The sequence below is a fragment of the Hevea brasiliensis genome, chromosome 12 (genome assembly GCF_030052815.1).
Source record: "Hevea brasiliensis isolate MT/VB/25A 57/8 chromosome 12, ASM3005281v1, whole genome shotgun sequence".
NCBI classification, from domain to species: Eukaryota; Viridiplantae; Streptophyta; class Magnoliopsida; order Malpighiales; family Euphorbiaceae; genus Hevea; species Hevea brasiliensis.
The window spans coordinates 72,713,091-72,785,179 of NC_079504.1; the positions used below are offsets into that span (position 1 = coordinate 72,713,091).

General features: G+C 35.7%; 1 non-coding gene across 1 annotated transcript; it reads left to right on the plus strand.

Moving 5' to 3' along the window:
* Window positions 1–39,537: 39,537 nt before the first annotated feature.
* On the plus strand, window positions 39,538–39,644 carry LOC131171505 (small nucleolar RNA R71). Its single transcript, XR_009142165.1, has one exon. It is a non-coding gene; the product is annotated as a small nucleolar RNA R71 (small nucleolar RNA).
* The last annotated feature ends 32,445 nt before the right edge of the window (window positions 39,645–72,089 follow it).

The window sequence follows — 72,089 nt, forward strand, 5'->3', positions numbered from 1 at the left end:
CGATGGCTCTTCTTGTCGAGGGGGGGAAGGAGCTACCTCTACTTTCGGGATCGGTTGTCCCGAAGGTCAGGACGAGTCTCCCGGCACTTCTCCTGAATCTCGCTTCGGCGTCTGTGATGCCGCTGCAATCTTCATTTCCCACACCTTTCTGGGGATCTCCCTCTTCTGCTTACGGCTCTCTTTAGAAGCCTCGCCGCCTGCCATACCTGCACAAAGAAAAGTCACTGTGTAACATCCTCCCGGTAGCAACTCCGTACATTCTACTGTTCCGGTGACCGGTGTCGGTCCGGACAGCTAGAACGTCCGGAAAAATTTTTAAACTAAAGTGAGGAACCATAATTAACTCAAATATTAATGAGAAAAATTTAGTAAAAATTTTAGAAATAAAATACAGTTAAGTCAAATGAGCCGATGCCCAAGCGATGGGTAACCCAGAGGGAAGTTGCGGTTCTCGCAATGAGGAGCCCTAGACCCAGAAAAAAATTCATAAAATAATTTTTGGGACTCCAGAGAAGGGTCATTGAGGTTCCTATGGCATTAGAATGCCAAGAAAATATTTAGAAAAATTTTTCAATCGGTACAGACAATTTTGACTCGTTAAGCCAAACAGAGGGCATTTCGGTCATTTCGCCTTCAGAGGTGATTTTTGGTCGACTTGTCCAGTTAAGTAAATAATTATTATGACTCAAAATATGAATAAATATTGCTAAAAATTAAATTGAAATGTGGTAGAAAAGAAAAGAAAAGAAAAATAAAAAATTAAGCAAATTATGACATATTATGATGTCACTCACTTACTTCCAACCAATCACAATTAAACAACCTATTAATTAATAAATAAAAAGAGATAAATATGGCCAAAAACAAAAGAAATCAGCAGCCCTTCTTCTCCTTAGAAAAACGTTTTACACCCCCTCCCCTCTTCCTCCATTGAATCTCAACCAAAGCTCCATTTTCATCCTTATTTCATCACAAACTCTCCTAAGTCCTTTCACTAAAAACTTGTCTATGCCTCTTGGGAAGTGTTTGGCAGCCAAGAAGAAGAAAGAAAGTGAAGATTGGGACTTGGAAAAATCTGCCTACAAGAGGTTAAAGTGAGGTTAGTGCACATATGTATTTAAAACTCCTTAATTCCATGTTAGAGATGTATAATAGGTAAGAAATTGTGAAATAAATGAACTAAACTCATGTGTATGAAGCCCATGAATTTTGGCTGCCCCTAAGGAAGGAACAAGATTGAGTGTTTGGATGGAGTTGGAGTGCACTAGAGATTATGTTTAAAGTGTATGAACATAAGGATAATGAAGTAGTTGGTTAATTAAGGTAAATTGTGTAAATTTTGAATTTAAGCTAGGGTTTTGGGAGTGAAAATTTGATTTGGCTTATGGAATGATTAGTGGACATTCTAATGGTCAATTAGTGACCATTTAAGGCAAGTAAATCATAATTTGAAGTGAGCTAATGCATGGTAAACTGAAATGGGGAGGCTGCCAAGAGACAGCAGAAATGAGGCTGTGAGTCCAGCATGTTTGGACTTCCATATCCTTGGATGTGTAGGTCCAATTTGTGTTTGGCCAATTGGACATGAAACTAGGCTTATAATGGCACATTTTTACTGAAGAAACCATGCCCAAAAGACCAAAGCAAGAGGACCAAAACTTGGCCCCAATCCGGATACCCTGCAAACAGCCCCTGCAGAAATGACCAAATGAACAGTAACTGTTCATTTGGCCATAACTCACTGTAGATATGGTCAATTGACCTGAAATTTTTACAGCAATAAGATAAGATATAGACAAACAACTTTCATGAAGGAAACCAATCTAAATTATGCCATTAACCTAATCAAATCATTGAGCAAAGTGAAGTTTACTGTACTGAGATTTCCAGAATTTTCATTTGAGCAGTAATGTTTGGATGGCTATAACCCTCTCTAGAAAACTCGGATTTAGGCGATTCTTGAACCGATGAAAACCTAAGGCATAGTATAACATTTAATATGAAGAAAGTTAGGCCAAATTATGAACTTAACTTGATCAAATTACTGACCAAAGTTGGACCAAAATCTGCCAAAACCCAAAAGTGCAGCATGAACAGTGCACGTGAACAGTAAACTTATTTTGGCCATTACTTGAGTTACAAAACTCCAAATGGAGTGATTCAAAAAAGGAAATTCAACTAGACAAAATAAGGAACAACTTTCATGTTTACCATTTCCTCAAATTCCCACAGTAAAAATAACAAATGTAACAGTAAAGATGAAGCACCAAATCTGAAAATTTTGTTCAATTAGCATTAAGCTTAGAAATGGTATTGGCAACCAATACCAACAAGTTTTAAATACAAAATGTGGTATGTTTGGGGTGTTAAAACCAATACACCTATTTTCTATCCAAAAGTCAACATTTTTGTTGACCAATGAGGTGAATAGTGACACCAAAACCAAAAATTAGCAATTTTGCCAAAATGACCTAAACTTTGAGAAAGTGACCAAAACCAACAAGTTTTGAATACAAAATGTGGTATGTTGGGAGTACTAAAACCAATGTACCTATTGTTTATGCAAAAGTCAACATTTTAGTTGACTAATGAAATGAATAGTGACATGAAAACTTGAAATTCAAAAATTGTGAAACTTAAAAGTGCAAAATGCCCTAGTAGGCCTAATGTGATTGGTTTGGATAGGTTGGCATGCCAATAGGGTATTGTTTTAGCAGTACTGCGAAAAGGCTTTATGCCTGCATTTATGGCTTTATGCCCGTATTCATGGCTTTTATGCCCGTATTCATGGCTTTTATGCCCGATTATGTGATATCATGGCTTTTTAGCCATCTTGTATCACGTGGTAGGCGTTACTGCGTCCCATGGTATGACGGCGAGGCACGCGGTGTCGGTGCCAACGACCCGTTATCCAGTCCAGTCGTCCAGTATAGGTTACTTGGGCATGGAAAAGTATAACTGTGATTGAACTGATTATTAAAGAAAATACGAAAATTAAGTATCAGGAATGATTACAAAAATACAAAGAAACTCAATATCATGAAGAAAATAATTAACGAAATGCATGAAGAAGTTAATATCATGAAACATGATTAGCCTCGACTACACAATAAGTTAGTAATTATTCATTTCTTATGAACACAATAGCAAGGAAATTATTATTTTTATTTGCATATTGTATTTTCTTGTATTATTGGCACCACTAAGCTTTATGCTTAGCGCGTCGCTTTTGCAATGCGTAGGTACTGAAGATTTGGACAGAGGGCCCAGTAGACCACAGATTGGGTAAGGCCGTTCACAGTTCTGCATAGTGTCCGTGTCACCTCAACTTCTGCAGTGCATTGGTAGGACACTAGGTGTCATTTTGGCATTCTGTAATAAATTTTGATTTTCTCATATGTAATGAAACTTAGGTAATGTATTTTGATTTTCATGTAAATAATGCAAATTTGTGTTTGTAAATGGAAAAGTGAATACTGATCTGTGATTGTTACATGACTATCAAATGAGATGAATGATTGAAAATTGAAATTGAGAAATGAATGGTTGACAAATGTTGAGATGATGATTATTGGAGTTTGAGAGTAATTGAATACGAATATATGAATATTGGAAGTGTTTTTCACAGGTTCCGAATAACTGTTTTCTCCATTTTTAGTCGGTACTCCGCCGGATTTTCTTTAAAATTTTCAGAACCTTAAATAAATTATAATTTTGATAAATGGCTTAAATAAATTATATTTCACAAGTTATATTCAAAAGGAAGAATAAAAATGAATTAAGATAAAATAGAGTGCTCGGCACACTGAGTGGCATAACTTGCTCGGCTACACTGTAGTCGGGTAAGGGGTGTCACATTTAGTGGTATCAGAGCACGGTTTAGGCGTTTCTGGGCCTAGATTGAGTCCATACCATGCATTGCATTTGTAAGAGTCGAGGTGACACTAATGCAGATCTATTTATCTTTCTTATTTTGAATAGGATATGGACCCTTCATCACAGAGAGCAGTCGAGGAGGAAGTGGAGAGTCATGCTCCACCTCTGGCGGTGAGGCTGGGGCATGAGAGAATCTCCGCCCGACTCAGCGAGCACCTTTCGGCCTCCACAGGCCATGTTCCAGCAAATGGCCGATTTCTTTAGACAAATGGCCGGAGTAATGCCACCGCCACCACCACCAGCTCCACAGCAGAAATCACACCTGGAAAGATTAAGAAAGTTTGGAGCAGTGGACTTCTATGGCAAGAGAGAAGATGATTCTGTTGCAGCCGAGAATCGGTTGAATAGAACAGGCAGAGTTCTAAAACAACTCCACTGCACCCCAGAACAAAACCTGGAAGCTGCCATATCTTTGTTGCAAGATGATGCATACGAGTGGTGGGACACGGTGTCCAGTGAACTACAGCAGGAAATAGTAACTTGGGATTTCTTCCTCTCCGAATTCAAGAAGAAATATGTAGGTAGTGTATATCAGGAAGAGAGAAGAAGAGAGTTCATTAACCTGAGGCAGAGACAGCTGTCAGTGGCCGAATATGAGAAGGAATTCGTAAGATTGAGCCGCTATGGAAGGGAGATAGTCCCTAATGAGGCCGAGAGGTGTAAGAGATTTGAAGAGGGATTGAACGACAATATAAAGCTCATGATCACTGCCTTGGGAATCACTGATTTCACCAAGTTAGTGGAAGCTGCATTAAAAGTGGAGAAAGTGAGAATAAATGAACAAAATAGGAAAGATAGGCAGCGTAAGAGGGAATTTGGATCAGGACAGTCAAGTATTCCAACTGATAGTAAGAAGTTTAAGGGTTCTAGTTTACAAGATCAGACACAGGGCCACAGAGGCCAGATTGGAATCTCTATAGCTAGTTCCCCGGGCACAATAACAAGGGGATTAACCCCAGTGCCTGAATGTATGCATTGTGGTAGAAGACACAGAGGGGATTGTCGACTGTTAACTGGAGAGTGTTTCAAGTGTGGGGCTATGGATCATTTTATAAGAGATTGCCCTCAGAGGAGTGGTTCAATAGCCCCGGTACAAGTTGATAGACCTTCCCCTATAGTTCAAAGGGGTAAAAAGATCGGGTAGAGCAGAAACGGCTGACATTTCACAGAAGATTATTTCTGAGACAGTTGAAAAGCCTAAAGTCATGGTGGCACCACAAGTATATGCTATGGAAGCTCAGGAAGAGCCAAACCCAGACACTGATGAGGCGATACAAGGAAGTGAAGAAACAAGGAGGTAGCAACTCCCCGATTACTTAAGTCAGGTAAATTTCGAGGACGAAATTTAAATTAGAGGGGAAGAGTTGTAACATCCTCCCGGTAGCAACTCCGTACATTCTACTGTTCCGGTGACCGGTGTCGGTCCGGACAGCTAGAACGTCCGGAAAAATATTTAAACTAAAGTGAGGAACCATAATTAACTCAAATATTAATGAGAAAAATTTAGTAAAATTTTAGAAATAAAATACAGTTAAGTCAAATGAGCCGGTGCCCAAGCGATGGGTAACCTAGAGGGAAGTTGCGGTTCTCGCAACGAGGAGCCCTAGACCCGGAAAAAAATTCATAAAATAATTTTTGGGACTCCAGAGAAGGGTCATTGAGGTTCCTATGGCATTAGAATGCCAAGAAAATATTTAGAAAAATTTTTCAATCGGTACAGACAATTTTGACCCGTTAAGCCAAACGGAGGGCATTTCGGTCATTTCGCCTTCAGAGGTGATTTTTGGTCGACTTGTCCAGTTAAGTAAATAATTATTATGACTCAAAATATGAATAAATATTGCTAAAAATTAAATTAAAATGTGGTAGAAAAGAAAAGAAAAGAAAAATAAAAAATTAAGCAAATTATGACATATTATGATGTCACTCACTTACTTCCAACCAATCACAATTAAACAACCTATTAATTAATAAATAAAAAGAGATAAATATGGCCAAAAACAAAAGAAATCAGCAGCCCTTCTTCTCCTTAGAAAAACGTTTTACTCCCCCTCCCCTCTTCCTCCATTGAATCTCAACCAAAGCTCCATTTTCATCCTTATTTCATCACAAACTCTCCTAAGTCCTTTCACTAAAAACTTGTCTATACCTCTTGGGAAGTGTTTGGCAGCCAAGAAGAAGAAAGAAAGTGAAGATTGGGACTTGGAAAAATCTGCCTACAAGAGGTTAAAGTGAGGTTAGTGCACATATGTATTTAAAACTCCTTAATTCCATGTTAGAGATGTGTAATAGGTAAGAAATTGTGAAATAAATGAACTAAAGTCATGTGTATGAAGCCCATGGATTTTGGCTGCCCCTAAGGAAGGAACAAGATTGAGTGTTTGGATGGACTTGGAGTGCACTAGAGATTATGTTTAAAGTGTATGAACATAAGGATAATGAAGTAGTTGGTTAATTAAGGTAAATTGTGTAAATTTTGAATTTAAGCTAGGGTTTTGGGAGTGAAAATTTGATTTGGCTTATGGAATGATTAGTGGACATTCTAATGGTCAATTAGTGACCATTTAAGGCAAGTAAATCCTAATTTGAAGTGAGCTAATGCATGGTAAACTGAAATGGGGAGGCTGCCAAGAGACAGCAGAAATGAGGCTGTGAGTCCAGCATGTTTGGACTGCCATATCCTTGGCTGTGTAGGTCCAATTGGTGTTTGGCCAATCGGACATGAAACTAGGCTTATAATGGCACATTTTTTCTGAAGAAACCATGCCCAAAAGACCAAAGCAAGAAGACCAAAACTTGGCCCCAATCCGGATACCCTGCAAACAGCCCCTGCAGAAATGACCAAATGAACAGTAACTGTTCATTTGGCCATAACTCACTGTAGATATGGTCAATTGACCTGAAATTTTTACAGCAACAAGATAAGATATAGACAAACAACTTTCATGAGGACACCAATCTAAATTATGCCATTAACCTAATCAAATCATTGAGCAAAGTGAAGTTTACTGTACTGAGATTTCCAGAATTTTCATTTGAGCAGTAATGTTTGGATGGCTATAACCCTCTCTAGAAAACTCGGATTTAGGCGATTCTTGAACCGATGAAAACCTAAGGCATAGTATAACATTTAATATGAAGAAAGTTAGGCCAAATTATGAACTTAACTTGATCAAATTACTGACCAAAGTTGGACCAAAATCTGCCAAAACCCAAAAGTGCAGCATGAGCGATTGCGTGAGCATAAACTTATTTTGGCCATTACTTGAGTTACAAAACTCCAAATGGAGTGATTCAAAAAAGGAAATTCAACTAGACAAAATAAGGAACAACTTTCATGTTTACCATTTCCTCAAATTCCCACAGTAAAAATAACAAATGTAACAGTAAAGATGAAGCACCAAATCTGAAAATTTTGTTCAATTAGCATTAAGCTTAGAAATGGTATTGGCAACCAATACCAACAAGTTTTAAATACAAAATGTGGTATGTTTGAGGTGTTAAAACCAATACACCTATTTTCTATCCAAAAGTCAACATTTTTGTTGACCAATGAGGTGAATAGTGACACCAAAACCAAAAATTAGCAATTTTGCCAAAATGACCTAAACTTTGAGAAAGTAACCAAAACCAACAAGTTTTGAATACAAAATGTGGTATGTTGGGAGTACTAAAACCAATGTACCTATTGTTTATGTAAAAGTCAACATTTTAGTTGACTAATGAAATGAATAGTGACATGAAAACTTATAATTCAAAAATTGTGAAACTTAAAAGTGCAAAATGCCCTAGTAGGCCTAATGTGATTGGTTTGGATAGGTTGGCATGCCAATAGGGTATTGTTTTAGCAGTACTGTGAAAGGCTTTATGCCTGTATTCATGGCTTTATGCCCGTATTCGTGGCTTTTATGCCCGTATTCATGGCTTTTATGCCCGATTATGTGATATCATGGCTTTTAGCCATCGATCGCATACGTGGTAGACGTTCTGCGTCCCATGGTATGACGGCCTGAGGCACCGCGGTGTCCAGTGCCAACGACCCGTTATCCAGTCCAGTCATCCAGTATAGGTTACTTGGGCATGGAAAAGTATAACTGTGATTGAACTGATTATTAAAGAAAATATGAAAATTAAGTATCAGGAATGATTACAAAAATACAAAGAAACTCAATATCATGAAGAAAATAATTAACGAAATGCATGAAGAAGTTAATATCATGAAACATGATTAGCATCGACTACACAATAAGTTAGTAATTATTCATTTCTTATGAACACAATAGCAAGGAAATTATTATTTTTATTTGCATATTGTATTTTCTTGTATTATTGGCACCACTAAGCTTTATGCTTAGCGCGTCGCTTTTGCAATGCGTAGGTACTAAAGATTTGGACAGAGGGCCCAGTAGACCACAGATTGGGTAAGGCCGTTCACAGTTCTGCATAGTGTCCGTGTCACCTCAACTTCTGCAGTGCATTGGTAGGACACTAGGTGTCATTTTGGCATTCTGTAACAAATTTTGATTTTCTCATATGTAATGAAACTTAGGTAATGTATTTTGATTTTCATGTAAATAATGCAAATTTGTGTTTGTAAATGGAAAAGTGAATATTGATCTATGATTGTTACATGACTCTCAAATGAGATGAATGATTGAAAATTGAAATTGAGAAATGAATGGTTGACAAATGTTGAGATGATGATTATTGGAGTTTGAGAGTAATTGAATACGAATATATGAATATTGGAAGTATTTTTCACAGGTTCCGAAGAACTGTTTTCTCCATTTTTAGCTGGTACTCCGCCGGATTTTCTTTAAAATTTTCGGAACCTTAAATAAATTATAATTTCGATAAATAGCTTAAATAAATTATATTTCACAAGTTATATTCAAAAGGAAGAATAAAAATGAATTAAGATAAAATAGAGTGGTCGGCACACTGAGTGGCATAACTTGCTCGGCTACTCTGTAGTCGGGTAAGGGGTGTCACACACTGAGTTCGCTAAGGTTTAGAGATCAGAGATAGGGAAGGTACTAGGGCCGAGGTCAGAGAGCTGAAGCTTGTATTCTTCGTTGGTGATGAGCCGCATTATCCAATATTTCAGTTCAGCCATCACCACGTCTAAGCATGAGAACTTCTAGGTGGCCGCCTGATCCTTTAGTTCCATTACCATGGCATCCTCATCCCTACTCAGGGTGACCTTCTTCGGAATCGACGGGACCAGATATTGCCAGCTACGGGGGAAACCCTCGAAATCATTTGGAATCTTGCTCCTCAACATGAGAAAGTGATTTTTCCAATTCTTCAGTGAAGAGGGGAGATCGGTAAAAAGCCCACAGTGCGGTTTTGCTTAGAATAACCAGTACTCATCGTCCTTTCGACGAGTAAGCCTATGCAGCTCGGCAAAAACCTTCGCTGTGGGATTGAGTTTCTTAGCCCGGCATAAGCCTCTGAAAGCCACCAGGATTCGCCATGAGTTCGGATGCACTTGGGCTACATATACCTGGTGAAATTTTAGAACGTCCTTGAAGAAGTCATCAAGGGAAAACAGAAGCCCGGCTTTTAATTGCTCTTCATACATCATGATTGCATCATTTTCGTCAAAGAAGTGATCGGCTCGGAGATCGCCATGGCATCTGATAAGTTCGAAGGAGTCGGTTCGAAGGTTGTATTTTTGACTAATGGATTGCATATCAGTTTCCTAAAGGACTGACGGCAACTCGTCCATGGGAAGATTTTCTCTACCAGAGGAAGAAGTCTGTCTTGATTGGGCTGCTTGACCGTGAACTGAAGCAGAAGTCATAGGAGGCTCGAGTCGCCCACTTGGCCCGACCACCTCAACATCATCCGACGTCCACGAGATATGGACGAAAGGGGGGCTAACCGCTCTCTAACCCTCGGCACCGCTCATTTTCAAAGAAATAAAGGAAGTTTAAGTAAGAGAAGGATTAAAGTCCTTACCGGAGTGTGATCGGTGCCGGAAAAACGTGAAGAAATGAGAGAAAGTTAAAGTTGCAAGCAGAGTGCTGAAAATGACATAGGGGAGCAGCTGATGGACCCTCCCCCTATTTATACACGTTCGAGCATTCAATACTCACAGAGCCCCAAGCAATGCATAGGTTAGCGGAATCCGTTCGCTTTGCTGACATGTAGCGGGAAGGTTCCAGAAACTCCATAAATAAAATAAAATGAGATCAGTTAGCTAAGGTCATCGAATTAGGGCAAATGTTCAGAGTCACAGGTCGGCTAAGGGCAATCTAGTTAAGAACCAGATCGGGTTGGCACATCAGATATCGAAAATTTCACCAATGCAATAATTAAATAATGACCTTCAAATAAAATTTCATTTCATTTCCGCAAGGTTAGATTTCACCATTTGGGCGATCCCAAGAGATCAGATTACATCATTGAGAGAACCTTTAAAGATCAAACTTCATCATTTGGGCGATCTCAAATCGGGAAGTGATGAGGGACCTGATGTGAGAGAGATCAAAAAAGAGTCATAACTGAGAGATCAGAAGGAATAGAGATCGAAAAAGAGGACAAAAGACTTCCAATAACTTTCTTCATAATCAAAGCCGAGGTAGTTAAAGCGTTGTAGGCAAGATCAAATCTTTGCCGCACGCCTCATTTGCAAATTCGACCACATTGCTGACAGACGCCAGGACAGTTATGACAGTCCTGTGCTTCTCAATCTCCACCGTTGATCTTACTCGTAAGGACAAACCCGGAGCCCTTGTATCAAAAAGTAGACGACAGGACCGGCGCCTTTTATTCCTGGCCTACGGATTCGTCTTGACAGGAAGATCCTGAGCCGTTGGATTGAAAAAGAGAAAGGATAGATATTCTGAGTAGGATCTCAGCCATCCATCTTGATTCTCTTCAATTCTCAGGTATCAGATCACGTCCTTTTAAAACCTTTCATCTCCCCAGAAGAGATCCTGACCCTTCATTAGGAGCACCCGTTCCCTATAAATACCTGCATGCAATATCGTTGAGGGAGGACAAAAAAGGTGGTGGTGATTATAGTGGAAAGACTCTGAAATTTAATTCAGTCTTGCTACTTTGAGCTTACATAAAATAAAGGAACTTCAGAAACTAGTTTTCTTGAGTATCTCCATTGATAGAGTTTTCGAACCCTAAAATTCTTCATTTTCAGTTTGTTCATCACTCTGCTATTACCATTTCCATTCAATCTCGTCTGCATCACCCTAATATTAACACATTATCCTTTCCACCTGATCTTGCTCTGACCCGGTTTTGTCGCTTTGGCTCTACTGCATCTCAACCTGACTCTCGCAACCTCAAAGCAAGCATTGGTCCCTATACTTCCAGCCTTCAATGCAATAATATTCATAATCTCCAGGGTCAGTTTGATAGCCTCGACCTCACACAGGTAAGTGTCCAGACTATCACCTTGCCGAACGCTCACGTTTTACTCTCTCTGCTTTTATTTTTGTAATTTTCATTAAGTTCAGTTATGCTAATGATCCCCATGTAGATCTTTCAGACCGATAGTTATTCTCTTGAGTTTACTTTCTTTTCTATTCATCAGTTCACGTTATTTATTTGTTCTTAGCTTTTATTTCCTTCGAATATAGGTGTTCCGGTTGTGGGTAACTTGTAGGTAGTTTAATAAAATGTTGATAGCAGTATCTTAACACGAGAGTTTCTTTGAATAAATGAAAATAATCAAAATGTAAATAGGAAATCCAAGGAAAAGTTATCAGGTCGGGTGTCTAAGCAGTGTCTAGGAAATAGCATAATAGAGCAGGAACCGAGATAAGATTGGACCCCAGATTAGCAAGGTAGTCATACGCGAGATCGGTGAAAAGCTCAGTCTTAAGCCGAACATTCAAATAAAAACATGGCAATTGGAGGAGAGTTCTTATCCGAGATCCTTCGTTAAAATTTCAAACCGAACACCTTAAGAGGTCAAGGGAGAGTTCTTACCTGATCGTCATCCAATAAAACACGAAGATCGAAGAAGAGTTCTTATCCAAGATGCCCCATTTAAAATTTCAAACCGAACATTTAAAAGGTCGGGGGAGAATTCTTACCTGATCCTCATCCAATTAAAAACTCAGAGATCGGAGGAGAGTTCTTATCGGAGATCCTCCACTTAAAATCTTGAACCTAACACTTTAAGAGGTCGGGGGAGAGTTCTTACCTGATCCTCATCCAAATAAAAACTCGGAGATCAGAGGAGAGTTCTTATCCGAGATCCTCCACTTAAAATCTTGAACCTAACACCTTAAGAGATCAGGGGAGAGTTCTTACCTGATCCTCATCCAAATAAAACTCGGAGATTGGAGGAGAGTTCTTATCCGAGATCCTCCATTTAAAATCTTAAAACAAACACTTTAAGAGATCGGGGGAGAGTTCTTACCTGATTCTCATTTAAATCAAACATGAGGAGATCGAAGGAGAGTTCTTATCCGAAATCTCCCGCTTGAAACTTTAAATAAAACATATCTAGAGATTGGGATAAGCTCCATCCTGAGCTCTCTTAATGAAATTCAAATTAAACAAAATACACAAGATAACTCTATCCGAACACCTATTCACTAGAGGGCCATCTCATGAACTCATGTTCTTGGGCAACCCAAAAATAAGTGAAATATCAAGCACTCCTTTATTTTTGCACAAAGGATTAACATTGTCACCATCCCAACCCCCTAATTACCCTTTTAATTTATGGAAGAGCATAACATTAAATCTGTTTACCTTCATTGAGGGACAAGGTGGGGAGCCTAACACCTTCCCCGCCTGTATAAGGACCCCAAACCTAGAATCTTTATTTTCAAAGTGTAACACCCTCCCTGTAGCAACTCCGTACATTCTACTGTTCCGGTGACTAGTGTCGGTCCGGACAGCTAGAACGTCCGGAAAAATATTTAAACTAAAGTGAGGAACCATAATTAACTCAAATATTGATAAGAAAAATTTAGAAAAAATTTTAGAAATAAAATACAACCAAGTTAAATGAGCCGGTGCCCAAGTGATCGGTAACCTAGTGAGAAGTTGCGGTTCTCGCAACTAGGAGCCCTAGACCCAAGAGAAAAATTATAAAATAATTTTTGGGACTCCAGAGAAGGGTCATTGAGGTTCCTATGGCATTAGAATGCCAAGAAAATATTTAGAAAAAATTTTCAATCGGTATAGACAATTTTGACCCATTAAGCCAAACGTAGGGCATTTTGGTCATTTCGCCTTCAGAGGTGATTTTTGGCCAACTTGTCCAGTTGAGTAAATAATTATTATGACATAAAATGTGAATTAATATTGATGAAAAATTTATAAAAAAAATGAGAAATGAAAATAAGAAAACAAAAGTAAAAAGAAATGTAAGTTAATGAGAATTTTGACATCATAATGATGTCATTTAAAATTGTCCACCAATAACCATACAACAAATACATATAAAACAAATAAAAGAGGCTGAAAATAAAAGAAAAAAAAATCATCTTCCTCCTTAGAACCAAACCAGCCGAAACCCTCCTCCCCTCTCCCTCCATTGATTTTCAACCAAAGCTTCATTTCTATCCTCATTTCACCATAAACCCTCCTACTTCTTTCACTAAAACTCATCCTTGCACCTTGCATAACCCTTAGGCAACAAAAAGAAAGAGAAAAGGTGAAGAATTAAAGCTCTTGAAAAGCTCTTAAGTGAGGTTAGTGCTATATTTTCCCTCTCACTCTTTTTAATTTTGTTAGAACATCAATTTAAGTTAAGAAATTATAAAAATTTGAAGTAAATTATGCATGTTAGAGTATCTTCAATTTTCAGCAGCCATGAACTTTCTTGAGGTTGATGGCTTGAATGGAATTAAAATCTATGGATGTTCCTTGATGTGTATAAGTGAATTAAAAACCTTAATGGCATGTATATTGTAAGATTTGAGAACTTAGGAATTAGGGTTTTGAGGGAAATTTGAGTTTCACTTATGTAATGGTGAATGAACATCTTAAGGGTCAATTAGTGACCATTTGAGGTAAGTTGACCATAATTTGGAGTGAAGTATAGTGTTACAAATTGATTTGGTAGGCTGCCTAGTGAGAGCAGCAGGTGAGGCTGTGAGTCCAGCCTGTTTGGACAGCCATAACTTTGGCTGTGTAGGTTCAATTGGTGTTTGGCCAATTGAACATGAAACTAGACACATAATTGCACAATTTTGGTGAAGAAACCATAGCCAAAAGACCAAAGCAAGTGGACCAAAAACTGGTCCCAATCCGGATGTCCTGCAACCAGATTCTGCAGAATGACCAAATGAACAGTAATTGTTCATTTAGCCATAACTCATTGTAGAATGGCCCATTTGACCTGAAATTTTTACAGCAACAAGTTAAGATATAGAAAAACAACTTTCATGAAGAAACCTACCCCAAATTATGACCAGAACCTATCCAACAAAGCAGTTGCAGTCACTATTCACTGCACTGTAGATATGGTCAATTCTTCAATTTTTCAATCCGGCCAGCTGTGGTTTTTGGACCATAACTAGAGCTACAAAACTCCAAATGGAGTGATTCAAAAAAATAAATTCAACTAGACAAAATAAGGAACAACTTTCATGTTTATCATTTTCTCAAATTCTCACTGCAACAGCAACTAATGGAACAGTAAAGTTTAGGTATGAAAACTGAAAAATTCTGCTCCCTTGGTTTAAGCTTAGAAATGGTATTGGTGATTAATGCCAACAAGTTTTGAATGAAAAATGTGGTATGTTGGGAGTGTCAAAACCAATGTACCTATTTTCTATGCAAAAGTCAATATTTTTGTTGACTAATGAAGTGAATAGTAACATCAAAACTTGAAATTCAAAAATTGAAGAATTCTAAAGTATCAAATGCCCTAGTATACCTAAAAAATTTTGGTTTGGATAGTTTGGCATGCCAATAGGGTTCAGTTAGCAGTACTGCACATGGCATTATGCCATTCTGTGATTTTATGGCTGTTAGCCATTTTGACATTGTGTTGAGACTTGGCCTCGTGCCTCATATTATTTACAGCTTGTTAGCTGTTACATTTACCTGCCGGAGATACATATGTGACCGATGGTGTGACGGCCCGAGGTACTTGATACCCAGTGTTAGTTTACCCGTTTATCCAGTCCAGTCATTCAGTATAGTTTACTTGGGCAACCAAAAGAATGAAAGTGGATAAAGTTAACGAAATAAATGATTATAACAAGTACAAAACAAATAAGACATCGATACATTCAATGCATATTTATTTCTGTTATTTCCTTCTATTTTATTATTTACACCACTAAGAATTATTGCTTAGCGCGTTGCTTTTGCCACGCGTAGGTTCTGGAGATACTGATCGAGAGCCCAGTAGACCGCAGACTGGGTGAGACCCTCCTGCAGCTCTGCATAGTGTCCGTGTCACCTCCCTATCCACAGTGCATTGGTAGGACACTAGGTTTCAATTTGGTATTTTATAACTAACTTTTATTTTCTCATATGTAATTGAACTTATGTAATGTATTTTGATGTTCATGTAAATAATGAGAATTGTGTTTGTGAATAGAAAAGTGAATATCTATCTGTGACTTGTACATGATTATCACATGAGATGAATGATTGATAAATGAAATTGAAAAATATTGAGATTTTGATATGGGAGTTTGAAATGATTGAATATGATTATAGGAAGTGTTTTTCACAGGTTCCGAAGAACTGTTTTCTCCATTTTTAGCTGGTATTCTGCCGGATTTTCTATAAAATTTTCGGAACCTCAAATAAATTAAAATTTCAACAAATGACTTAAATAGATTATATTTCACAAGTTATATTCAAAATTATGATGAAAATTAATTAAGATAAAATAGAGTGTTCCGGTACACCGTGTGACATAGCTTACTCGGATATACTGTAGACGGGTAAGGGGTGTCACATTTAGTGGTATCAGAGCACGGTTTCGGCGTTTCTGGGCCTAGATTGAGTCCATACCATGCATTGCATTTGTAAGAGTCGAGGTGACACTAATGCAGATCTGTTTGTCTTTCTTATTTTGAATAGGATTTGGACCCTACATCACAGAGAGCAGTTGAGGAGGAAGTGGAGAGTCATGCTCCACCTGCAGCAGCTGAGACTGGGGGTATGGGAGAGAACCTGCTCGCTGACTCAAGCGAGCACCTTTCGGCCTCCACAGGCCATGTTCCAGCAAATGGCCGAATTTTTCAAATAAATGGCTGGGGTAATGCCACCACCACCACCACCTCCACAACCAAAATCACACCTGGAAAAATTGAGAAAGTTTGGAGCAATGGACTTCTTTGGCAAGAGAGAAGATGATTACATTGCGTAGAAAATTGGTTGAACAGAACAGGCAGAGTTTTAAAACAACTCCACTGCACTCCAGAGCAAAACTTAGAAGCTGCCATATCTCTGTTACAAGATGATGCATATGAATGGTGGGATACTGTGTCCAGTGAAGTACAGCCAGAAATAGTAACTTGGGACTTCTTTCTCTCCAAATTTAAGAAGAAATATGTGGGTAGTGTATACCTGGAAGAGAGAAGAAGAGCGTTCATTAATCTAAGGCAGAGACAGCTATCAGTGGCCGAGTATGAGAAGGAATTCGTCAGATTGAGCCGTTATGGAAGGGAGATAGTCCCTAATGAGGCCGAAAGGTGTAAGAGATTTGAAGAAGGATTAAATGACAATATAAAGATCATGATCACTGCCTTGGGAATCACAGACTTCACCAAGTTAGTGGAAGCTGCAATAAAGGTTGAAAAGGTTAGAATAAGTGAGCAGACCAGAAGAGAGAGACAGCAGAAGAGGGGCCCAGGTCAGTCTAGTTCATCTCCTGCATTTGGGAAGAAGTTCAAGGGTCCACCGCACGAGTTCAGTCAACCACAAGGTCGTGGTCGGTCCTCGGGGCCCAGGCCACAGTTTACCCCTAGGAGAGGTCAGTCCACAACATCAGTGGGCAGCTCTCCAGGGATGGGGTTCAGGGGACCAGCCCCAGCATCTTCTGCATGTCCACATTGCCTGAAGTGGCACAAGGGGGAGTGTTGGAGAGTGACCGGTGCCTGCTTAAGGTGTGGATCAACAGAGCATCAATTGAAGAACTGTCCACGCAGAACCACTACAGCTGCTCCAACGTAAGCAGACAGACCTGCTCCTGCACCACAAAGGGGTAGGAAATTTGGCAAATCTGACGCAGTGGGACCATCACAGAGGCCTGCATCTGAGCCAGCAGAGAGGCTTGATAACAGACCACCTGCCAGAGCCTATGCCATTAGAGCTCAGGAGGAGCAAGATGCCTCGGACGTCATCAGGGGTACGTTCTCCCTCTACAATACATCTGTGCATGCATTGGTGGATCCAGGATCCACTCATTCATACATCTGCATCAACCTACCTGTAGAAAGGGGGATACTAGTAGGGGAGAGTGACCAAGATATTCTGGTCACTAATCCATTGGGCCACAGTATAGTGGTGAACAAAGTATACAAGGGTTGCCCGTTAAGGATTTAGGGGTATGAATTTTTGGCAAATCTAATTGAGTTGCCCTTCCATGAGTTTGACGTGATTTTGGGAATGGATTGGTTGTCACGTCATCAGGCAATAGTTGATTGTAAACTGAAGAGGATTTCTTTGAAAACTTCTGAGGGTAATGAGATCACAGTTGTGGGGGAAAGGACAGATTTCTTGTCCAATGTCATCTCAGTCACAGTTGCAAGAAGAATGATGAGAAAAGGCTGTGAAGCCTACCTAGCACATGTGGTGGATACTAAGCAGGCTAAGCAAAACTTGAGTGATATACCCACAGTAAGAGACTTCCCAGAGGTATTTCCTAAAGAGTTGCCTGGTTTGCCACCAGAAAGGGAAGTTGAATTTGCTATTGAGACACTGCCGGGTACAACACCCATTTCCATTGCTCCTTATAGGATGGCACCCGGGAGTTGAAAACTCAGTTGCAAGAGTTACTTGATAAGGGGTTTATACGCCCCAGTGTGTCACCATGGGGAGCTCCAGTGCTGTTTGTAAAAAAAAAAGGATGGGACTTTGAGGCTATGCATCGATTACCGGCAGTTGAATAAAGTGACTGTGAAGAACAAATATCCGTTGCCTAGAATTGATGATCTGTTTGATCAGTTGAAGGGAGCAGGAGTATTTTCTAAGATTGATCTCAGATCAGGGTATCATCAGTTAAGGGTGAAGGATGCAGATGTGCCAAAGACTGCATTCAGGACCCGATATGGGCATTATGAGTTTCTAGTGATGCCCTTTGGCCTAACAAATGCACCAGCGGCATTTATGGACCTTATGAACCGTATCTTCCATCCATACCTAGATCGGTTCGTAGTGGTCTTTATTGATGATATTTTGGTGTATTCCAAGACCAGGGAAGAACATGATGAGCATTTGAGGATTGTTCTGCAAACCCTGAGAGAAAAGAAGCTGTATGCTAAGTTGTCCAAGTGTGACTTCTGGTTGAATGAGATTGCATTCCTTGGACACATAGTGTCAGCTGATGGGATTAGGGTGGATCCCAAGAAAATAGAAGCAGTGATGGAATGGAAGCCTCCCAGAAATACAACTGAGGTCAGAAGCTTCTTGGGGCTAGCTGGGTATTACAGAAGATTTGTGAAAGGATTTTCCTTAATAGCTGCTCCAATGACCAAGTTGTTACACAAGAATGTCAGATTTGACTGGAATGACAAGTGTCAGACCAGTTTTGAGAAGTTGAAGGCTATGTTGATAGAGGCACCAGTGTTAACACAGCCAGTGTCAGGAAAGGACTTTGTGGTCTACAGTGATGCCTCTCATAATGGGTTAGGGTGTGTATTGATGCAAGAGGGGAAAGTGGTTGCTTATGCTTCTAGGAAGCTAAGGCCACATGAACAAAATTACCCTGCTCATGATCTAGAGCTTGCAGCAATTATCTTCGCACTGAAGATATGGAGGCATTACTTGTATGGTGAAAAGTGCTACATTTACACAGACCACAAGAGTCTAAAATATTTGCCAACTCAGAAGGAGCTCAACCTTAGACAGAGGCGATGGATTGAGTTCCTAAAGGACTATGATTGTGAAATTGACTACCATCCTGGGAAGGCAAATGTAGTTGCTGATGCTTTGAGCAGAAAATCCATGACAGCTTTGAGATCATTGAATGCCCGTCTATCTTTGGTTCGAGATGGAGCTATTTTGGCTGAGTTGCAAGTGAGGCCAAACCTGTTACAGCAGATTTTAGATGGGCAGAGGGTATATGAGAAGTTAATGGCTATTATGAGCAAAATCCCAGGGGGAAAAGCAACTGACTATGAGGTGAAAGCAGATGGGTGTCTCTACTACAAAGGAAGAGTATGTGTACCAGATAATGGGGAATTGAAAGCTAGTATTCTGAAAGAGGCACATACCAGTGTTTATGCTATGCACCCAGGAAGTACAAAGATGTATCAAGATCTGAAGCTTCAGTATTGGTAGCCTGGTATGAAGAAAGACATAGCTGACTATGTGACTAAATGTTTGACATGTCAGCAAGTCAAGGCAGAACATCAAGTTCCATCGGGTTTGCTACAGCCTATACGCATACCTGAATGGAAATGGGATCGGGTTACCATGGATTTTGCAAGTGGTCTACCTCTCACCCAGAAGAAACATGATGCAGTATGGGTGATAGTAGATAGATTGACTAAGTCAACACACTTTCTCGCGATTAGACCGACTACTCACTGGAGAAGTTAGCAGAATTGTATATCAGTGAGATAGTTAGACTGCATGGAATTCCACTTTCCATCATATCTGATCGAGACCCAAGGTTTACATCGAGATTTTGGAAGAAGTTGCATGAGTCCTTGGGTACACAACTCCACTTTAGCACAGCTTTCCATCCTCAGACGGATGGGCAATCAGAAAGAGTAATCCAGTTAAATAATTGAAACCAATTGAATTAATACAAATATTGAACTAAAATGATAATAATAATATGAAATATATGTCAGGTCCTTGAGGATATGCTGAGGAGTTGTGTCATTGAATTTGAGGGAAGTTGGGATAAATACCTCCCACTGGCAGAATTTGCATACAACAATAGCTACCAAGCTAGTATTCAAATAGCCCCATATGAAGCACTGTATGGGAGAAAATGTAGAACTCCAGTGTGTTGGACTGAATTGGGCAAAGACAAACTGGTAGGCCCAGACTTGGTGAAAAAGACTGAAGAGAAAGTGAAACTAATCAAAGCTAATCTGAAGGTTACCTCAGATAGACAGAAATCTTATGCTGACCTAAAGAGAAAAGAAATAGAATATGCGGTTGGCGACAAAGTGTTCCTCAAGGTGTCACCATGGAAAAAAGTACTGAGGTTTGGAAGAAAAGGTAAGTTAAGCCCTAGGTTCATTGGCCCATATGAAGTCATTGAACGTGTGGGTCCAGTGGCCTATAGGCTAGCTTTACCACCAGAGCTGGACAAGATCCACAATGTGTTCCACATGTCTATGCTAAGAAGATATCGCTCAGATCCTTCACATGTCATCTCCATGGAAGAAATTGAAGTACAACCGGATTTGACATATGAAGAAGAACCCATACGGATCCTGGCTCGGGAAGTGAAAGAGTTGAGGAATAAGCAGATTCCACTGGTGAAAGTGCTTTGGAGGCACCACAACATCGAAGAGGCAACTTGGGAAAGTGAAGAGACGATGAGGCAACAGTTCCCTCAACTGTTTGCATCAGGTAAATTTCGAGGACGAAATTTAAATTAGAGGGGAAGAGTTGTAACACCCTCCCTGTAGCAACTCCGTACATTCTACTGTTCCGGTGACCAGTGTCTGTCTAGACAGCTAGAACGTCCGGAAAAATATTTAAACTAAAGTGAGGAACTATAATTAACTCAAATATTAATAAGAAAAATTTAGAAAAAATTTTAGAAATAAAATACAACCAAGTTAAATGAGCCGGTGCCCAAGTGATGGGTAACCTAGTGAGAAGTTGCAGTTCTCGCAACTAGGAGCCCTAGACCTTAGAGAAAAAATATAAAATAATTTTTGGGACTCCAGAGAAGGGTCATTGAGGTTCCTATGGCATTAGAATGACAAGAAAATATTTAGAAAAAGTTTTCAATCGGTACAGACAATTTTGACCCGTTAAGCCAAACTGAGGGCATTTTGGTCATTTCGCCTTCAGAGGCGATTTTTGGCCGACTTGTCCAGTTGAGTAAATAATTATTATGACATAAAATGTGAATTAATATTGATGAAAAATTTATAAAAAAAATGAGAAATGAAAATAAGAAAACAAAAGTAAAAAGAAATGTAAGTTAATGAGAATTTTGACATCATAATGATGTCATTTAAAATTGTCCACCAATAACCATACAACAAATACATATAAAACAAATAAAAGAGGCTGAAAATAAAAGAAAAAAAATATCATCTTCCTCCTTAGAACCAAACCAGCCGAAACCCTCCTCCCTTCTCCCTCCATTGATTTTCAACCAAAGCTTCATTTCTATCCTCATTTCACCATAAACCCTCCTACTTCTTTCACTAAAACTCATCCTTGCACCTTGCATAACCCTTAGGCAACAAAAAGAAAGAGAAAAGGTGAAGAATTAAAGCTCTTGAAAAGCTCTTAAGTGAGGTTAGTGCTATATTTTTCCCTCTCACTCTTTTTAATTTTGTTAGAACATCAATTTAAGTTAAGAAATTATAAAAATTTGAAGTAAATTATGCATGTTAGAGTATCTTCAATTTTCAGCAGCCATGAACTTTCTTGAGGTTGATGGCTTGAATGGAATTAAAATCTATGGATGTTCCTTGATGTGTATAAGTGAATTAAAAACCTTAATGGCATGTATATTGTAAGATTTGAGAACTTAGGAAATAGGGTTTTGAGGGAAATTTGAGTTTCACTTATGTAATGGTGAATGAACATCTTAAGGGTCAATTAGTGACCATTTGAGGTAAGTTGACCATAATTTGGAGTGAAGTATAGTGTTACAAATTGATTTGGTAGGCTGCCTAGTGAGAGCAGCAGGTGAGGCTGTGAGTCCAGCCTGTTTGGACAGCCATAACTTTGACTGTGTAGGTTCAATTGGTGTTTGGCCAATTGGAACTGAAACTAGACACATAATGGCACAATTTTGGTGAAGAAACCATAGCCAAAAGACCAAAGCAAGTGGACCAAAAACTGGTCCCAATCCGGATGTCCTGCAACCAGATTCTGCAGAATGACCAAATGAACAGTAATTGTTCATTTGGCCATAACTCATTGTAGAATGGCCCATTTGACCTGAAATTTTTACAGCAACAAGTTAAGATATAGAAAAACAACTTTCATGAAGAAACTTACCCCAAATTATGACCAGAACCTATCCAACAAAGCAGTTGCAGTCACTGTTCACTGCACTGTAGATATGGTCAATTCTGCAATTTTTCAATCCGGCTAGCTGTGGTTTTTGGACCATAACTGGAGCTACAAAACTCCAAATGGAGTGATTCAAAAAAAGAAATTCAACCAGACAAAATAAGGAACAACTTTCATGTTTGTCATTTTCTCAAATTCTCAATGCAACAGCAACTAATGGAACAGTAAATTTTAGGTATGAAAACTGAAAAATTCTGCTCCCTTGGTTTAAGCTTAGAAATGGTATTGGTGATTAATGCCAACAAGTTTTGAATGCAAAATGTGGTATGTTGGGAGTGTCAAAACCAATGTACCTATTTTCTATGCAAAAGTCAACATTTTTGTTGACTAATGAAGTGAATAGTAACATCAAAACTTGAAATTCAAAAATTGAAGAATTCTAAAGTATCAAATGCCCTAGTATACCTAACAAGATTGGTTTGGATAGTTTGGCATGCCAATAGGGTTCAGTTAGCAGTACTGCACATGGCATTATGCCATTCTGTGATTTTATGGCTGTTAGCCATTTTGACATTGTGTTGAGACTTGGCCTCATGCCTCATATTATTTACAGCTTGTTAGCTGTTCTGTTGCACACCGGGAGATACATATGTGACCGATGGTGTGACGGCCCGAGGTACTTGATACCCAGTGCCAGTTTACCCGTTTATCCAGTCCAGTCGTTCAGTATAGGTTACTTGGGCAACCAAAAGAATGAAAGTGGATAAAGTTAACGAAATAAATGATTATAACAAGTACAAAACAAGTAAAACATCGATACATTCAATGCATATTTATTTCTGTTATTTCCTTCTATTTTATTATTTGCACCACTAAGCATTATTGCTTAGCGCGTTGCTTTTGCCACGCGTAGGTTCTGGAGATACTGATCGAGAGCCCAGTAGACCGCAGACTGGGTGAGACCCTCCTGCAGCTCTGCATAGTGTCCGTGTCACCTCCCCATCCACAGTGCATTGGTAGGACACTAGGTTTCAATTTGGTATTTTGTAACTAACTTTTATTTTCTCATATGTAATTGAACTTATGTAATGTATTTTGATGTTCATGTAAATAATGAGAATTGTGTTTGTGAATAGAAAAGTGACTATCTATCTGTGACTTATACATGATTATTACATGAGATGAATGATTGAGAAATGAAATTGAAAAATATTGAGATTTTGATATGAGAGTTTGAAATGATTGAATATGATTATAGGAATTGTTTTTCACAGGTTCCGAAGAACTGTTTGCTCCATTTTTAGCCGATACTCTGCCGGATTTTCTATAAAATTTTCGGAACCTCAAATAAATTAAAATTTCAACAAATGACTTAAATAGATTATATTTCACAAGTTATATTCAAAATTATGATGAAAATTAATTAAGATAAAATAGAGTGTTCCGGTACACCGTGTGACATAACTTACTCGGATATACTGTAGACGGGTAAGGGGTGTCACACAAAGTGGTTTCTTTCAAATTTATTTTCACAAATGGTTTTCTTTGATTTTTCTCAAAATTAAAGTGGCGACTCCTCACTTTTCCCACTTCCGTGAAGAGCTATCATCCAGGCAACCACAAAATACTTTGTGACAAAAATGTCATAAAAAAATTAAATTGTGGTACATAATGTAAATAGTGGAAGAATGGTGACAAAATTACAAAATTGGAAACTTTGGATTATTAAATCTTAAAACTAAGTTAGTGCTCCACTAAGGGGAATTAAGGGACATTAAAATACAATATTTTGGGATAGAAAATCTGTCATCTTCAACCTCACAAACAGACCAGCCGAATCCATCCTCCCAAAAGAAAATCCTCCATAGCCAAACCTCATTCTACCTCCATGCACTCCACATTTAGCCCTCTTTTACACTAAGTTTCTTCATTAAACCTTGCATACTCAGCTTGGGGAAGACATTGGCAGCAAAAAGAAGAAGTTTGGGTGAGGTTTTAGTGAGCTCCAATAAGAGGTAAGTGCTTATTTTCTTCCCTTCCTTAATTAAAACTTGTGTTGAGGTTATGGAAATTATTTTGGGCGAAGAAATTTGAAGAAATGGTTGAGTTATGGACTGTCCATTTTTGGCGGCCATGAAAGTGTAAGGTAAGTGGTTTGTTCTTATATGAATTTGATGGGTAGTGATGTTAAATCAAGTGCTTATATGTATTGAAGTTGAATTCCATGTGTAAAGTTTGATTTGTAAGATTGAAAAGTGAAAATGGAAGTTCATGGGTATGTGTAAACTTGTAGCAGCCTCATGAAGAAGATTGAAGTATTTAAGTTCATGAAATATTATTGAATTATGTTGCTTATGGTGGCAGCATGTGTATGTGAATAATTATTTGGATTTGGACATGTAAATGAGGTATGTTCATGTGGTTAAATTATTGTAATTGGACTTTGAAAATTATGAGTTATAATGTGCATGTTGAGAGTGGTTACAAGTTGCCCAAAATGACCAAATGTGATGTAAAGTGTGTTAATGTTATGGTACCAAATTAGAATTGGCATGAAAGGTAAACTTGGTAAGTATTGAATGTGTAATTGGTAAGTTTGAATAATGTGTAACAGGGCAGTGTACACTTTAGCTTAAAACCTTAAGTGTGTGACTCCAATTGGTATGAGACAAATTGGAGGTGAAACTAGGCACAAAATGTGTCAACTTTCATGAAGGAAGCTTACCTAAATTCTGACTAAAAGGTGACTTGAAAAATGACCAAACCCGGATTAGTGACTTGAAAGCCTGAAAATTGACCATTTGAGTAGCAATTAGTGTTTTGACCATAACTTACTCAAAACAGGTCCAAATGACTTGAAATTTTTAACATGAATAGTTTAGACATAGATCTACAATTCTTATGAGACACCAAAGCCCAAAAATGGCCAGAACCAAGCCAAATAGCTTGCACAAATTCGGGTACCAAAATTGGCCGAACCAAAAGTGACCTAAAAAAGACCTAAGCTTACCATTTTAGTGCATTCTGTCCAGCATTGGTAAATTGACCATATCTTGGTCTACACAAATCAGAATGACTTGAAATTTTGCCCCGCAGGCAATAAGACATAGACCTATAAGTTTGTAGTTAGGACCAAAACCCGAAAATAGAGGAAACTAGGTCATCCGGCTAGGTCAAAATAGTACACTGAAATTCGGTAAATTGCAATAAAATGCAGTACACTTGGAAATGAAATTGGTAATATATACCAACACTAAAGGGCTATAAAATGTGACATATTGGTAACATTAGAATTGACTCACTTAGAGTGCATTAAGGGTCAACATTATAAGTTGACTAATGAAATGAATTGAAGGGAATAGTATTAAAAAAATTTAGATACTGGATTTTATGGTTGGAAACAAATTCGTTGAATACTGAAACACTTTAAATTGTGTGTTTCAGTTGATAAAGATATTGAGAAGCATAAAGAACATTGAGTCAAGGCCTAGGAGCGACTTAAATCAGGTTTGTACACAACTAGTTTTTAACTGATTTTGTTTTGAATATTTCATATGATTAAATGACATATTTTTCTTATGTATTATGTTTAACAAGCATTGGATTTAATTCAATGATTATTGAAATAGTTACAGTATGTATGAATTTAGCTTTGTGAAATGGTATTTCCACAAGTATTAAGCATTGTTGTGAATTGAATAAATTATGTTTTGGAAAATTGTGATAGAACATGTTTTGAATTATGATGGGTAATTTGCATGGAAAAATGCAAATTTATGATTTGAATTGTGATGAGCATAAAAATTATTGGATATTGGAATTAACTTTGAATCAAATTGTATTTTGATTTATGCTCACTAAAAGGATTGTGATATTGTTTTATATCTCACTATAGTTGCTTGACTAGGTTATTACCCGTCTCTCTCATTTGTTGAGAAGACAATGGAGTTAGTTGTGTTTTGATTACCATGGTACGTGCACAGGCTTAGATTCTCCTCTTATTAGAGGTTAGATCTAAGTTTTTTTATGTTATGGCCCTTTCGAAAGGTTCATTATTGTGATGTGTATTGTGCACGATGATTCGACCTCCCCAACCATAGGGAGTTAGAATCACCCTGAAGATTGCCCTTTTCGGATTAGTCTTGCATAGTTAGTGAGATAAAGAATGGTTTTTGAGATAAAGAATGGCTTTTGAGATAAAGAATGGTTTTTGAGATAAAGAATGGTTTTCGAGATAAAGAATGGTTTTTGAATAGTAAAGAATTGTGATTTCAATTATGATTTATGTATAATTAATTTTGTTGGAATTACCTTAAATGGTTAGTTATGATTTGATAAATTGAATTTCGTGATCAAAGTCATTTTATACAAATGATTTATATTATTGGCAATGAATATTTTGAGTTTTGGAATTTGATAAGTATTCAGATTTCCAAATTATTTGCTGTAAATTTTGTCAATGTATATTGTACTATGTTTTAAATTATAGTTGTGCACCACTGAGTTCACCACTCAGTGATAGCTTTGTATGCTGTCGCAGGTGAAAAGAGTATGGAGCAATTGAGTAAGCTTCTTTGAAGAGACATTCAGATCAGCTCTAGGTATACCCATGTACACAGGTTTTGATGTATGCATGTAATAATATGTATGTAAATTATTTGAGCAGTTGTATAAAAACTCTTGTAAAATATTTTGGTATGTAATTAAATACAAATTATGGTAATGTAAATTTGAGATTTCATTTACCTGTATAGTTTTCTAACATTAATTTTTTGAGTCTTGTAATCAATGAAATGTTTCTTTTATGATGAGGTTAGTTTGAAAATGAATTGATTTGTTTATTGAGATTTGAATTGTGAGTTGAAATGAAGTTATTGGAGTTGTATTTGAGAAAACATATTGGGAGTATTTTCCTTTGCAGGATTGAAAAACTGTTTTCTCAAAATACAGCCGGCACTTTGCCGAAATTTTGAAAAATTTTTATAACACTATATTTTAAGTGATGATTTAAATTTCACAAAAATTGTTTCAAAATCCCTTGTAGTATATCTAATGTGTTATCGGTAGGCGAAGTACGGTAACTCATTAGGTGTACTGCGGGATCATGTTACATCTTACGGAGGAGTAGGGTGTGACAGTGTAATCAAAGCCACAGACCCATGTAACTTACTACCAGGAGAAAGACAAAGAGCTAAGGAATAATTAAAGTACACGGGCCGTGTAACATGCTCCGTGTAAAACATGAAGACCCGTGTAAGTCTCTGCCGGGCCAGGATTGAAGATTTACTCGAAGTACAACAGTACACGGGCCGTGTAATCTGGCCTGTGTAACTACCTGAGGTCCGTGTAAAGTCTTGTCTCAATACAAGATGCAACAATTCAAGCTCCAGTAAGTTATATGGCTTTGAGCCATGTAGTGACACACGAGCCGTGTATCACGCAATAGCCAGTTTCTTGATTTAGCTCCAGTTCCAGTTTTTGACAAAAAAAAAGAGACTTCTAATGCTGTTAGGACTCTAAAAACCTAACCCTAGACAATGTATATGAATAGAAGCAGTAGAAAGCAGAGAAGGGGGGGGGGGGGGCGGGGGAGAAGATTGCCTTCACTATTTTCACTCAGCCATTTAAAAGAATAATGCATCGGCATCAAGGAGGAACCCTCAACTGAAGTTCCACAAGATCAAAGTTGCAGATTCTCTTCAGTTCTTTAGTTTTATTTCTTTAAGCAGACTTTTTATGTTCTTTCATTTTATTTTCATTATGTTAGGAGAGTAGCACTTGTGATTGTTATTATGGATCAATATTAAGTTTCTATTTATTGGATCTGAGTTTTGCCTTTTGATTTAACATTATGTGTTCTTAACGCATGCTATGTGTTAGTACCCACCTAGACATGATAAAAGATACTAATTGAAGAACTGAGAGGTGAAGGTTAGTGTTAGAAAATCATAATATTGAACTTAGGAAATCTGACCTAGAGATAGGCTGAAATCCTTCGTGGAGTTCCATAATTAATCATAGATCTTAAAGAGTTTTAATTAATTTAATCACCATGAAAGTAGAGTTTAGGTTAATTAAAATACACCTTGGGTGCCTTAAGAGAGGACCTAGGATATCTTAGGATTAATTTCCATCAAAGCAACGATTCTCAATCCGATGAATAGACAAGATCAAAATCCATAGTAAGGTTGCAGTCTGAAATCTTAATTTTGGATTTACTTTTATGAATAGTTTAATTCAAAATTTACTTTTAGCGTCCAAAATAGATTTATCTCACTCTTCATCTATATTTAGTAGCCTAAATAGTCAGAATTGTTGTGTAGCTTGGTATTTGCTAACTAAATTCCTCATGAGAATGATACTTCACTCACTACTTTATTACTTGTTAGTGATCCGTGCACTTGTGGTAGTTGTAAGACCAGTAAATAGGGAACGATACTGTACTCATCACTTTATTACTTGTTAGCAATCTATGCACTTACGGTGGTTTTAAAACCAACAAACAAGTTTTTGGCGCCATTGCCGAGGACTGGTGCTTGATATTGAATGAATAGTGATTTGATTACTCTAAATATTCTTATTTCTTTTATAGTTTATTTGTTGTTTAATTTTATTTTTACTTATTTTTCTTATGAGGTACATTGAGATGTTTCATAAAAAAATCTTCATAAGTTTTATTCAAAAACACAATGAACCATTTTACAATGCTTGGAGAAGATTCAATGAATTGGTAGAGCAATTTGCCAATTATAGTCTTTCAAATTATGAACTCACTCTCAATTTCTACAATGGTCTGGATGAAGTGACAAGGAATTGGGTAGATTATGGAGCTTAGGCTACCGGTGATCACGTTCTTCAAAGAAACCATGAGGATGCCATTCACTTTTTGAATGACATAGCAGATTTTGATTACCATTAGCATTGGGATCCTTCACTGTAGTGTTAGAGTCACTAATATCCCCCATACATCTATCAACCTAACTTTTCACATCAACCATTCGAGCTACAAGTAGAGAGGAGAGTGGGACTTGAGGAAGCGGTAGCTTCATTGAAAAATTTTGACAACCAAATGATGAATAATGAGCTATCACTTTATGAGGACGAATTAAACGAATAAGGTTGGGAAAATGAAGAAGCTTCATGGGAATTTGAACCTATGGAAGAAGTTGAGCTCAAGAACAAAATTCCTTTGAAGATGACTTACCAGTGGAGTTCCCACAAGAACAGGAGTTACTTGAAGAAGAAATTGAACTTAAAGTTAAAGAAAACAACTCTTTTATTATTGGAGGTTCATTGGAAGAGTGCTTACATGAAGACAAATCAGAATGAAAGTGGTAGATGAAGAAATTAATGAGACTATCAATTTAAGTTCATTAATGATGCGTACACATACACCACCAGAAGACCCCTTTCTATCATAGACACCTCCTGTATCATTTCATGTCCTCCATGAGCTAAAGCAATCCTCTTCCCAAGCATATCACTCTAAGCCATGTGTTGCTTGTGCTATGCACAATCCTATTCCAATTCTTACCAATCTTGAGGAAATCACAAAGCAAGAGCCATATGTGGTATTACATGATAACTACTATGGGCGAAAACCACTTTTTGATTAGCACTTCTAAAAGGGTTCAAGCTAAAGACCTTAAATTAGCGCTTCTTAGGAGGCAACCCAAGTTTTAAATTTAATCATTGCATTTTTTTTTCTTTTATTACCCTCCCAAACTTTATTTTGATATTTGTTCACTTTGTAGGTTCAAGAAGCACTTGAAAGGAGCAATGGAGATCAAACTCACAAATCCTTGAGGGAAGGCACACTTCAAGGGGGAGTATTTTGTATCCATTAGCTTTTCCTTGTTATTACATTTATGATGTTGCTCTTGACCTGATTATGCTATCTTAAGGACATTGAGGATAATGTCAAATTTAAGTTTGGGGGTATTGATGCATTTTATGCATTGCATTCATATATTGCATTTCATTTTGCATCACCTTATTATGTCTATATTATATTTGTGTATTAAAAATCTAGAAAATTTTTACAAATTTTGAAAATTTTGGACTTTTCAAAAGGCTTTTAACTTAGAATTATAACTAAAACCTTGATAAGCTAATGATTAGACCCTCTAGGAAAGAGGAATGAATGTAACTAAATGGGCAAAAAGGCTTCGATATGTTGTTTGTGAAAAACTTAATCACCTAAGTGGAGTTAAACTAGTTAAACCCTTTCATAGCTATTAATCTATCACATTGAACTTGCAAAATTAGGAGAAATTTTTTGAAATGGAAGTAAACCTAAAAATGCCTCACTAGCTCTAAAACATATCTCTTGGACCTATCGAGGCAAAATCCTAGAATATGCTTGATGAAGAGATGATTAAGGCATTCTTTGATATAACCTCGCTAAGCCTTAGCCACCCCTAATTAAAATATATATCCCTTATAGCCAACTTGAAGCCTATATTTATCTGTTAGAATTTATTGTTTACCCATATTATTTACCTAGCCCCTAGCCTAAACATGCACCCTACCCTTTTGAGGAAGCTAAATGCATAAGTAAAAAGTATATTAGGTGCAAAAGAAAAAATTTGGAGAGAGGATATAAAACTCAAGAAAGAGTGTAAGTGTGCAATTGAAATCAAAGAAAAATTTGTCTTTCCAACCCAGCAAAAGCAATGAGTTTGGGAGAGAGGATAAAAGGGACATAAATTTAAAAAAAAAAAAAAAAGAGAGAAGAAGAAGAAGTCCTAAGGTAAGTATCATAAAAGCCCCTCCTCTTCATACAAAATCAGTAAAATAAACTTAATATACTTGGTACTTTGTGCATAGATGCTATCCTCATACTTGCATTTCTTAAAACCCTTCATTGGTAACCAAATCATTATCCCTTACCCCCATTCAACCCTTTTAAAGACCTTTTGATCTTTGGAAAGTGTATGCTACATTAGTGGAGATAGGGAATTGAGATATGCCTATGGAGTTGGAATTAAATCAAACTCACTACAATCATCCTCAATAGAGGCAACTTGGGGGAGTAAGTGTTTCTTAAGTCTATCCTAATAACACAAGTTATTTGTGACTTATTAATGGCCTTGGATAGAGGCATAATTAGTTAAAACACCATAAAGGGTGTGAGGTTCTAGCGGGCAACCGTTGAGGTCTTTATACCTTGAAAGTGGGAATTGGTATGAAGGTTAAAGTGTATCTAATTATGTACAAGTTAAGTTTTTAGTTATATTTCTAAGTACCCCAATGAGTTTTTATAAAGCTTTATTTTGCTTGAGGACAAGCAAAGGTTTGAGTTTGGGAGTATTTGATGAAGTTAAATTATATAGAAATTTAAGGTTAACATTCATTGCATTTTATTGGCATTTAGTCTCCTTTTACATTTATTTTTATGTGTTTTTATTGTTATTTTAGATAACATGTTAATCTAACTCAATTCATTGATTTTTATATTTTATCAGGTGTTTTTATGTGGTTCTATAATCAAAGACGAGTTCGGAAGAGATTTGGAGTTCAAAATGTGAAGAATACAGGGCCAAAAGCATTACACGGGACGTGTAGCCTATCTTGTGTAACTTCCTGGAACCCGTGCAACTCTCTGGACTGAAGAAAACTTGAAAAATGAAGTGGCAGAAAGTTACATGGGGCATGTATCACTACATGGCCCGTGTAAAGTCCCTTGATAGCAATTCTGATGCAACTTTTCTTGCTTCCAACACGATCTAATTGGACTCCTAATGCTTCTAGGACTCTGAAATTAGGGTTTTTATTCCAGATATAAATATTACAATTTAAGAATTAAGGGAGATCCAATTTATATTTAAGGATGTACATCAACTTCAAGAGAGGCAAGGGAGAAACAAGATCTACATGATTGCTAGAAGGGATTTTTAGCTAGAGTTCCAAAAGTCCAAGGCTGCAACTCTCCTTCTGGGTTCTTTCACTCTGTTTTCTTCTCATATCTTCTCTTTATCTTTTCATAAACTTGATATTAAAACTGATGGGTGTCAAATCCACCAGAAATTAAATTAACTGAAATTACCAACTATGAAATATTTTCTGTAGCAAATGGTAAATCCAGGTCGAACCCTAGAGACTGAATTATTAAATTTCGTGCACTTGTGTAATGGAAAACAAAATAGACAAAGATTGGGAGGGTTTTGTAACACAGAATTAAAAGAAAGTAGAAATTCAAGAACAAAATATGAAAATCTCAATTTAAACAAACTTCAGTCCAAGGTACTTCTCATTCCAATGCATTAATTTGATCATAGATAAAAGAATACAATTATCTCTTATTGAATACTTAACATAGATTTACCAAACAGCGAGGTAAACCCTGACTTCCCTATACTCATCAATTCGCGCCCAGCGCTCTTATTGACTCTAATTATTAATTGAGTTGGTATTAAACAATCCTCATTAAATTAATAACTGCTTTAAGAAAAGGAAGTAGTTAAGCTGAACAACAATTTATGAAGCATAAATCATTTAATCCACCCTATTGTTTCCTTAGGTTATTATTGAAAACTGGAATCATAATCTATAAACCTAATTGCTACTTATGTTCAATCTTGCACAACAATTACGGATTATGAAGATGAACTAGCAATTGATCTCATCAAACAATCAACTAATAGGCCTTTTTAGCAAATCATTTAATATATCAAAGACAAATAAATTAGAAAACAATAGATATTCAAAAAGACATGAATTAAATTAAGAACTGGTCTCACAAATCAAGCAAAAGAACTTGAATCCCTTGAACTGAATTAAAAACTTAGCCACTCATAGCTTACATAAAATAAGGAAGAATTCTAAAAGATGAATGGAGAGGCTGCTGAATGATTTTTGGAGAGGTCTGAATCTCCCTTGAGTCGATTGCTATCTCTTCTATTTATAATAAATGGTCTAGGGTTAGGTTTTCTTAGAGTCTCTGTTAAAAACTGCAACTTGAGCAAAATCAAGAATTTGACTATCAATGGATACACGGCCCGTGTATCACTACATGGCCTAGGGCCGTGTAATTTACTGGAGCTGAATGGGCATGTTTCGCATGGGCACAGAAAGTTACACGGGTCTCCAAGACTTACACGGGTCAAGTTACACGGCCCGTGTACTTCATTTCATCCTTGGTTCTCTGGATTCCTTCTGGTAGAATGTTGGACGGGTCTCTAGTTATGCTTACACGACCTGTGTACTTTGTATCAATAATGCTTCTCAATCCTTCAACCTTTCCAAGCTTCCTTCCACACTATATTACTCTGAAACTTCACCAAAACCTTGAAAAAATACAGCAAGAGTCAAATTTCTCCATTTAACACAATTATTTCAACAACTCTCTAAACATATGCCTAATAGTTAACTATACTTAACTAACTAAATTAAACATAAAAACACATTAAAAATATTAAATGTGATGGGAGTAAAATTAATAAATTATACACTTATCAAATTCCCCCACACTTATTTCATGTTTGTCCTCAAGCATGACTTAAATTCTCAATCAACTCCACTTAGAAGTTTCTTAACTTCACCCTATCACAATCATTCTCTAATAAAAGATTAAAAGTTTGAAATAAGAGGCAAGTAAGATAATAGCCATCACAACAAATTCTATCAATACCATACCAATATATCAATAATTTTCCAACACAAAACAAAAGGCTTGATATCAATTAAACTCACACAAGTAGAGTTCCATAAAATTTTAATTCAATACATACCAAAACACAAGGCTAATTTATCAAGGCACAACAATTATAGCTCTTTGCAAATCTTAGGGGAGGTAGAAAGCCCTTTTATATATATATATATATATATATATATATGAAATTGGTACTTCTCTCTTGTCACAGTTATTTTTAACCGTCACCTTCATAAAAGTACCTTGCTCATATCCTAGCCAGGCTTTGGCCTAAGAATCGACATGGGGTTCATGAAGACCGCTGGTTATTTTGCTTAACTAAAATAGCAGAGCAATTTTCAAGTTCAACCTTTTATTTCCCCCAATTTATGCATCTACGTATTATGAAGTGCCCTGATAGATTAAACAAAGTTCTGAAATATGCATGACACTAGTTTAAATCACACATAACTAATCATTTCACCATCCATCGTTAAAGTTACTATTACCTTGCCTAAAATTTCAAATTTTCAATCTAAAATAGAAAAGTCATTTCAAGGACAAAGCACTTCTCTTCGAGAGTTAATAAAGAATCATGAATCAAGCTTATAGGAATTTATTTTATTTTATTTTATTTTATTTTATTTTTATTTTTATTTTATTTTATTATTTTATTATTTTATTATTTTATTTTTATTTTTTTTTTAATTTAAAGCAACAAATTTCTCCTCTCCCACACTTAAAACTTACATTGTTCCCAATGTTAAACCTAAATGCAAAAGAGAAGAAAGAAGAAAAAAAATGCTAGAAAATAAAATAAAATAAGGGAAAGAAAACAAATCTGATTGTGGCTAACAAGCCACCCATGGGTTGCCTCCCAAGAAGCGCCTTTGTTTATCGTCATTAGCTCGACATGTCAAATCTCCTTAATCCTCATAAATTGGGTTACTCAATTTAAGTTCCTCCACTGTATGCTCCTGAAACCCTTCATAAAATGGCTTGAGTCTATGACCGTTGACCTTGAACACCTTATTAGTTTCTAAACTTTGAATTTTAACTGCACCATAAGGAAACACATTAGTAACAACAAAGGGTCCAATCCAATGAGAATGAAACTTACCAGGCATCAGCTTCAATCTGGAATTATACAATAAAACTTTTTGTCCAACCACAAACTGCTTCCTTAGAATTAGTTTTTCATGGAATGCCTTGGTCTTTTCATTATAGATCTTAGAGTTCTCATAAGCCTCAAGTCGAATTTCCTCTAATTCCTGCAATTGTAATTTTCTTTCCACACCAGTAGTATCCAAATCCAAATTATATTGTCTAGCAGCCCAATAAGCCTTATGTTCTAGCTCAACAGGAAGGTGACACAACTTACCAAATACCAATATGAAGGGGGACATACCTATGGGTGTCTTATAAGCAGTCCTATAAGCCCACAATGCATTATCAAGTCTAAGACTCCAATCTTTTCTATTTGGCTTCACTATTTTTTCTAAAATAGACTTGATCTCTCTATTAGACACCTTTGCTTGCCCACTTGTTTGAGGATGATAAGCTATAGATACTCTATAAAAAACACCATATCTCCTCAATAATGCCTCAACAGTTTTATTATAAAAATGAGTGCCCCGATCACTGATTATAGCTCTAGGAACTGCAAACCTATAAAAAATGTTGGACTTGATAAAACCTATGATAGCTTTAGAATCATCAGTCCTGATGGCTTTTGCTTCCACCCATTTTGAGACATAATCAACAGCAAGTAATATATAAATAAAGCCAAAAGAAGAAGGAAATGGACCCATAAAATGAATACCCCACACATCAAAAATCTCACAAACAAGTATTGGATTCTGAATCATCTCATTCCTACGAGTTAAACTTCCTATTTTTTGACATTGTTCACAATATTTTACAAATCAAATATGAATCACGAAATATAGTGGGCCAGTAAAAATCACAATCTAATATTTTTCTACCTGTTCTCTTGGGTCCAAAATGACCTCTACATGCATAGGCATGACAAAAAACAAGAAGAGATTGAATCTCATTATCAGGAACACATCTTCTAATAATTTGATATGAACAAAATTTCCACAAATACGGGTTATCCCACACATAATACTTAGCCTCACTTTTCAATTTCTCTTTCTTAGCTCTACTCAAATCAAAAGGCACAATCTTAGTAACCAAATAATTCACTAAATCAGCATACCAAGGGATCATACATTGCAATTTAAATAACTGCTCATCAGGAAAAAGTTCCTGCAAAGGAAGTGGATCTTTTTGTGTCACTAACCTGCTCAAATGATCTGCTACCAGGTTCTTAGCTCCTTTCTTATCTTTGATTTAAAGATCAAATTCTTGCAGCAGAAGGATCTATCTAATCAACCTTGGTTTTGCTTCCTTCTTTGCTAAGAGATACTTCAATGCTGCATGATCAGAGAAGAAAATTATTTTAGAAGTAAGCAAATATGATTGAAATTTATCTAAAGCAAAAACTATAGCCAAAAACTCTTTTTCGGTTGTAGAATAATTGCACTGAGCTAAATTTAGTGTTCTGGATGCATAATAGATCACATGAAAGAGCTTCCCAACACGCTGCCCAAAAACTGCTCCCACTGCATAATTACTTGGGTCATACATAATTTCTAACGGTATTGTCCAATCAAGAGTCTGGATAATAGGGGGTGATGTTAATGCAGATTTCAATTTGTCAAAAGCCTCCTTGTAATCTTCACTGAACTCAAAAGGAACCTTTTTTAGTAAGAGTCTGGACAAAGGCAATGCTATCTTAGAGAAATCCTTAATGAACCTGTGATAGAAACCTGCATGACCAAGAAAAGAGCGTACTTCCCTCACATTTGTGGGGTAGGGTAAGTTCACAATTAAATCAATTTTAGATTTATCAACTTCAATACCCCTATTAGAGACAACATGACCTAAAACAATCCCCTATTCTAGCATAAAATGACACTTCTCATAGTTCAAAACAAGATTTTTCTCTATGCATCTCTTAAGAACAGAAGTCAAATGATGTAAACATGCATAAAATGAATCACCATACATAGTAAAGTCATCCCTGAATACCTCAATACAAGTATCAATGTAATCTGAAAATATGCTCATCATGCATCTCTGAAATGTGGCAGGTGCATTACAAAGCCCGAAGGGCTTCCTTCTAAAAGCAAAAGTTCCAAAAGGGCAAGTGAAGGTAGTCTTCTCTTGATCCTCCGGTGCAATCACAATTTGATTATATCCAGAAAAGCCATCAAGAAAGCAAAAATAAGACTTACCTGCTAACCGCTCAAGCATCTGATCAATAAATGGCAGTGGGAAGTGGTCCTTCCTTGTTGTTGAATTCAGCTTGCGGTAGTGTATGCACATTTGCCATCCACTCTGAATCCTTGTTGTAACAAGTTCATTATCTTGATTTGCTACCATAGTGACTCCTGATTTTTTTGGCACTACTTGGACTGGACTTACCCATTTGTCTGAAATTAGGTAAATAACTCCTGCATCCAGTAGCTTTAAAATCTCCTTCTTCACAACTTCCATCATCTGTGGGTTCAACCTCCTTTGACTTTCTCTACTTGATTTAGCCTCATCCTCTAGTAAAATCCTGTACATGCACACTGATGGGCTTATACCTTTGATGTCAGCTATTGTCCATCCAATTGCTTCCTTGTGTACTCTCAGAACCCTAATCAATCTGTCCTCTTGAGTCTTTGTTAAATTACTTGAGATGATAACTGGAAGTGTCTCATTGTCTCCCAAGTAAACATACTTCAAATGCTCAGGTAAAGGCTTGAGTTCAAGAGCTGGTGCCTGCACCACAAAAGGTAATAATTTTATGTGAGATATAGGTAAGTCAATCTTTGATACTTCATACCTTTTTGGAATAGGAGATAATGACTGCAATGCCATTACTGCCTCTTGAACCTCTACACTTAATGGTGGATTGGTACTGATTTCTTGAATTCCTTGACTAATCACCACTTCTAACTCATCCTCTATGCTTAACTCAAAAACATCATGCACAATTGTATCAACAACATCAGTAGAAAAAACAAAATGATCATCAGCAGGATACTTCATAGCATCAATGATATTAAATTTGACAGTCTCTCCATCTAACTCCATAGTTAAGGTGCCATCATCCACATCAATTTTTGTCTTGGTAGTTTTTAGGAAAGGTCTTCCAAACAGAATCAAAGCTGACTTTGATGTGGGAATACTATCCTCCATATCCAGAATGTAAAAATCGGCATGAAAAATCAATTCTTCAACTTGCACCAACACATCTTCAACTACTCCCAATGGGTAAGCATTAGAATGATCAGCTAACTGAATAATGACACTGGTTTCTTTCAAAGAACCCAAATTTAAGATTTGAAAGATTGAATTTAACATAACATTAATAGATGCTCCAAAATCTGCCATTGCCTGTTCAAATTTAGAATCATTTATTTTGTAGGGAATAGAAAACAAATCTGGATCCTTACACTTAAGGGGTAATTTTTACTGAATTAATGCTGACACATTTTCTCCCACACTGATCTTCTCATTATTCCTCAACTTGCGCTTTGTAGTGCATAGTTCTTTAAGGAATTTAGTATACTTGGGAACTTGTTTGATCACATCAAGTAAACGTATATTCACCTCCACCTTCCTGAAAGTCTCAAAAATTTCTTTCTTTTGTTCTTGTTTCTTTGTCTTGGCCAATCTGCAAGGAAATGCAGGAAGAATAGGACTATTAACCTTATTTAGTTTAGGTTTAGTATTTACCTCAATTTCAGGAACTTCAAACTCTTTTTCTCCTTGCTTCTTCTTTGGCTCATGTGGAGTTTGGTTATCAACTTCTTTCCCACTTCGCAATAGTATAGCACTTGCATTTTCTCTGGGATTCATGACTGTTTGTGATGGGAGCTTTCCAGAACCTTAAGCTTCTAGTTTACTCATAGATGAGGCTAACTGGCCAATCTGCCTCTCTATGTTTTGAATGCTATTTTCTGGTCTCCTGTTGAAACTGTTGGGTATTGTTAGCCAAGGCCTTAACAATTTCATCAAGTGACATACCTTGATTTGAGGGAGGCAGAGGTGGAGGTGGTTTTGGTTGATTCACTTGTGGTCTTTACTGTTGGTATCGGTTTTGCACCGGTTAATGCCTATAACTCAAATTTGGATGATCTCGCCATCCTAGATTATAAGTATTCGAATAAGGATCATACCCGCGTTGTGGCTGTCCATAATGTCCTACTGCATTAGCATGTTGCATTGATTCATCCTCTTGTAATGCAGGATGCATAGCAGTAGCATGACCCGAACCCAAACAAATTACACATACCTTAACAGTTTGCATGTTCCCTACAGCCAACTGCCTCGCCAAAGAAGTTAAATCAGAAATTTATTTCTCAAGGTTAGATGTACTTACCTCATTAACCTTCATAGGTGTGTGATCCATTCTCATTCCAAACTGTTGAGAATTTGCTGCCATGTTAGTAATCAGCCTCCTTGCCTCTTCTGGTGTCTTGTCAACTAAAGCTCCTCCACTAGCAGCATCTATCATACTGCGATCCATTGGTAGAAGTCCCTCATAGAAATATTGAATTAACAGTTGCTCACTTGTTTGATGATGGGGACAGCTTGCGCACAGCTTCTTGAATCTCTCCTAGTACTCATATAAGCTCTCTCCATTGTACTGTCGGATGCCACAAATTTCTTTTCTTATGTTGGCAGCACGGGAAGTAGGAAAATGCTTCTCCAGAAATATCTTCTTCGTCCCATTCCATGAGTTGACAGATCCAGACAGAAGGTAATACAACCAATCCTTAGCTGTTCCCTCCACTAAGAAAGGAAAAGCTCGAAGCTTGATTTGATCCTCTGAGACTCCTTGAGGTTTCGTGCTAGAACATATAACATGAAATTCCTTTAGATGCTTATGCGGATCCTCACCTGCAAGACCATGAAACTTAGGCAACAAATGGATTAGTCCAAATTTTAACTCAAAAGTAACATTTAAAGCAGGGTATTGGATGCACAAAGGCTGTTGGTTTAGATCAGTAGCAGCCAACTCTTCCAAGGTTCTAGCAGCCATGGTTTCATTTTTAGAATTTGAATCTGAATCCGAATCCGAACTTAGCTCCTTTGGAGATTGGACTCCTTCAGATGTACTCGGAATCAGCCTACCTTGCTTAGCCAATTTTCTCAACTGTTTAGCTATTTTTTCTACTTCTGGATCAAAGATCAACTCACCAGATTGAGAAGTTCTTATCATAAACAAAAAGAAATCAAATTAAAAACAGAAAATGCCTCAAAACCCTAGAAAACAATGGAATTTGGCCTCAAGAAGGTGGGGCCAATGAAAAATTGGTTCTGATCAGAACGTCATTTTCTTCAAAATAAGTATAGACTGCCCTCCAAATTCAACAAAAAATCTGCCAATAAATAGTAACACTGTAATTTTTTTTTCAAAAACCTGAGAATAACAGCACTTCACAAATAAATTTAATAACAAAATACCCTAACAAAAAAATAAAATCAAATAAGTCCCCGGCAACGGCGCCAAAATTCTTGATGGGTGTCGAATCCACCAGAAATTAAATTAACTGAAATTACCAACTACGAAATATTTTTTGTGGCAATTGGTAAATCCAGGTCAAACCCTAGAGACTGAATTATTAAATTTTGTACACTTGTGTAATGGAAAACGAAATAAACAAAGATTGGGGAGGGGGGGTGTTTGTAACACAGAATCAGAAGAAAGCAAAAATTCAAGAACTAAATATGAAAATCTCAATTTAAACAAACTTCAGTCCAAGGTACTTCTCATTCCAATGCATTGATTTGATCATAGATAAAAGAAGTATAATTATCTCTTATTGAATACTTAATGTAGATTTACCAAATGGCGAGGTAAACCTCTGACTTCCCTATACTCATCAATTCGAGCCCAGCACTCTTATTGACTCTAATTATTAACTGAGTTAGTGTTAAGCAATCCTCATCAAATTAATAACTACTTTAAAAAAAAGAAAGTAGTTAAGCTGAACAACATTTTATGAAGCATAAATCATTTAATCCACCCTATTGTTTCCTTAGATTATTATCGAAAACTGGGATCATAATCAATAAAACCTAATTGCTACTTATGTTCAATCTTACACAATAATTACGGATTATGAAGATGAACTAGCAATTGATCTCATCAAACAATCAACTAATGGGCCTTTTTAGCAAATCATTCAATAGATCAAAGACAAATAAATCAGAAAACAATAGATATTAAAAAAGACATGAATTAAATTAGGAACCTGGTCTCACAAATCAAGCAAAAGAACTTGAATCCCTTGAATTGAATTAAAAACTTAGCCACTCATGGCTTATAGAAAATAAAGAAGAATTCTAAAAGATGAATGGAGAGGCTGCTGAATGATTTTTGGAGGAGTCTGAGTCTCTCTAAAGTCGGCTGCTATCTCTTCTATTTATAATAAATGGTCTAGGGTTAGGTTTTTTTAGAGTCTCTGTCAAAAACTGTAACTAGAGCAAAATCAGGAATCTAATTGTCGACGGATACACAGCCCATGTATCACTACACGGCCCAAGGCCGTGTAACTTACTGGAGCTGAATGGGCATGTTTCGCATGGGCACAAAAAGTTACATGGGTCTCCAAGATTTACACGGGTCAAGTTACACGGCCCGTGTACTTCGTTTCGTCCTCGATTCTCTGGATTCCTTCTGGCAAAATGTTACACGGGTCTCTAGTTATGCTTATACGACCCGTGTACTTTGTATCAACAATGCTTCTCAATCCTTCGACCTTTCCAAGCTTCTTTCTACACTATATTGCTCCGGAACTTCACCAAAACCCTGAAAAAATATAGCAAGAGTTAAATTTCTCCATTTAACACAATTATTTCAACAACTCTCTAAACATATGCCTAATAGATAACTATACTTAACCAACTGAATTAAACATAAAAACATATTAAAAACACTAAATGTGATGAGAGCAAAATTAATAAATTATGCACTTATCACATTGCATTCATTTAGATCACTTGCATTCATTTTGTGTTTGTCATTATTTTCCAAATAATAAAGACCATCATTCATATAACCCGAACCAACATATTTATTTCCAAAATAAATATTGCCAACATCATCTGTGAACAGAAATTCATAGCCATTTCTAGTCAAACTAGATATAGAAATGATGTTCTTAAAAGCATCAGGTACATATAAAATATTATCCAAACACCAAACATGTCCAGACATGTAAAAAGATTTAGATCTTGTGGCTAAAGCTTCAACAGTTAAGCCATCGCCAATCCAGAGTCTAACATCTCAAAAACGCAAGCTGCTACTATTTTCTAGTTCCTGCATATCATCAGAAATGTGTGAACTGGCACCAGTATCTAAAACTCAAGCTGTAGATGAACTATGAGTATCATCAGAATCTAAATAACAAGATATGGACATAACTTCTGAAGATGTATCCTTCTTGTCCTTCAGAGAAGCAAGATACTCTGAGTAGTTCCTTTTCTAGTGCCCATCCTTCTAGCAGTGGAAACACTTTCCTTTGCTTACATCAGCTTTAGTCTTCCATTTCTATTTAGCTATTTTCATGGAAGGACCAGGAATCTGAGATTTCTTTTTCTTATTGCCCTTTTTCTTGTTGGACTTTCCAGCAAAAGAAGATGCAATCAAAGCTACCACTTTTCCTTTATTACCTGGCATATTCTTTTGGGCAATAACTAGTATGTTGAGTAAACCAGCCAAGGTGCATTCCTGTTTAGTCATATGGAAATTTATTACAAAATTTCTAAAAGACTCAGGAAGGGACTGAAGGATCAAATCTTTCGGTAGTTGGAAATCCATGTTAAAGTCAAGATGTTCTAGCCGCTCAATCAACTGAATCATCTTATAGACATGATCCCCAACATTCTATCCTCAGACATCCTCATGCGGAACAACTGCTTAGATATCTCATACCTAGCAATCCTGCTGTGCTCACTATACAACTCTTGTAGGTGAAGGAGGATCTCACTCGCACTCTGCATATTCTCATGCTGCTTCTGTAACTCATTACTCATGGAAGCAAGCATGTAACACTTAGCTCTAATATCATGCTTCTTCCACTTGTCCAAAGTTTCATGTTCCTCTTGAGTGGCCTCTGGAGGTAAGAGACTAGGAACATTTGAGTCTACAACATATCCTATATGTTCAAGGTTCAAGACAACTTTCAAATTTCTTAGCCAATCAGATAAATTAGGTCATGTCAATCTATTGCAATCAAGTATGCTTGCAAGGATATTGGATGGTGGTAGTTGTTCTGTGCTCATTATTATTAGAAAATTAAAAGCAAAAAATAACCAGATTAATTAGTAAATGTATCATGTAAATAACCAAAATGATTATGGTCTTTTAATCAAATTGGTCCTCCCACTAACTTAGCAAATCCTACACTTCCAAAGTAGAAAACGGAAATCCTAGTTGGATGGATTTCTAGTGGGCGATTAAATTCTTATAATCCTATTGATCATCCTCAGGCACATCCATTATTGGAATTACAATAAATTATAAGTGAGCAACTCCTTGCCTATCACATCTCATGTGAGGTTCAATCCTTTATCTAGCCCCTAATGCTCAAAATCTCAGGCATATCCATTATTGACTTATCTTGCATTAGTTAAGTTGATCCCATTGAGCCAGTAAACATGCAAATAATTTTAATATCCTCAGGCACATCCATTATTGGCCACCAAACCATTTACATATTTACAACATCTCATGCTTAACAATTATTCTTAAGAAAATCTCTTAAATTAATTGCATCATATGCAACTATTTAAAATTTCTTAAAATAATTGCCCCAATGGAGGGCCCATGTTATAATTACTTTAATTATAGCATATCCAACTTAATCATTTGTTTGGAAGATTTTGTGGTCGTCCTAATTACTATTAAGGTCTCACTTTGCACATTATCCAATTAGCATGCATATATCATATACTTGCATACATTCCCATACATCTCATGCATTCATGGATAATAAGTAAATATGGTATGATCATGGACTTTTCTAAGAGATTCAATTCTGAGCCACCAAGAATTGAATCAGGGCATTCCTAAGTGCATTTCATTCATTCATTTTACAAGAGTTGCTGAAAGAGTACATAATCAATAGTTGATCTTGAATTCCTCCCACTGGTCCCACCAATGCTCTTGACCTCCTTGATCTTCTTGCAATCCAATTACATAGAAATCCTTGGCATACTAAGGCGAATTTACAAGAACTAAATAAATTAAATTACAACCTTAATAATACATGCCTAAAAATAAATTAATTAATTTACAACCCAAAGAAACATAAAAGAAATAATTCCAATCACATTGATCTTTTTATAGTCCATGATCATCCATCATGCATATCTCTATTTAACAATTAAATAAAACATACATACTTAAATTAAATTGAATATCTCATATTCAACTTAAAAATTCAGATTTGAATATGATTCAAACAAATTTAAAAATTTAGATTTTAATCACATTCAAACAAATTTAAAAATTTAGATTTGAATCACATTCAAATAAATTTAAAAAATTCAGATTTGAATGACATTCAAACAAATTTAAAAAATTCAGATTTGAATCATATTCAAATAACTTTAAAAATTCAAATTTGAATCACATTCAAAAAACTTTTAAAATTTAGATTTGAATCTCATTCAAACGACTTTAAAAATTCATATTTGAATCACATTCAAACAACTTTTAAAATTCAGATCTGAATCAAAATTTAATTTTGTGATTAAAACACCTAATTAAACATTTTAATTAGTCATAGGCTGAACCTTAGATCATACAACAATTGTAGATTCAAAAACCCAAACCTTGCGCACACCATTGAAGACCACAAAGTGTGCGCACCATTGGTGTTCATCACCATGCCGCCACTTTTCCTTTGCAACCAGCAATGGATCTATCATCTCATGATCAAACCACACAATTAAATCATATAATCAACAATCTAAATGGCAAATACAGTGGCTCTAATACCAATTGAAGAAGCGAAAGCATGGAAAACATAAGTTTATATCATTGAATTCAAAAAATTTTCACGTAGGGTCACATGTGTCATGTAAGATTCATTTTTTATCTATTTGATTTCAATGATAAACAGCATATTAAAACTCTTTTAATATGTTTTTGGATCTACATTTGCAATTTAATATTTTAGAATTAACAGATTAATTCATTAGAACCCTAGATTAAATCAAGAACAAGTGTACTAACCTCTTGATGCATTGCAATGTGTTTGACATCTTTGGGATGCGTTTAGCACACCAAATGTTGTTCCTCAAGTTTGTCCACACCAAGATCATCTATGGTAGCCCTTGAACAGCTTCTAAAGTTTTTTCTATAAATTAGAAAATCAAGTTTTGCCTTTTGAGAGGTTACAGATGTAAATAGGACACTAGAAACGATTTCTAGTATTTTTAATTCAAGAGATTGTTGTCTAATCTCTTTGAATTGATGAGAGATGAAGAAGAAGAGAAAGGATGGCAGCCAAGGGTGGCGGCACAAAGATATCAATGACAGCTTGTGTTTTTGTTCTTTCATCCTTACACTTATATAGCTAGGTCACCACTTTAAACCCTTGCCACATGTCACCCTCTGATTGGTTCTAGGTTTAATTGACCTAATCACATTGTGCCAAGTGTCAAACCTATATTTAATCTTGACTTTAATCATCTTACAAGATTCAAAGACATTTGGCAAGCTTATGTGCAGTGCCATGTGTCACCATCTCATGGTGCCACATGTCACCCTGTGAAATGGCCAAAATACCCCTGTGTCTTAATTTTGAGTTCTCAACCCAAAATAATTATTTCTCTTCTTCTAATCAATTTATATCAAATATAACTTAATTAATTAATCTTTATTAATTAATTTCTCATTAATTAAATTCATATTTAAACACTTTAAATATAAATTTAACTTATACTATACATCCAATAACCTAGATTTGGTTTCAAGCCATGCTAGGGACTTTACAATCTAATTGCAAACCAAACCTATTTAATTTATCAATTAAAATCTTTAATTAATTAATTAAATCATATTTAATTTGGTGATTACTTATGTATGTGTGTGACTTACTAGGCTCATCACTAATTGGCAATGAGACATGATATCAACTCTTAATATCATCATAACTTTTTCTTACCAAAAATGATTTCTCTAAATCATTTTATGCACCTCATAGACCATGGTTAACACCTAGCATAGCATGTCATGGCCACCCAATTAGTAATAAGGTTTACCTTAAATGAACTTATAATCATATGTTACCATGCACTAGAATCTCTCTGTTATAAAATCCCAATTCGAGCTGGAGTCATGGTTTACGTCAAACCCCATTTGCTATTAATATTATGTTCTCTTTTAATTCCAGTTCTTGATTAAAAAGATTTTCTCATCAGAAACTCTTTTCTGATTAAATCTATCTGTCCTGGCCAGAAACTTGAAACATCAAGAACAATTAAATGAACATGGGATTTTATCCCTATTTACTTAGAGGAACAGATTCCATCTTGATCAACACCTACCTCAATATATAACTAGTAAGAGCCAACACATGCCCATATACCCATACACAGTACAAGTATGAAAGCAGTATCAAACTGAAACCACCTATATACAAGATAACTGTGCTATCTCAGGTCTAAAGATTATATGCACTAATATGATTTATGATAATACATTGACAGGAGTAAACTCCATGTGTTTATCATAAATGTCACTGGTTCGGCCTACTTATCATGTATAAGTGCCTATCATGTTTATTATATGGCATGAGACTCACCATTCCATCTTATTTATATCTCATATAAATAACTTGGGAACAAACATGATTACAATCTTTCTGGATAAGTCATGTCCTTACTGTGAAATATTCTCGATTGTGAACCTATTTGTGATACTTTGTGCTAGAAATACTATCACTCATATTCTTAACAACTTAAGAATAGAATTTCTAATAAAATATCAATGGACCTTTTCTATTGCACATAAATATAATATATAAATAGAAAAGTGAAAATGCCTTTTATTAATAAAACATATACAAGATATATACTAAATGATATGCTCTAGGGCATACTACTAACAGTTATTTATTTAGCCCATAACCTAAACACCTACCATACCCTTTTGAGGAAGCAAAATGCACAAAGAAAATGAAGAGAGGATGTGGAACCCAAGAAAGAATGCGAGTGTGCAATTGAAACCAAAGAAAAATTTGCCTTTCCAACCCAGCAAAAGCAATGAGTTTGGGGGAGAGGACAAAAGGGAAAAAAGAAAAGAAGTCCTAAGATAAGTATCATGGAAGCATGCTTGGCAATATAAAAAGCTAAAAGCCTTTCCTCTCCATGCAAAATATGTAGAAACAAACTCAATATACTTAGATTTTATGCATACATGCTATCCTCATATTTGCATTCCCTAAAAACCTTTCATTGGCAACCAAGTCATTATCCTTTTAGCCCCATTACAACCCTTTTAAAGACCTTTTAATCTTTTGAAAAAGCACATGCTATACTAGTGGAGATAGAAAATTGAGATATGCCTATGGAGTTGGAATTGAAATACTTCATCTCAATTACTCATGAAAAAGGCAGATTTGGGGGAGTTAGTGTTTCTTAATTCTATCCTGATAAATCAGGTTGTTTGTGGCTTATTAATGGTCTTGTATAGAGGAATAATTAGTCGAAACACCATGAAACGAGGTAAAGTTTCAAATAGGCAGCTATTAGAACCCTTATATCTTGAAAGAGGAAAATTGGTATGAAGGTTTGAGGAATTCAATTCTATGCTTCTCAAATTGATGGTTGTATTCCTAAGTATCCCCGGAAATGTGTTTTAAAATAGAGTTTTGCTTTGCTTGAGGATAAGCAAAAGTTTAAGTTTGGGGGTATTTGATACACTTGAATTGTATAGATGTTTTTAAGCACATTTGCATTCTATTTCATAGCATTTAGGCAAGTATTTTCATGCATACTAGTTGATTTCATTAGTTTTCATAATTTCTATTGTAAAACCCTTCATTCCATATTTCCACCCGAGAAGTATAAAAGTATAAAGGAAAGTTTAGAGGAGTCAAGAGACAGAGAATTGATGCTGATACAAAGTACGCAGGTCGTGTAAACCAAGCCTAAGACTCGTATAACTCTCTGCAAGAAGAAAGCCAAGAGAATCGATGAGAAACACAAGTACACAGGTCATGTAAGTAGACCCGTGTAAGTCTCTGCCAGGCGCAAGCTTGAAGAACCTTATGGGAACAACAGTACACAGCTCATGTAACCAGGTCTATGTAATTGGCGTAGACCCATGTAACTTTCTGTGTCAAAATAAGATTTTGTAATTCTCCTCCAGCAATTTACATGGCCCTACATTATGGGACCCGTGTAGTGACACACGGGCCCTGTACTATGCTGCACCATTTTTATAACACGAATTCCCCTCCTGTTTTCGGATAAAAATGAGACTCCTAAGGCCCTTTGGACTCAAAGTGATCTAACCCTAAAGCAATCAATATAAATAGAAAAGAAAACATCAGAAGAGAGGACGATCGCAGGGAGTACTGTTGAAGGCTGCTGCTGTCGGGTTCCACATCAGTACCAAAAAAAGTTTTTCAACTGAAGCTCCATAAGATCAAAGCTGCAAACTATCTTTGGTTCCTTCATTTCATCTCTCTAGACATTTTTCTATTGTTTTATTTCTTTTACATGATCTTCTTTTTACTGTTTTTACCTTTTATCATGATGTTTGTTGAGCTTACCATGAGTGAGTAGTTTCCTTATTCTGGATTTGGGAGAGTAATGCTTGTAATTATTATTATAGATGAAAATTATGTTTTATTCACTAGATTTGAGATTCGTTTATTGATTTAATTTCTTGTGATCCTAATGCATGCTATGTGATGGTACCCACTTAGACATGATTGTAGATGTTGATTGAAGGACTAAAAGGTGAAAATTAATATTACAAAATCAAGATCTTGAACCTAGGAAATCTTACCTAGACATAGGCTAATACCTTTGTGGAACCTAAAAATTGGTCAAAGGTCTTAAAGGATTTTAATTAATTTGATCACCATGAAAGTAGGGTTTTGGTTAATTAAAATACACTCTAGATGCCTTGAGAGAGGATTTAGGATAACTTAGGGCTAATTTCCATTAAGGAAAATGATCCTCAATTTAGTAAATAAACGAGATAACATCCCTAATAAGATTCAAGTGTGAAATCTTAACTCCAAAATTATTCCAAAAATAGATTACTTCATTTTAAGTTTACTATTCTAGTGTTTAAAGTTAACAAACTTCACTCCCTAAATATTCGATAGCCTAGACAGTCAAAATTACCATGTAGATTACTACTTGCTAAACAAAGGTCCTCATGAGAATGATACTCTACTTATCACTTTATTACTTGTCAACAATCCGTGCACTTGCGGGGTTGTAAAACTAGGCAAACAGACTTTTCAGCATAAGAAGATGCAATCAAAGCTACCTCTTTTCCTTTATTGCCCGGCATATTCTTTTGGGCAATAACCAGCATGTTGAGTAAACTAGCCAAGGTGCATTCCTGCTTAGTCATATGGAAATTTGTCACAAAATTCCCAAATGACTCAGGAAGGGACTGAAGGATCAAATCCATCAGCTGTTGGAAATCCATGTTAAAGTCAAGATGTTCCAACTGCTCAATCAACTGAATCATCTTGTGGACATGATCCCCAACATTCTGTCCCTTAGACATCCTCATGCAGAACAGCTGTCTAGATATCTCATACCTAGCATTCCTACTGTGCTCACCATACAACTCTTGTAGGTGAAGGAGGATCTCACTCGCACTCTGCATGTTCTCATGCTGCTTTTATAACTCATTACTCATAGAAGCAAGCATGTAACACTTAGCTCTCATATCATGCTCCTTCTACTTGTCCAAAGTTTCATGTTCCTCTTGAGTGGCCTCTGGAGGTAAGGGACCAGGAACATTTGAATCTAGTACATATCCTATATGTTCAAGGTTCAGGACAAGTTTCAAATTTCTTAGCCAATCAGATAGATTAGATCCTGTCAACCTATTTCGATCAAGTATGCTTGTAAGGATATTGGATGGTAGTGGTTATTCTGTGCTCATTATTATTAGAAAATTAACTACAGAAAATAACCAGATTAATTAGTAAATGTATCATGTATTTAACCAAAATTATTATGGTTTTTTAATCAAATTGGTCCTCCCACTAACTTAGTGAATCCTACACTTCCAAAGTAGAAAACGGAAATCCTAGTTGGATGGATTTCTTGTGGGTGATTGAATTCTTATAATTCTATTGATTATCCTCAAGTACATCCATTATTGGAATTACAATAAACTATAAGTGAGCAACTCCTTGCCCATCACATCTCATGTGAGGTTCAATCCTTTACCTAGCCCCTAATGCTCAAAATCTCAAGTACATCCATTATTGACTTATCTTGCATTAGTTAAGTTGATCCCATTGAGCTAGTAATTATGCAAATAATTTTAATGTTCTCAGGTACATCCAATATTGGCCACCAAACTATTTACATATTTACAACATCTCATACTTAACAATTATTCTTAAGAAAATCTCTTAAATTAATTGCATCTTATGCAAGTATTTAAAATTTCTTAAAATAATTGCCTCAATGGAGGGCCCATGTTATAATTACTTTAATTATACCATTTCCAACTTAATCATTTGTTTGGAAGATTTTGCAGTCATCCTAATTACTATTAAGGTCTCACTTTGTACATTATCCAATTAGCATGCATATATCATATACTTGCATACATTCCCATACATCTCATGCATTCATGGATAATAAATATGGTATGATCATGGACTTTCTAAGAGATTCAATTCTAGCCACCAAGAATTGAATCAGGGTATTCTTAGGTGCATTTCATTCATTCATATTACAAGAGTTGCAGAAGAAGTGCATAATCAACACTTGATCTTGAATTCCTCCCATTGGTCCCACCAATGCTCTTGACCTCCTTGATCTTCTTACAATCTAATTACGTAGTAATCCTTGGCTTACTAAGGCGAATTTACAAGAACTAAATAAATGAAATTACAATCCAAAAATATTACAACCTTTATAATACATGCCCAAAATAAATTTAAATAAATTAATTAATTTACAATGCAAAGAAACATAAAAGAAATAAATCCAATCACATTGGTCTTTTATAGTCCATGATCATCCATCATGCATATCACTATTTAACAATTAAATAAAACATACATACTTAAATTAAATTGAATATCTCATATTCAACTTAAAAATCTAGATTTGAATATGATTCAAATAAATTTAAAAATTCATATTTGAATCACATTCAAACAAATTTTAAAATTCATATTTGAATCACATTCAAACAAATTTAAAAAATTCATATTTGAATCAAAATTTAGTTGTGTGATTAAAACTCCTAATTAAACACTTTAATTAGTCATGGGCCTCATTATGGGGCTTGGAACCAAGCCCACAAACAGCCATGCGCATGGTTGAATGGATCAAACCATGCGCACCATGGTGTTCTTCCTCAAGCCGCCACCTTTGTTGATCCAACCAGTAATGAAACAATCATCTCATGATCAAATCACACAATTAAATCATATAATCAACAATCTAAATGGCAAATATAGTGGCTCTGATACCAATTGAAGGAGCAGAAGCATGAAAAACATAAGTTTAGATCATTGAATTTAAAAATTTTTCATCTAGGGTCACACGCATCATGCAAGATTCATTTTTATCTATTTGATTTCAAGGATAAACAATATATTAAAACTCTTTTAATATGTTTTTGGATCTACATTTGCCATTTAAGATTTTAGAATTAACAGATTAATTCATTAGAACCCCAGATTAGATCAAGAATAAGTGCACTAACCTTTTTAATGCACTGCAGTGTGTTTGGCACCTTTGAGATGCGCCTAGGACACCAAATGTTGCCCCTTTAGCTTGTCCACACCATGATCACTAATGGCAGCCCCTTGAACAGCTTCTAAAGCTTTTCCAATCAATTAGAAAATCACGTTTTGCCTTTTGAGAGATTACAGATGTAAACAGGACACTAGAAATAATTTCTACTATTTTTAATTCAAGAGATTGTTGGCAAATCTCTTTTAATTGATGAGAGATGAAGAAGATGAGAAGGAGAGCAAGGCAAGGGTGTCAGCACCTTTGGATGAATGAGCAGTTTGTATTTTGTTACTTCATCCTTTCCCTTATATAGCTAGTTCACCACTTAAAACCCTTGCCACATATCACCTTCTGATTGGCTCTAGGCTCAATTGACCCAATCACATTGTGCCAACTGTCAAACCTATATTTAATCTTGACTTCTGATATGGTAAGCTTATGTGTAGTGCCATGTGTTACCATCTCATGGTGCCACATGTCACCCTGTGAAATTACCAAAATACTCTTGTGTCTTAATTTTGAGGTCTCAACCCAAAATAATTATTTCTTCTAATCAATTTATATCAAATATAAATTAATTAATTAATCTCTATGAATTAATTTCTCATTAATTAAATTCATATTTAAATACTTTAAATATAAATTTAACTTATATTATACATCAAATAACCTAGATTTGGTTTCAAGCCATGCCAGGGACTTTGTAATTTAATTGCAAACCAAACCTATTTAATTAATCAATTAAACTCTTTAATTAGTTAATTAAATCATATTTAATTTAGTGATTACTTGTGTATGTGTGTGACTTACTAGGCTCATCACTAATTGGCAATAAGACATGATATCAATTCTTAATATCATCAGAACTCTTTCTTACCATAAATAATTTCTCTAAATCATTTTATGCACCTCATAGATCATAGTTAACACCTAGCATAGCATGCCATGGCCATCCAATTAGTAAGGTTTACCTTAAATGAACCTATAATCGTATGATACCATGCACTAGAATCTCTCTGTTACAAAATCCCAATTCGAGCTGGAGTCATGGTTTATGTCAAACCCCATTTGCTATGAATATTATATTCTCTTTTAATTCCAGTTCTTGATTAAAAAGATTTTCTCATCAGAAACTCTTTTCTGATTAAATCTGTCTGTCCTGGCCAGGAACTTGAAACATCAAGAACAATTAAATGAATACAGGATTTTATCCCTATTTACTTAAGGTAACAGATTCCATCTTGATCAACACCCACCTCCATATATAACTAGTAGGAGCCAACACATGCCCATATACCCATACACAGTACAAGTATGAAAGCAGTATCAAACTCAAACCACCTATATAGAAGATAACTATGCTATCTCAAGTCTAAAGATTATATGCACTGATGTATTTCTAGAAGAGTTGTCAGGTTTGCCACCAGAGAGAGAGGTGGAGTTTGCTATAGAGGATATGTCGGGTACTGCACCAATTTCCATTGCTCCATATAGGATGGCACCCACTAAATTGAGAGAGTTAAAAGTTCAGTTATAGGAGCTACTGGATAAGGGTTTCATATGCCTTAGTGTGTCATCATGGGGAGCACCAGTGCTATTTGTGAAGGAGAAAGACGGCACACTATGGCTATAAATAGACTATCGGCAGCTGAATAAGGTGACTGTAAAAAATAAATATCCTTTACCACAAATAGATGATCTGTTTGATCAACTAAAGGGAGCCGGTGTATTCTCGAAGATAGATCTCAGATCAAGCTATCACCAGATGAGGGTAAAGGAGACAGATGTGCCTAAAACTACTTTTAGGACCCAGTATGGACACTATGAGTTCTTAGTGATGCTATTTGGGCTGATGAATGCACCAGCAACTTTCATGGACCTAATGAACTGTATCTTTCATCCTCACTTAGATCGGTTTGTAGTGGTCTTTATAGATGACATTCTGGTGTATTCTAAAAACCGGGAGGAGCATAATGAACACTTGAGAGTAGTATTACAGACACTGTAGGAAAAGGAGTAATATGCCAAGTTGTCCAAGTGTGATTTCTAGTTAGATGAGATATCTTTCCTTGGACACATTATATCAGTAAATGGGATTAGGGTAGATCCAAAGAAGATTAAAGCAATAGTTGAATGGAAGCCTCCCAGGAATGTAATAGAGGTCAGAAGCTTCTTGGGGTTAGCTAGGTACTACAGGAGATTTGTGAAGGGATTTTTCCTTATAGCTACTCCATTGACCAAACTGCTGCATAAGAATGCAAAGTTTGACTAGAATGACAAATGACAAACCAGTTTTAAGAAACTGAAGGCTATGCTTACAGAAGCTCCAGTGTTGACAAAGCCAGAGTTAGGGAAAGACTATGTGATCTATAGTGATGCCTCTCATAACGGGCTTGGGTGTGTTTTCTGATGCAAGAAGGTAAAGTGGTTGCTTTTGCTTCCAGACAGCTAAAACCACATGAAAAGAACTACCCAACTCATGATCTAGAACTGGCGGCAAAAATATTTGCATTGAAGATATGGAGGCATTACCTATATGGTGAGAAGTGCTACATATATACAGATCACAAGAGTCTGAAGTATTTGCCAACCCAGAAGGAACTCAATTTAAGACAGAGGAGATGGATTGAATTCCTTAAAGATTATGATTGTGCGATTGACTACCACCATGGGAAGGCAAATGTAGTGGCTAACGCATTGAGCAGAAAGTTCATAATGGCATTGAGAGCATTGAATGTTCACTTATCCTTGGCATAAGATGGAGCTCTTTTGGCTGAGTTGAATGTAAAGCCATGTTTGCTACAGTAAATACAAAAAGTACAGATGAGGGATGAAAAGTTAGTAATTGTGATGAGCAGAGTTAAGGAGGGGAAGGAGACTGATTATGAGCTAAAAGGAGATGGATGCCTACATTATAAAGGCAGAATCTGTGTACTAGGAGATGAAGAACTGAAGAAGAATATCTTGAAAGAGGCACACAATAGCTTCCATGCTATGCACTCAGGAAGTACTAAGATGTACCATGACCTGAAAGTACATTATTGGTGGCCTGGAATGAAGAAAGAGATTGGTGATTTTGTGATAAGATGTTTGACATGCCAACAGGTTAAGGCTGAGCATCAGGTTCTATCAGGGTTGTTGCAACCCATATCCATACCAGAGTGGAAGTGGGACCGCATCACCGTGGATTTTGTTACTGGGTTACCATTGACACAGAAGAAGCATGATACTATATGAGTGATTATTGATTGATTGACTAAGTCAGCTCACTTCCTACCAATTAGAGTCGACTGCTCACTGGAGAGATTAGTAGAAATCTACATAGCTGAGATAGTATGGTTACATGGAGTGCCAACATTGATCATATCTGACCAAGACCCGAGGTTTACTTCGAGGTTTTAGAAGAAGCTACAGGAGTCATTGGACACTCAACTGCACTTTAGTACAGCTTTTCATCCTCAGACAGATGGACAGTCAGAACGGGTGATTGAGATAAATCTTAAAACTCAATAACTTGTTATAAATGTTAAAGAAATGATAATAATAAAGAAATGATAATAATAACATGAAATGAATAATATGATAGGTATTGGAGGATATGCTTCGGAGCTGCATTATTGACTTTGAAGGAAGTTGGGAGAAGTACCTTCCTTTGGTAGAGTTTGCTTATAATAATAGCTACCAAGCTAGCATAAAAATGGCTCCATACGAAGCATTGTATGGGAGGAGATGCAAGACTCCCTTATATTGGACAGAATTGGATGAGGAGAAAGTAGTGGGCCTAGACTTGGTGAGCTAGACTGAGGAAAAAGTGAAGCTCATCAGAGATAATTTAAAAGCCACCTCAGATAGACAGAAGTCATATGCTGATCTGAAGAAGAAAGACCTAGAGAATGAGGTTGGCGATAAGGTATTACTCAAAGTGTTACCCTAGAAGAAAGTGCTGAGATTCGGCAAGAAGGGTAAGTTAAGCCCTAGGTTTATTGGTCCATACGAGGTCATTGAACGTGTGGGTCCAGTAGCCTATAGGCTAGCTTTACCACCTGAGCTAGACAAGATTCATAATGTATTCCATGTGTCGATGCTTAGGAGATACAGATCAGATCCTTCACATGTCATCTCAGCATAAGAGATAATTCTGTAACCTGATTTAACATATGAGGAAGAACCAATCAAAATCGTGGCATGAGAAATCAAAGAACTCAAAAGCAAGAGGATCCCACTAATAAAAGTATTATGGAGACACTACAACACGGAAGAGGCGACACGGGAGAGTGGGGAGACGATGAGGCAGCAATTCCCTCAACTCTTCACATCAGGTAAATTTCGAGGACGAAATCTTATTTAGAGGGGAAGAATTATAATGCCCTCACTTTATGTAGTTCATACATTCTACTATTTCAATGAATAACGTCTGTTCAGATAGCCAGAATGTTTGGAACTACAATTAAACTAGGTTGAGGAGACACAAAATGATGGAATAAAGGCTAAGAAAAATTAAAGAAAAATATAAGAAATGAAATGTTCATAGGTTAAAAGAGCCAGAGTCACGGTGATGGGTGACCTTAGTGGGAAGTGACTGTGAAGATAGTTGCTGATCCCAGACATGTGAGGAACCTTATGAAATAAATAATTTGGATTCAATTGAAGGTTTGTTGATGTGTAAATAACATTAAAAATGTTAAAGAAAATTTAAGAAAATTTAGTTAATCAGTACAGACGAATATAACCCGATAAGTATAACGAAAGGCATTTTGGTCATTTCAATCGAAGAGTTGAATTTTAACCTAAATATCAATTAAATTGAGAGAGATTAAAACACATAAAATAAACTAAAAATTGAAATTATGCAATGGAATGGGAAAAGAAAAGAAATAAAAATTTAGTACCTAAGCATGATGTCATAATGACATCATTAAAAATTTTAGCCAATTAAAATAGAACAACTACGTACAAAAAGAGATAAGAAAGAGATGAAATGAGACAAAAATTCATTAAAAGAAATTATTTCTTCTTCTTCTTCCTCACCTTGTTGTCCACCATGGTTACCTTGCTCCCACCATTTTTCAAGCTTTAAGCTTGAAATTCCCCCTTTTTTCCACCATAAAAACCCTAAGTCACCTTCATTAAAAATCATCTCCACACCATAAGAAAGCTCTAGGCAGCCATAAGGAGTTGAAAATTGAGATTTTTCAAAAGCTCTAGGCAGCCACAAGGAGTTGAAAATTAAGAGTTTTCACAAGTTCAAGAAGTTAATCAAAGAGGTTAGTGCAAGATTACTCTCCCTCTCTTTTTTTAAGTATGTTAATCATGTCTAAGGGAGTGGAAATTGTGAAATTGAAAGGAATTATTGACTAAATGCATGACACAAATTTTGGCTAGCCTAGGGAAGTGAGGGATATTGAATTTAATTGAATTAAAATCTCAATCCTAGTTTAGATTGAAGGAACGGAAGCGTGAAAAACACAAATTTATACCATTGAATTCAAAAATTTTCACCTAGGGTCACATGCATCATGCAAGATTTATTTTTATCTATTTGATTTCAATGATAAACAACATATTAAAACTCTTTTAATATGTTTTTGGATCTGTATTTGCCATTTAAGATTTTAAAATTAATCAGATTAATTTTAGAACCTTAGATTAAATCAAGAACGATTACACTAACCTCTTGATGCACTCGCAATGTGTTCGCGCTTTGAGATTCGTCTTGAGGACACGGATGTTATCCCTCTAGCTTGTCCACACCAAGAACACCTATGGCAGCCCTTGAACAGCTTCTAAAGCCTTTTCTATTAATTAGAAATTCAAGTTCTGCCTTTTAAGAGATTAGAGATGTAAACAGGACACTAGAAACAATTTCTAGTGTTCTTAATTCAAGAGATTGATGGCTAATCTCTTTGAATTGATGAGAGATGAAGAAGAATAGAGGGAGGGCTGCAAAATGGCATGACCAAGGAGTGTGGCTGCTGGTTGTATTTTATTTTCTCATAACAATACTTAAATAGCTAGGTTAACACATTAAACCCTTGCCACATGTCACCCTTTGATTAGCTCTAGGTTTAAGTGACCCAATCACATTGTGCCAAGTGTCAAACCTATATGTAATCTTGATTTTAATCATCTTACATGATTAAAAAACATTTGGCAAGCTTATGTGTTATGCCATGTGTCACCATCTCATGGTGCCACGTGTCACACTGCAAAATGACCAAAATGCCCCTGTGTCTTAATTTTGAGTTCTCAACCCAAAATAATTATTTTTCTTCTTATAATTAATTTATATCAAACATAAATTAATTAATTAATCTCTATTAATTAATTTCTCATTAATTAAATTCATATTTAAACACTTTAAATATAAATTTAATTTATACTACACATCCAATAATCTAGATTTGGTTTCAAGTCATGCTAGGGACTTTGCAAACTAATTGCAAACCAAACCTATTTAATTAATCAATTAAACTCTTTAATTAATTAATTAAATCATATTTAATTAGGTGATAACTTGTGTATGTGTGTGACTTACTAGGCTCATCACTAATTGGCAATGAGACATGATATCAACTCTTAATATCATCAGAACTCTTTCTTACCATAAATGATTTCTCTAAATCATTTTATGAACCTCATAGACCATGGTTAACACCTAGCATAGCATGCCATGGCTACCCAATTAGTAATAAGGTTTACCTTAAATGAACCTATAATCATATGTTACCATGCACTAGAATCTCTCTGTTACAAAATCCCAACTCAAGCTGGAGTCATGGTTTATGTCAAACTCCATTTGCTATGAATATTATGTTCTCTTTTAATTCCAGTTCTTGATTAAAAAGATTTTCTCATCAGAAACTCTTTTCTGAATAAATCTATCTGTCCTGGCCAGGAACTTGAAACATCAAGAATAATTAAATGAACATAGGATTTTATCTCTATTTACTTAGAGGAACAGATTCCATCTTGATCAACACCTACCTCCATATATAACTAGTAGGAGCCAACACATGCCCATATACTCATACACAGTACAAGTATGAAAGCAGTATCAAACTCAAACTACCTATATACAAGATAACTGTGCTATCTCAGGTCTAAAGATTATATGCACTGATATGATTTATGACAAAACATTGACAAGAGTAAACTCCATGTGCTTGTCATAAGTGTCACTGGTTCGGCCTACTTATCATTTATAAGTGCCTATCATGTTTGTTATATGGCATGAGACTCACCATTCCATTTTATTTATATCTCATATAAATAACTTGGGAACAAACATGAATACAATCTTTCTGGATAAGTCATGTCCTTATTATGAAGTATCCTCGATTGTGAACCTATTTATGATACTTCGTGCTAGAAATATTGTCACTCATATTCTTAACAACTTAAGAATAATATTTCTAATAAAATATCAATGGACCTTTTCTATTACACATAAATATATTATATAAACGGAAAAGTGGAAATGCCTTTTATTAATAAAAATATGTACAAGATACATACTAAATGATATGCTCTAGGGCATACTACTAACATAGATAACATGAAAGATGTGATATATGTGTTTAATTGTATGTGATATGCATAAATTGAGAACTTTGAGTTAGAGCTTTAACCTAACTTTGGGGCTTTGGTGTTATTACTTGAAATTGGTGTTGTTGAGATTAATGTTTGATCAATAGAAGTGCCATATATGCCAAATTGTAGTTTGGGAGATTGGAGGAAATTGAATTGGGAGTACACTTTCTATGCAGGTTGTGGGACTCTTTGAGTCCAATGTGGTTTTTGACTTATAACTAGATTTGTGTTGCTCTAATTGGTATGAGGATAATTTAAGATGATACTAGGGCCAAAATACTCCATTTTTTATGGAGAAACTATGCCCAAATTCTATCCACAAATTGACCTAATTACTATTTGAATCCAACTTACCAATTCCTGAATCCAGATAAATGACCATATGAATAGTACATGTTTATTTGGTCATAACTTCCTCTAGAAAGCTCCAAATGACCTGATTTTTGTGGCATTCGAAAGGTTAGACATAGGAGTACAACTTTCGTGAAGAACGCATAACTCATAATTGCCTCTAACCAAACCAATTTGCTAGTATAAGTTAGGTCACAAAACTATCCAGAACCAAACTGCCCAGAATTTTCTGGACATAGGCCTACCCGACCATTTTTTGCTAAAAGGCCATAACTTGGTCTACAAAAATCCAAATGCAATGAAATAAGTGGCAAAATTTTCATAGGACAAAAATCTACAATATTGGTGTTTTGACCAAAACTCAGAAACTAAAGGAACTAGGTCAAATGGCTAGAACAAATTAGCACATCAAAACCTAGAGTTTGACCAAACTTCACTTGACCCCAGAATAGATTTTTTATAGCATATCGCCTACTAGAAAACTTCAATTGGGATGATCCAAACTGTTCTGGAAACCTACAAAATAGGGCTCCAACTTTGATTTAGAAACTTTTCTCAGATTGTGAGTGTAAGTACCTCAAAATAGGAGTTAAATCTACTGACCTGAACCTAAACCCTAATGGTATAGGGTATATGAGTCCAGGCCAGTAAATTGACTATATCTCAGTCTATACAACTCAAAAAATTGTAATTAAAAAATATGAGTGATCATAAGACATAGGATAACAACTCCTATGAAGAACATTAGGCCTAAAAGTAGCTGTAGCATGTCCAATTAATTAGACAAAGATGGACTCCAGAATCTTCCTGAATCTGGACCCAGAAAGAGACCATGAACCAGTTGTGGTTATTTGACCATAACTTGAGTTCTAAAACTCCAAATGACATGATTCAAAAAGAAAAACAAAGAGAAGACATGAAGGGGCAACTTCCATGAATGAAATCTGGCTAAACAGCAGCCACATCTTGATCAATTTGTTAAGTGAAATTAAGACACTAACAACTAAACCTAAAGAAAAGTTCAAGAAATTATTTAATACATGATATGTAAATTACTTACATGAGCTACCAAATGCATAAATTACGTGAGAATGCATGTGGGACCCATTTCCCACTACAAATTGACATGACAAAATAATAATCAGTTCATAAGTAAGTAACAATACTAAATTGCCCAAAGTATACCTAGACTTATGTATATAGCTTAGATACTAATTTGAGACTACAGATTGCAGTACTGCTCACTTGAATGATCATTAGTAGACAACAAATGTCTAAGATGGTTGTTCTACTGGCTTTATGCCTGCTCGTTGGCCATAATACCTATTATTATTTCTGGCTTTATGCCTGCTCGCTGGCCTTGTGCCTGACATGACTGATGTATACTTGATAGACATATGAATGTCTCATTAGTATACTCCTGGGTATCCAGCCTTTATAAATTGTTATAAGCTACTTAGGCACTGATATGAATTTAATTAGACGAAATATGAGAGGAATGAATATGAAAGATCCTGATAAATTTAATTATTTCCAAAGATCAATAAAATATGTAAAAGACCATAATGTTACAAAAGTATATATAGATTAATTATGTTAGATTATTTTGTTTCTATTATTTTAAATTATGCACCGCTAAGCAATTTGTTTAACGCGTTGATTTTCCATCACATAGGCACTGAAGACCAGTCATAGTCGCAGCAGCTGTGACACCCCTTACTCGTCTACAGTGTAGCCGAGCAAGATATGCCACACATTGTGTCGGAGCACCATATCTTATTTTAATACAATTTACCCTTTTCTTAATTTATTTATTCATTTATCACAAAGTAAAATTTATTTCATTTAATTATTTTATTGAAATTTTGAATTAATTTAAGGTTTTGAAAATTTTACAAAAAATCCGACAGAGTGTCGGCTAAAAATGGAGAAAACAGTTCTTTAGAACCTGTAAAAAACACTTCTAATAATTGTTCAAATCCACAACTCCAAATATATCATCAATTCTCATCAATTTCTCAATAATTTCTCAATTTGTCATTCATTCAATTCATATTATAATCATACTCCATTTGTAAAGAAAAACTCATATGTTATTTATAAACACAAATTTACAAATGATTATATTAATACAAAATTTCAATAAATAAATTAAATGACATAAATTTCACTTTGTGATAAATAAATAAATTAAGAAAAGGTAAATTGTAATAAAATAAGATATGGTGCTCCAGCACACTGTGTGGCATATCTTGCTCGGCTACAATGTAGACGGGTAAGGGGTGTCACAGTAGCAGCCACAGCAGTAGTGGTCTGACGTTTGACCAGATCTGCCATTGTCTGCTAGTCACCTCAGCAGTTGTATTTTGTTGGTAGGGCCCATGTATTAGATTCTATATTTTTGGATTATTGTACAAAAACATAATGTAATTATATTTTGGGTTATAAATAAAATTGTAAATTATTGTATATGACTTTTTATATGAATGAAATATATATCATTTTCTTAAAATTACATGAGTAATTGTGGATAACATGATACATAAAAAAGTGAATGGAATATGAATTATATTAACAGGTGAATAGTAAAACCCACCATATGCTCATATAACAGAGAAAACTCTGTCCGGATTTTCACAAAAATGAATTATGATAAAAAAAAAATTCACACATGGATAAAATGAATAAAAAGGATTTCAAAATTTATAATGGACATGACAAGATAAAATAGGGTGCTCTGGCACCGAATGTGGCATGCTTTTGTTCGGCTATACTGTAGTCGGGCAAGGAGCGTCACACTAATAGTCTAATGAACATGAATGTGATATGAATATGTATTTGGGACTTATGTTCCCAATATGATTGAAACCAAAAATGCTATGAAGCATGAATATAAGATTTGTTGAGAATATGAGATCTATGAATGCTTAACAATGCTAATTGCCCATGTATGCCTAAACATGTGCGTATGGGTTGGATAAATTGACATGCCAGTAGGGTTTTGATTTGCAGTGCTACTTATGGCCTTGCGACATTCTGTTATCATGGCTTTCATGCCATTTTGTTATCATGGCTTCCATCCATTCTGTTACATGATGATGCATATGGCTTTATGCCCGATTGCTACTATGGCTTTTTAGCCATTCTGTTGCATACCTGGTTGACATTATGTGTCCCACGGTATGATAGCCTGAGGCACAAGTGTGTCTAGTGCTAATTTACCCGCTTATCCAGTCAAATCAGTCTGTTATAGGTTACTTGGGCATTGAAAAATATAAATGAGATTAAATATGTGTTGAAATAAAGTAAGGAAATTGAATATCAAGATAAAGAAAAAGAAAGATCCTAACAGAATAAATGTTCCCAAAGATCAGTAAAATGAGAAAAATGAAAAATGATATTTAAGATCATTATAGGATCAACCAATAAGATGTTAAAAAGAATTGCTATCCTAAATTTGAATTAGCCTCTAACTAGTTTATAATTCATTAAATACGCATTTTTCTTATAAGTACTACAACCATAAAAATTACTACTTTTATTTGTATATTATATTTTCATTGTATTATTGCACCACTAAGTAGAAATGCTTAGCGCGTTGCATTTTTTTTTTCCACACGTAGGTATTGAAGATAAAGCCCAGTAGACATCAGACTGGGAGTTGGAGATTTTGGATCTACATCGGTGTTGGATAGTGTCACCTCCTTAAGCAGTGCATTTTGGTAGTGTCCGCCAGATCATAGAAGTGTATTTTGTACATTGTAAATATTCATTAAATTTTGTAATGTAAATTATGAATTTATATAATTAAATTTGCATATGATGTAAATTAGTAAATTTGAAATTTTCATGTACAAATTGAGTGTGAATGAATGAGAATTTGAATGGTTTGATGATTTGGATTTGAGAATTATGATGAGATTATGAATTAGGGATATGATATTATTGATGAAATTTTTTAATAGGTAAATAGTATAATACGCCAAAAGTTAATAAAACAGGAAAAACTTCGTTAGTTTCTCCAGTTGTAAATTTTGATTTTTTGAAATATAATTAGAATTTAAATTAATAAGGAATTAAAATGGATATGATAACGTGCTCTGGCACAAAATGTAGTATTTAGTGCTCGATTACACTGTAGTTTAGGCAAGGGGTGTTACAAATCCCATCAGCTGACACTATATGCCCAAGGAAAGAGATCTCATTCAACCAGAACTCACACTTTGTCACACCTTACCCCTCTGTAAGGCATAACATGATCCCGTAGAATACCTAATGAACCACCGAACTTCACCTACCAATAACTCATTAAGTACCCTACAAAGGATTTTAAAACAATTTTCTTACTTTTATAAGTGGTGAGCATTTTCTAATAGGTATTAAAATCATTTAATTGAAGTTTTAAAACTAGTAAAAAATTTTAACTCGTAAAAAATTTTAACTCATTTTGTTTTTCCGCAAATTTTATAAAAATTTCGGCAGAGTACCGTCTGTATTTTGAGAAAACAGTTCTTTAAATAACTGAAAAAAAAGCACTTCCAATAATTTTTCTCAACAACTTCTTCAAATTCAAAATCAATTCCAACCAATTTCTCAAGTTTCAAAATTCAACAATCCTCATTTCTCAATTTCCAAAAATTCAGTAATCATCAAGATACTGTCAATCAATTTCATTCATTCATATTTCATTAAAGATAAACAATTTATATATACATCATACTAAAAATTTACATTAGGAAAATCCAAACTAAAATTTATTACAAACTTTATACAAGCTGCTCAAGCCCAATTTTACATGTCCATACATTTACGTGCATTACATACATCAAAATAAATATTTACAGTCAGGGTATAAATTATACCCGATAACTTCAAGCAGGTAGGTCCTCAATCCTCAGTAGCTCAGTCTGCTGCTCCTCTAGTCTCTAAATCTGCGACAGCAATAACAGCCATCGCTGAGTACTAGGACTCAGTGGTGCACAACATACTAAAAATAATCTTTATGCAGAATTTAAATCATATTTATTCAAAAATTAGACTGAACATAAGAATTAAATACAAAACATGAATTATGAGATTTTAATCCAAAAAATTTCATTTCGAAGTATCAAAACCAATTTCATAATACCCACAATTATATCATGCCATTCGAAACAAATATAATCTCAATAGCCAGAGGCTAAGGAGAAGCCACATCACAAGGCTAGCTAGCTCAAATATATGGATATCCATTCAATTTCTTCTTCTACTGGCACACACCTCAACACTTCAGCCAGAGAAGGAATCAAAATTCGAAACTGATTACCCCCACTACTCATGCTAGTGAGGTGCTCAAATATATGGTCATGACACTGTGGTTTCAAAACTTATCTTAATAATTTACTAAACATTTCATCATAATGATATCACAATTCAATATTTCAAATTATTCAAAACAATATGCAGAAGATAATTTACAAAAATTGTACGTTGTGCACAAATCTTAAGCGAGTCACCTCTTGGCCTGGACTCGATTCCTCGGGTTCTTTCCCGGTGTTCTTTTCCACTGAAACACACAGTTTCACAGTGTTTCAGTATCATAACTCATCATTAGTCTAAAACTAAATTTACATTCACTTATACCTAGCTCTAATGTGCTAAACTTGACGTTCTTTAAATTTTGTGTTTCGGGGTTACTATTCACTACACTATTCAAGTCAATTTGTTGACTTTCTAAGACTTAATAGGTATGGGAATTCCAACTTCACCCACATACCACATTTTGGTCACTAAATTTGTTGGTTTTGGTTGTTTACTCAAATTCTAAGTCTTTTAGGCAAATTTTCAGTTTTGGTGTCTTAAGTTGCACTGTTCCATTGGTCATTTTTCTGTTAAAATTTGGCAGAACTTCCTTCATAGAAAATGTTCCCTATTGTCTTAACTTAATTTTCCTTTTTGAATCACTCCATTTGGAGTTTTTTAGCTCAAGTTATAGCCATTTGAATCATGGCTGCCGGATCGGACTTAACCTAGATTTCTGGGCAAATTCTGGTTTTGGCAGTTTTAGGTTACCAATTTTGGGTGGCCAAATGACTTGGTTAATGGCATAATTTGGGTTTGTATTCTTCACGGAAGTTTTAGGTCTATATCTCAACTGTCCACTGGTAAAATTTTAGGTCATTTAGACCTGCCTATCTCAAGTTATGGCCAAATGAACAAACACTGTTCATTTGGTCATTTTGTACAAGTCAGACTGAGAAAATCTGGATTTGGTCAATTTGTTCACTAGGTTTTGGTCACTTTTTAGGCATGATTCCTAAATGAAAAATGTGTCATTTTGTGTCTATTTTCATTCCCAATTAGTCTCATACCAATTGGACTTGTAAATTTTCAGTTTTGGTCCCTCAAAGGGACCTTGGTCCTGCTGTCTGCAGCATAACCACATTCAATCCGAATTTAATCTCAATTCCAACACTTCCAACACACTTCATTTGGTCACAAATGACCATTTCTCACCTCAAACTAGGTCAAACACATCATTTCACCATTTGTCCAAATTTTTTCTCCCAAACCCTAGGTCCAAAATCCTAACTTCCATGTTTAGCTCATTTGTTGAATTCTAAATGCATATTTAGAATTTATACACTCATTCACACTTAACTAATTCATAATTTGTATCAAAATTATTCATCCTCAAACCTAAACCCTAGTTGCCCACATTTCAATTTGGTCCACCATGCTTGATTTTATTCACTTATTTGTTAATTACAAGTGTAACTTAGCTACTTAAACATAAATTCAAAGAGAGAATGAAGGAAGAATACCAACCTTAAGTGAGCAGAATTTTTCTCTCCAAATCTTCAAACTTTGCTTGATTTATTTACTCCCAACCTTCTTATCAAAGCTCAAACACAAGTTTTAGTTAAGGGATGTAGAGATTTCATGGCAAAATTTAGGGTCTAAGGGAGCTTTAGGTGGGCTTCAATGGAGGTTTCATGAAGGAAATGAAAGGGATGGGAGAGAGAGAGTGGACGGCATTGAAGATAAAGAAGAAGACCAAATTTTTTCTTTTCTCTTTTTTTCTTTTTAATTGTTAGAAATTATCCCAAAATTTCAATTTTTAAAAATAAAAATTTATTGCATCATGCTTATGTCACCACATGATGTCATTACCTTTTCAACTTTTCTTTTTCTTTTTTTTATTTTTCTATTAGTTCTTTAATTTAATTCTTGACTTTGAAATTTTCTTTTCTCCAATTTTATTTGACAGTTAGGTCAGGAGTTAGCTCTCAGGGTCAATTGACCAAATTACCCCTCGCCAGTTCAACCCGATTTGCAAATAATTCAATATTTCTTCCGGCTCCCTGACCTAATTATTTGACTGACTTAACAATTTTTTTTTTGTGATTTTCTCTTTTCCACTGTGTTCGTAATAGTCTTAAGGTCCGCGGCGTCACATTTTACGATTCGAAATTTTATTTTAAATCGACTTCACAGTCCTTCCCGAGAAGGTCACCCATCGCTGTGACTCTCGGCTCGTTTAACTTCTTATGTTATGTTTTTCTTATTTATACTTAACTAATTGACAATTAATAATTATTTGTGTTTATGGCTTATCTATTTGTCTTAAGTGTGGTTCTAATCCCCTTAATTGTCCGGACTGTAACACCCCTATGTTCGGTAGTGCGTTCTACTGTTCCGGTGACCAGTGTTGTCCGGACAGCTAGAATGCCTAGAACTACACTTCGAGATGAGTGAGGAGAGATAAAATAATGAAATACAAGAAAATAAAATACAAGAAAAATAAAGGAAAAATAATAATAAAGAAATGCAACCAAGTTAAACGAGCCGAGAACCCTAGCGATGGGTGACCGCACCGAGAAGTCACGGCGTGGACCGCTGACTAATACTGGATCATGGGGAAACCCACGGAAAATATTTTTAGGACTCAAATAAATATTTATTGAAGTATAAATATCATTAGAAATATCAAAGAAAAATTAAATAATTAGTACAAAGAAAAGTGAGAAATCGAAAAATGGACAAAACCCGGTGTTACCGAAAAATTGGGAATGCAACCGGAACAGGGGCATTGTGGTCATTTGACACCCCAAGTTGTCTTTTGACCTAAATGTCCATTAAAAATAAATAATATTACACTTGGAAAATATAATGAAAAATTAAATTTGGGGTACCTAATGTAAATAGCAAAAATGGAGGGTAAATTGACTAATTAACACATTTAAACATATAATATAGTTTATAATTGGTGAGTGGAGCACTAAGGATTATAATAACCATTAAATGGGCAGATTTCTCCACTAACTAACTCATTTTCTTCAAGCTTCCAACAATGGCCGATTGTCACTCCCAATTCTCCATCGAAAATTTTCCATGCAAAGCTTAATTCTCTCCCATTTTCAACATAAAACCATAAATTCTCTCCATTAAACTTGGTCCACACCTCTTGGGCAGATTATAGGGAACAAAAAGGAAGAAATTTGGTGAAGATTTAACAAGCCCCAACCATAGGTAAGTGTTTAAATTATGTTTTTTCTTAAGTAAAGTTTATGGGAAGCTTGAGATAAAATGATTGATGAAGAAATTTTGAGTTGTTGGTGAGTTACGATGGTGTGTACTTTTGGCAGCCATGGAAGCACCTTGAAGGCAGTTTAATTGTGCTTGTAAATGGTGAATTAAATGATTGATTAAATGTATATTGTGTAGGAAATTGTTTGGGTGATGTATACTTAGTATATGTAAATGTAAAATGAGATTTAAAGCTTGGAAAGTAATGGAATGTAAGTGTACCATTGTGGCAGTTTGCTAACTCTTGAAGAATGTTGGAATTCATGCGTGGTTTATGGAATAATAATGTTAAAATGTGTTGGTTGTTATGGCAGAGTGTGTGTAAGGTGGTGTGAAGTGGGACATGTAAATGAGCATAAAAAGGTGATTGAATTGTTGTAAATTGGATTGAAAAATTCTGCACTTGTTGGTGTATGTTGAATGTAATTGTAAGCTGCCAAAATGACCTATAATGTGTTGTGAATTATGTTTAGGTTGTGGTACAACCAGAATTGGTTTGAATGTTAAGTTTGGTGAGTGTTAAAAGTGATGCTTGATGTGTATGCAAGAAATGCAATAAGGCAGTTTGAGTTTTAGGCCTATAACTTTAAGTGTGTAGCTCCAATTGGTATGAGACCAATTCGAGGTGAAACCAGGCACAAAATGTGCCAACTTTCATGAAGGAAGCATTCCAAAATTATGCTTGCAAGGTAGCTTGAAAAATGACCAAATCCGGATTAAGTGCAATTGAGGCCTGAAAATTGACCATTTTGGCAGCAGTTAGTGTTTAGGCCATAACTCACTCAAAACAGGTCCAATTGACCTGAAATTTTAACCATGAATAGTTAAGACCCATGTCTACAAGTCTTATGAAGACACCAAAGCCCAGAAATGGCCATAAGCAAGTCAAACAGCTTGCACAAGTTCGGGTCCAAAAACTGGCCGAACCTAAAATGACCTAAAGTGACCTAAAATGACCAATTTTGGTGCAATTTGACCAGAAATAGTAAAATGACCATAACATGGTCTACATAACTTAGAATGACCTCAAATTTTTCTCCGCGTTCCATAAGACATAGATCTACAAGTTTGTAGTTTTGACCGAAACCCGAAAACCAAGAGAACTAGGTCGTCCGGCTAGGTCAAACTAGTATCCCGGAATCCAGCAAATTGCAAGAAAATGCAAAATACATAGAAATGAATTTGGTAACATGTACCAACCCTAAAAGACTATCAAATGTGACATATTGGTAACTTTAAAACCTAATTTACCTAGAACGCATCGAGGGTCGATAAATTAGGTTGATTAAGCAAATAATAACATTCAGTGAATTATTTATCATACATTATCGTTAGAGACAGTTTAATTTAGTACTGAAACACTTCAAATTGTGTTTCTCAGTTAGCAAAGACTCAGGAAAAGGGAAGGAAACACTGAGTCAAGACCAGGAGACAGTTATCAGAGGTTTGTGCACAACAGCTATTTCTTTTGAAATTTTCAATTGAAATGAATTATGACTATTTGTATTTTATTGTTTTAAATTGTGGAAATGTGTTTGAATGAATAATTATTGCTTGAAAAGCATTGTAAATGGTTTGAAACTATGAAAAATTGTTTGAATGATATTGATGGATACTTATTGATTGAAAAACATTGGAAATGGTTTGAAACCACAGCTATCATGTATATTGATTGTATTCCTCGCTAGCTTGTCTAGTGGGATGAATTGAATTCCCTCTCTGGCTGAAGTATTGAGGTGTGTACCTGTTGAGGATGAATTGGATGAGTACTCATATTTTTGCTAGCTAGCTATGTTATTCCTCATTAGTCATCGACTTTTGGGACGAATTGAATACCTCATTAGCCATCGGCTTTTGGGACGAATTGAACTTTGGAACATGATGAAGCTGTGTGTGATTTATTGATATGTATTGTGAGATTGTGAAATGAATTTAAACTCTTATTGACATACACTGTCTTTTGAATTTAACCATGATCTGACTTATTGAAATTTATTGTGATATTGAGAAATGGAGTTTAAATTCTTGTTGACAATTACTGTCTTGAAATTAACTACGGTTTTAAGTATCCACTATTTATATGATTTATGAATTGTGATTTAAAGTTGTATTTGGTTAATGTTGTGCACCACTAAGACATTGTCTCAGCGATATCTTTTTATTGCTGTCGCAGGTAGACAGACAGACAGGGCAGCAGACTAGGCTGCTAGTACATCCAGCGAGAGATTATCGGGTATAACGAGTATACCCCATTTTGCATTTTATACTGTAATGTATAACCACTGTATGTATATATTGTTTTTGGTTTTGAGAAGTTGTAAATTAAAATTGTACATTGAAGTTGTAAGTAAATTATGAGTTATTTTGACTTGTAAAAATTGTATTATGTTTCTTTTATCTCAGTCTTTGAAAAATTTCTGTGCATTTGAGTTGAGAAATATGTTGTGTTGAGAAATATATTGGAGTTGAGATTTGGAAATTTTGAGTTTTTGGTGAGTTACGATGGCGTGTACTTTTGGCAGCCATGGAAACACCTTGAAGGCAGTTTAATTGTGCTTGTAAATGGTGAATTAAATGATTGATTAAATGTATATTGTGTAGGAAATTGTTTGGGTGATGTATACTTAGTATATGTAAATGTAAAATGAGATTTAAAGCTTGGAAAGTAATGGAATGTAAGTGTACCATTGTGGCAGTTTGCTAACTCTTGAAGAATGGTGGAATTCATGCTTGGTTTATGGAATAATGATGTTAAAATGTGTTGGTTGTTATGGCAGTTTGAGTGTGTGTAAGGTGGTGTGAAATGGGACATGTAAATGAGCATAAAAAGGTGATTGAATTGTTGTAAATTGGATTGAAAAATTCTGCACTTGTTGGTGTATGTTGAATGTAATTGTAAGCTGCCAAAATGACCTATAATGTGTTGTGAATTATGTTTAGGTTGTGGTACAACCAGAATTGGTTTGAATGTTAAGTTTGGTGAGTGTTAAAAGTGATGCTTGATGTGTATGCAAGAAATGCAATAAGGCAGTTTGAGTTTTAGGCCTATAACTTTAAGTGTGTAGCTCCAATTGGTATGAGACCAATTCGAGGTGAAACCAGGCACAAAATGTGCCAACTTTCATGAAGGAAGCATTCCAAAATTCTGCTTGCAAGGTAGCTTGAAAAATGACCAAATCCGGATTAAGTGCAATTGAGGCCTGAAAATTGACCATTTTGGCAGCAGTTAGTGTTTAGGCCATAACTCACTCAAAACAGGTCCAATTGACCTGAAATTTTAACCATGAATAGTTAAGACCCATGTCTACAAGTCTTATGAAGACACCAAAGCCCAGAAATGGCCATAAGCAAGTCAAACAGCTTGCACAAGTTCGGGTCCAAAAACTGGCCGAACCTAAAATGACCTAAAGTGACCTAAAATGACCAATTTTAGTGCAATTTGACAAGAAATAGTAAAATGACCATAACATGGTCTACATAACTTAGAATGACCTCAAATTTTTCTCCGCGTTCCATAAGACATAGATCTACAAGTTTGTAGTTTTGACCGAAACCCGAAAACCAAGAGAACTAGGTCGTCCGGCTAGGTCAAACTAGTATCCCGGAATCCAGCAAATTGCAAGAAAATGCAAAATACATA